The sequence below is a fragment of the Globicephala melas genome, chromosome 3, assembly GCF_963455315.2.
Source record: "Globicephala melas chromosome 3, mGloMel1.2, whole genome shotgun sequence".
Lineage (NCBI taxonomy): Eukaryota > Metazoa > Chordata > Mammalia > Artiodactyla > Delphinidae > Globicephala > Globicephala melas.
The window spans coordinates 4,154,375-4,226,463 of record NC_083316.1 but is presented as its reverse complement, the minus strand read 5'-3'; the positions used below and the strand labels follow the sequence as shown (position 1 = coordinate 4,226,463).

Sequence of the window (72,089 nt, the reverse complement as noted above, 5' to 3'; positions counted from 1 at the left end):
TTTTAGACCATTCTCAGCAAATATCTAATTAAATATTGCTTCTGTTCTCTTTTTTCCTTCTTGGGCTCCAATTACAGACATGTTGGACCATTTGATATTGTCCCATAAATTAAGACACTCTTATCTATTCTGTTTTCTGTTTTTTGTTTGTTTGTTTGTTTGCTTTCTTATTTTTGGTTTACTTTTTAAACCTCAATTCACCTGTCCTCAAGTTCACTCATTATTTCCTCTGCTGAGTCATTCTGTTATTAAAACCAATCAAATATTTATTTCTGATACTCTCTCATTTCTAGAATTTCTACTTGATTTATTTTTGTAGTTTCTTTGTGTCTGCTGAAATTCACCATCTCCTTATCCATACTGCACACTTTTTCTAATAGATCATTTAGCATATTTCTAGTTATTTTAAAGATCCTGTCAAATAATTCCAACATCTCGGCCACCTACAGTTCTACTTCTATTATCTGTTTTCTTTCTTCATCATGAGATGTTAGAACAATAAAGTCTAAAGTAAATAATATTTCCCTTTAGAAAAGAGTTTTTTCTTGTGTCAGGTCACTGGTTTGGAGTGACGGAGTAAATTTGTTCTATAGTTAAACTGGGTCTGAGCTTTTGGGCAAGTTTAGTTTGTTTCAGTTCACTACTAGCTACAGATATTTTGAGAGTCAGCTCAGAATTTTCCCTTCTGCAATGCTCTAGGTGTGAATGCTACCAAGACTCCCCAAATTTATTCATGTTTTCCACCAGCTTTCCACACCATAATGGATCTCTCTCTGATTTACAACCCTACTGACAGCTTTGTACATTGTTGGAGAGTTCCCTTTACTTTCTGGTCCAGCCACAGGCTTTTGGAACTTGTGAAGACTCTGTTCTGCCTGGAATGCCTTGGAGGGATTCCTTTCAGCTTTCCTGTCCCACTTGTAGCTATTATCAGTGGAAAACCTGAAGTGTTTTGGAGAGTGGAGGATTCTCTCAGGTCTCTTGCTTATGCCCAGACCTTGGCAGCTGAAAATCCAGGATGCCTTTGGCTGACTTATCTCAGTTCTCCTCTCCTTTTGTAGCTGCATCCTCAGCTCTCTGACTGGTTTAGAAAGACGGTGACTCTGTGGCTTATACATCTTTTCTGGGTTAATGAGAACAACAGTCTCTTGTCATTTTCTACCTTCTAACCAAAGGGACATCTTCCACATGTCTTACCTTCTGTTTTCTCTCATTTCATCTCTCTGAGTTGTTTTCTGGGTAATTTTATTCAGAGCAATCTTATACCAATATCTCGTCATTTGTAACTAATCTGCTTTTATCCTGTCCTTTGGCTTTGTACTTGGAATGCATGTGTGTACGTATTTGTATCTTTTTGTTTTTAGAAGTTCTATTTTATTCTTCATCAAATCTGCTGCCTCATAAATTTTCATAATCTTTTCTTTTGCTATACTTTTATATTGCCCTCTTATTTCTTTAAACATATTAAAGACAATAATTTTATGTATTCTAAACCTGATAAATAAAATATATACAAACTCCATAAATCTGACTTCAAACAGAGTTTGTGGTTTCTGGAAATTCTCACTCGTGGAGTGTTTTTTTTTTTTTTTTTCTCATCTGTTTAATAATTTTGTCGGCATGAGTATGAATTCATGCTCCTTGGAACTTTATCTGTGGGGAGTCTTCAAAAATGGGGTTTAAAAAGAACTTTTCTCTAATAAGGATACACATTTGCCTTTTCCAGGTGCTTTAGTACTACTGAATTGGAAGCACTGTCAACTAATTTGGAGGGATTGAGGCCACATTCCTGCCCAAGTTCCCATGAGTACAGGCCTTTGGATAGAAATTCTCATGCAAGATTGTGTATGTGTGTGTGTGTGGGGGGGGGGGTTCTTCCTGTTCCTCCCATAGCTAGGATGGTGGGGGGGGGGTGGGTTTCAATTCCTACCTTCTCCTGTGGATTTTTCCTTGGCTTGACCCGAAGCTTCCTGCGTTTATGGGGTGGGATTGTCAGTGATGTGACCACATTCTTCTGGCCCCAGGTTGTCTCCTTTGACCTTCCTCATGGCCCATAAACCTCAATCTCATTTACCATCCGAGACTGGTTTCCTCCCACCAGGTGCCATCCAGGCTGGTGCCCCAGTGATCCCAACCCCCATGGATTTCTTCCCTGTCCTTTATGAACTTCAGGAGATTCCCTTATTTTCTGCTGGCTCATATGGGCATTATATTTTAAATATTTGATTCAACATTTTTAGTTGTACTATTTGTCTGCAACTCTGCAGGATTCCCTCTTTATCTGCTACTTCGGCCCTGCTCTCCTGACAATGAATGGATCTGTCTGCAGTTTCCAGGGGCCCTCAGGAGCCATATTTTGAAAGCACACTTCAGGATTTGGATAAGTGTGGGGAGATGTGTGTCCTTCTTGGATAAGGTAGTTACATGCTCATCTGGATATCCACCATGCAGACCTTCCAAAAGGGAAAGCCTGCTCCTTCCTCAAGCCACTGGCCCATTCTGACTTTAAAAATATCATGTGAAAGTGATTCTCATATTAGTCTTTATTTTGGTAATTGTAAATGTTGACATGAATGTAGATATTGCTAAGTTGAAAAGTAAATGTATCGTTACTACAACCTTACTTTTACTGTTTTAAATCTCATACAAGCCCTTATGATTTAAAGAACAGTGCTTAACACTTATTTCTAATTTTAAGTTAATTGTTTGGCAGAAATATATACTTTTAAATAATGACTAGACATTGTCTGGTGTTAATTGCTCTCACAGACTTCTGTGAGTAAAAGGTTGAATAAGTCTGTGCAAGCTTAATAATTTAGAAGGGAAGTGCATAATCAAAGCTGTAATTACACAGAAATGTTGTGAGATAGTCTGGGGTAAAATCTATCTGATAAAGTAGAAGTAACTGTGAAGTCTTAAAATGTGCTGTTTTCCCTTTCTGCAGAGAAGAAACCTCACATGTGGATACACACAATGGGGCAGTGAGCCAGTGGCATGGATGTTGAAAACCAGGTGGGTTCTAGGCTAAAGCCAGAGACCTGGTTTGCATCCTACCTCTGCTGCTGCCAGCTCTGTCCCGCCAGGGCCCTGGCACCATGGATCGGGTGAGATGGGTCGTGGTGGAGTCACTGCAGAGACCTCTGTGGGGATGATGCCTGTGTCCTGGGCTGGGGAGCAGGGGAGGCTGATAGTGATCTTGCTGCCGGTCAGCTAACTGTCCTGCTCTACCAGCCAGGGTACACCAGCATCTTTCTTCTTCCAGGAGATGCCAAGATGAGACAGGAGATACATGGGCCCCAGGCTGAGCCGCTAGAGTTTGTCCCCTGGGGACAGATACTCCAAGATGAACATAACAGCAGGAGGATAATAGGAGGAGCTGAGCCCTGCCCAGATAAAAGATAAAGACCACATATTCCTCATTCTCGAAGTCAAGGGGACCTTTCTGACCACACATGTGCAGAAAGACTCCTTGAAGGTCAAAAGGGAAGGGGCACCACCCCATAGTAGGTGATGTCAGCCTTCCCATAGGTCTCTGTGCTGGAATCCATCTTGGCTAAGGGAGCACACGCACACAGGGGAGGACCCTGAGATAAACCACATACGGACTCAGAACCAGGCAAAGCAAGATGATTGGCCACAGTAAACCCAGAAGAAATGTCCCATAAATGTGATTCAAACTACCACGAGGGCACGACTCTCTGAGCCCACCTGTGTGAGTCTATTCACAGGTACTCTTTTCCTCCTAATAAACACTTCACTTGTTTCACTACTTTCCATCTCTTTGTGGAAATTCATTTCTACACAGCTGACGGGTCAGGGGCTTGTCACTGGCCACTGTCCCTAGTGGCCTAGTGGCTAGGATTCAGTGCTCTCACTGCTGCGGCCTAACTTCAATCTCTGGCTGGGGAACTGAAATCCTGCTTCAAGCTGCTGCAGGCCAAGGCCACCCAAGATCAAAGAGACAACGAAGTGGCCTTAAACCAAGTCTGACCTTTCTGTCACCTTTGTCACGTCTGCTCAGTCTAACATGGTGAAACACATGATCTGGGATGCAGGAAACATGCTTCATCCCCGGACACTGGAGACCTCACAGGATGCTAGAAGCAGCCTCAGGTTCCTACAGTTCTACTTAGTGCTCTTTGCAAGCCCACATCCACAGATGCTGAGGTCACCATGCCTGCCTGAGCCTATGGAGATGGCAGTGCCTGACTTTCAAGCAGGCCCCCAGGAAGTCAGAGATACAGTATTCCTCTGTTTTAAAAAACGGTAGTTTGGGCTTCCCTGGTGGCGCAGTGGTTGAGAATCCGCCTGCTAATGCAAAGGACACGGGTTCGAGCCCTGGTCTGGGAAGATCCCACATGCCGCGGAGCAACTAGGCCCGTGAGCCACAACTACTGAGCCTGCGCGTCTGGAGCCTGTGGTCTGCAACAAGAGGGGCCACGACAGTAAGAGGCCCGCGCATGGCGATGAAGAGTGGCCCCCGCTCTCCGCAACTGGAGAAAGCCCTCACACAGAAACGAAGACCCAACACAGCCAAAAATAAATAAATAAATAAATTTATAAAAAAAAAAAAAAAACACGGTAGTTTGTCTTGACAAACTACCAAGTAAAACTTTTAAAAAGTTAATCAAATAAAATTAGTGGCACATAATTGCTTCAATCGTTAACAAAGAATATTGTGATATCCGTGTGTGAACTTGAACATTTAAAGCAAATTCTCACTCCCCACCCCCCCAAAAAATCACCCAGATAGAACAACAACAAGAAAACAATAAAGGCAAATGCAAGCTGTCAAAATAATATCATTCCAATGGCGTCAACTAAAAAACCATCAGGATCCTACTGGAATTACTGACTGAAACAGATGTCTCCAAGGCTGAATGTCTCCTGAGCTCAGATTCTCATTATCTGCGTGGGCAGTTTTAGGGGCATTGTCTGTATATTCTATAGAAAAAAGTTTTGAGCCCCGCAAAATTTCTTGGGTGACTCATAAAAATATCATTTACGGTATACCTGGCTTGTTTCTGCTACACTGAGACAAAAGACAAGTCCCAGGGGTGCAAAAGCCAACTGAAGTCACAAAAGAATACAGACATTCCAGACTCAGCCTCCATCTGAGAATCCACGCCAGTAATCCCGGGTGAGTTGCACTGTGGTCAGGTTAAAAGGGAAGGGTGCAATTTCTCATTGCTTTCTCAAAACTTCTGTGCTGGAGGCCCCTTCCCAGGTCCCTCAGAAGCATTGCCACCACCAGCGGATGCAGCCTTTGCCTCCGTGGAAGTTTCCTCCTTACAAGACACCAAGAGCACATTTGGGTTCCTGTGAAATCTACCTTGATGTCCTTCTGTTTCTTTTATCTCCTAAACCCGTGTTTCTGTGTCTGGGCGGAGGAGGTCCTTGGGATGGGTGGAGAGGGTCCTGTGCTCACGACCAAAAGCCCCCTGCCGGGAAGGTCAGGCAGCTGTCCGTCCCCAGCTTGGAGGGGAGCAAGGGAACTGATAAGATCAATGAGTTTTCCATTGAAAACACTTGCATGAGATTAAAGAGAAAAAAATAAAAATAAAAATCAACTTGAGGAGCCAGCACAAGGGTTTTCTTCTTTTAAGATTTCTTTCTCCCTCTCCTTTCTCTCCACTTGGTCAGATTGTGGAATTTGAGTGGAAAGGAATGCCAGGGAAGGGCAAAATGCAAAGCTCAACCTGTGAATTAAAACAAATTGTTCATGATAACATTTCCTTTTTCTAAGGTGCATTAAAAATGGGATGCACAGCTGAAGAAAGCCAGAAAAAAAGAACGTGAACTTACACTTTCTGAAATTGTATTTACCTTACTTTAGTTTTTCCAATGCCAGTATTTCTATTTAGAAATTAAAGTTATGCATTGCAAAACTGCATCAAAATCCAGAAAACTCACTTCCCCATGACTAAACAAATAGGTTTATAAACAGAAAGACACATTAAAAATATTATTCCGGATGATTGCCAAGGTGATAGGAGATAAATTTCAGTCCCTTTAAAAATACAAATAGGAAAGGTCAAGAGTGAATGCTTTTAAAATTGTATTTTCTGCTCCACTGCTGATTTAACAGACAGATTTTCAATATGCAAATAAGGGCTGGTCCTCAGTTACAGACATTCCGAGAGGTTAGACCCTGAGTTGCCCTTTTCCTCCTTCCCTGAAGGCGGCTCTCCAGTTCAACTCAGGTTCCTTGAGTCTCAGGCAGGAAGAGCAGCTATAAACTGACCTGCAGGAGGCGCTACTCACATTTCATAAAGCAATTCTTCAGCACTTTAAGGCGGGATAGGGGTTGTGTTTGGTTTTCTTGGGCTCTTCCTCGGCCGATGACACGGCTTCAGAGCAGATAGCATGAGTCTGGAGAATGGCTGTCACCACAACAGAACCCAAGTCTGCTTTTCTAGATGCTTCCACACTAACAAGTCTCCGGAGGAAGCAAGCACCCTACCCTGGCAGGTTCTCCTCAATATCCCCAGGGTGATGGGAAAGCAGAAACTTGAGACAAGTCCTGCCAGCCTTTGGATCATTGACGGGAGCGTCCCAAAATGATGGCAGCTCAGGATCAGAGGCCCCTTGACCTTCCTCTGCCTGCAGGGATGTGGGCTGGCAGGGGGCTCCACTTAAGCAAAAAATAACCCTGCAAGCTAAATGCCTCTTTGTGAAAACTCTATCCTCTTTCTCTGGGAACTTATTTTTTTCCCCAAAGGTGAAGCAATGGTTGGAAAACATATAGGGATACAGGCCAGGAGACCTTTCTACTGCAGAAGGACACCGACACTAACCCCCAGTCTTCCTATGAAGCATGTTTCTGGAGTCACGCGTGGGTTGCCCAAGCACTTGCAAATGTGACTGTTGTCTTCTATGAAAAAGTCCTGATTACCCGCTGGTGGCTGACGGGCAGCCTATGTGGGGCTTTGCCCAGCGCACGTGGGGCACGTTCCCGGCTGCTGAGAGACTCGTTGGGCAAGGTGCCCTGGGCAGGGCAGAGGACCTGGCACTCGGGTTTAGGGCCTTATCTTGTCAGTTGCCTCCCACCCCCAGGGCCCTCCTGAGTCCATGTGACCAAGGTGCCTTCAATACAGCAGGAGCAGAGCAGTAAAGGACCGACAGCATCTCAGGGTCTCTGGTGACACGAGGGTACCTTACCATGAACGCACTGATTGCCCTAAACCCCAATCCCTGAAACATCACAAGGTGTTTTTTTCTTCAAGAACTGTCACAAAACTTTAAATGTGACCGTTACTTAAAAATCTGTATGGTTACCTCCTTTCAGGTTTTGCTGCGTTTTTATTAAGGACAGTTTTAAGAATCTAACTGATGCTGCTGGCTTGGACTTTGTTCATGAAACAAACACCCACGGAGTTAGGAGCTGAGGTGTTCAGGCTGCCTGGGGTGACAGCTGGGTGGAGACCCGACAGCACTGCCTGACAACCCTTCCCCCGGAGCTGCAGGCTCAGGAAAGGCAATGGAGAGCAGAGCCGAGCGGAGGGCACGCGGGGTTCTCCTCCTGCTGGGTGACAAGAGGACAGCAGCCCCGAAGCTCTCCCTTCCCCATGCCTTCCACACTTGGGGACAACTTCCCGAGTGGAAATGCACTCAGGAGACAAGGCAAGCGCCTGAGTTTGTTGTTAACCTCGGGGGCCATCAGAAGGAGCAGAGCAGGGGCTTCCCTGGTGGCGCAGTGGTTGAGAATCCGCCTGCCAGTGCAGGGGACACGGGTTTGAGCCCTGGCCCAGGGAGATGCCACATGCCGCGGAGCAACTAAGCCCATGAGCCACAGCTACTGAGCCTGAGCTCTAGAGCCTGCGAGCCACAACTACTGAGTCTGAGCTCTAGAGCCCGTGAGCCACAGCTACTGAGCCTGCGAGCCACAACTACTGAAGCCCGCGCACCTAGAGCCCATGCTCCGCAACAAGAGAAGCCACTGCAATGAGAAGCCCGCGCACCACAACGAAGAGTAGCCCCTGCTCCCCACAACTAGAGAGAGCCCGCACGCAGCAACGAAGACCCAACACAGTCAAAAATATATTAATTAAAAAAAAAAAAAAAGGGGGCAGAGCAGGTGTGGCCCATGACGTTCCTGCTCCTCCAGCCAGAGCTGGGCCCGGGGTCTCTGGAAGGAAGCCCAGAGCCTGGTCACAGAGCTGTCTGGGGAAGCAGGGCCTGCGGGATGGCGCAGAGGGGGACGGACATTCCAGTGTGTGGACTGTTTTAATGTTTAATTTACTACATGCATACAAAACTAGCATGAAAACATTAAATAAAATAAACATACTGGATTACAATTTAAGCTATTAAAGTGGATACTTAATAGTACAAATTTACATATAAAAACATGGCAATCAAGAGCGGGCCTTCTGTGAATGCAAAGGGCGGGGTGGGGTTGAGGTTCACTTCTTTTGCCCCCATTCTCCTCCTCTTTTGAGTTTTGTCAGTTGAACACTCACAGTTTAGGGTGAGATTATCTCAGAGCAGCAATCAATGGCTATTTGTTAGGAAAAAATAATATTCTTAAAGATGACATAAAAAATGAAAAAGAAAAAATGGTGGGGACTAGATTCAGTTCCAGATGGTGGAAGGAAGTTAACATGCTCACCTTCTCTTCTTCCTAAATCTCCACTGAAATCGACCAGGAGGGGGGACAATGGGGGAGGCTGCCTGCAGAGCGGACATCTGACCTGAAGGCAGTGCAGCTGGGAGAGCAGAGGTGGCAGGCACCCAGGGCAGGGCAGGGCAGGCTCCCTGGCTGCAGGGAGCACGCCCCTCCCTAGAGGCTGGTACACACCCGACAACCCAGGTTGGCACCCAGTGGGTCCAGGGTGAGGCCGTGCCCTTTGAGAACCACTGGTCTGGGGATCAGCCCGCCAGGCATCCCCTCTCCCTGTCACCCAGGGCACAGCCCCAGACAGGTGCAAGGCAGCATCACCTTTCCCAGCAGGACAGCAGAGGCCCCTGAGGCAGAAAGCCCTGATCCTAAAGCCCTTCACAAACGCCCAAAGTCCCTCGTAAAAGCAAGCAGCTGCTTCCATTTTTATAAAACTGAATCAACCATCTCTCACCACCACTCTTCACTCACAATTCTTTGTCTACATCGTTAGAACTGTTCAGCTGTGCTGAGCAAACTGATTGCAATACAGTGACGGCTCTTTAATTCATAAAAATCATCCGAGCATACGAAGACAGAAATGTCACACTATAAAAGTAGGTCTTCCTTAAAATTCTCTGTAGAAGCAAGAAAAGGAACCTCATGTTTGTTTCACAATCACAACAAGCACACTGAATTTCTCTGAGAAAGTGTCAGGCAAATTAAGGAAAAAAGAGAGGGAAGTGTTTAGGTTAATGGCTCTGTCTTACTTCCCAAAGTCCCCTAAATTCCTAGAACACTCTTCAGGGAGACCTCTGTGGCATCGTTGGCCCTGGTCAGGCAGGTTGATTAGACTCCCATTCATGATTCTCTGTACTATGGTTCTAGGAATGCTATTTGTAAAGAACTGAGCAGGTTCCAGGTGGGCAGGTGACTTAATCAGGCCCGTGTCACAGAACCTCTCACCCACTATCACTATCACCCACCTGCCACTTGTTTATTCATTTATTTATTTTTGGTCAAAGCGTTTTGTTTTAGGATCGTCAGAAAATATCCAGGAAAGAATCTGACCAAACTGGAAAAGTATTTGCTTCTATTTTGGGGGGGTGGGGTATTATTGTGCTCTTGAATTCCATCAGCTTTACAAGTCACCCTTTCCACACATCTTCTCCCACTTACTTCTGGAGATAAGGGGCCTGGGCAGTAAAACTAACTCTGTTCAAAGCCCACGGCATGAATGGAGAGCTGTCCTCCTGAGTGCCGACTGCAGACAGGAGGGCCTTTGGGTCCTGGATCTTGTTGCTCACGGTGGGACCACAGCGCCCTCTCACGGCGCCACGCTGCTCATTCCACTCCAGGTACAAACCCCTTCAGGTCTCCATCAATACCGTAAATTTGTGAGTTACGCCGTCACATCCTCTCTTATAAAAACAAAGTAAGCAATGTGACCAAGTATTCTCAGGGGGGTGGGGTGGGGGATTACAGCCTGAAGTGTCACCTCCAGGCTGATTTGTGCTCGGAAGGAAAAGCTGGGGCCTCCCTAGGAGGTGCATGGGGACAAGATGACCGTTAAGGTCACTAGCCACGCTTCTCTACGCCCTCCGCACCGCCCGCTCCTCGGGCCCCCGAGTCACGTGAGCGGCTGCAGGAACAGAGGGCCAGGCCCGGGCCAGGCTGCCTGCCGCGTGCGGGACCCAGCCAGGTTGCCAGGACCCCTGTGCCTCCTGGGTGCACAGACTGACGCCAGCCTAAAGCCCCACCCAACTACAGGTTCAAATGTTTACCTACCTTTGTGCGTGTGTGTGTGTGTGTGTGTGTGTGTGTGTGTGTTTTGTTTTTTTGTGTGTGTGGTACGCAGGCCTCTCACTGTTGTGGCCTCTCCCGTTGCAGAGCACGGGCTCCGGACGCGCAGGCTCAGCGGCCATGGCTCACGGGCCCAGCCGCTCCGCGGCATGTGGGATCATCCCGGACCGGGGCACAAACCCGTGTCCCCTGCATCGGCAGGCAGACTCTCAACCACTGCGCCACCAGGGAAGCCCGTGTGTGTGTGTTTTTGATAAAACTCTACAACCATGTTCTGCCCGGGGACCAAAAACTAAATTTAACCACAGCTTAAAATTGTTTCACCCTCTGAGAGTGACGCAGCACAACAGGCAAGCTCAGGCCTGTGTATTATATTCAGGACCGGATGCTGACATGTAAGCTCCATGCATCCTCGTGGGCAAGGAACGGCAGCCGGCAGCCAATGTCAGGTGCCACCTACCCTCCACCAATTAAGAACACCTCAAACTGTTGAGGTTAAAAAACGTTTTGAATCCTGTGACAAATCTATTCACTAGGCAAATATACCCCCCAAACTGCATCTGCAGACATGCTCTCTCTCCCCTACCCCCTTTCACTCCGCAACCCTCCCCGAGCCCATCGTTTGTGGGAAACGCTCACCAGTCTCACTGCCACCCACAGGAAGCAGAATCCAACCACTGGCCACCCCCTTGCTCACCGACCTCGCAGCCTCAAGCAGCTCAGGGGCCAGCTGCCTGCCTTCCTGCCTCCCTGACTCGGGCAAGGTAGCACGAGCCGAGGTGCTTGGCCACCACCTCCTGCCCTGCCTGGCGTTTCTCCCTCCCCCCTCCCCCACGCATCTTCAAATTACCCGACCTGCCAAGTGAGGGAGGCTATCTTCCTCCCCAGGTGACCATGCGCTTTAAATAACCTGCAAACTCAATCAGCTTCCTAGCTGTGTCCCCACCTTGCCCAAACTCGACTTCCGCCTGTAAAGGATCCCTGCCACCTCCACTTGGATGTCTCACGTCCCAGACACACGCCTAGGACGTGTAACTCCTACCACCAATCCCGGAGCTCCTGTCCCCAAGCCCAGGTGCCGTGGGAACCCTGATTCCTATCTCCCCATCACCCCCAGTTCACGAACTCAGCATTGATCCCATCTCCATGACCCGTGTGGCATCCATCCACCCCGATGGTCTGCACGGCCACCAGCATCAACCCCCAGCCTCCTGACACGTCTGCTTCCCGCCCCACCCTTCTCCTGCCCTGCGTCACAGCACAGCACCGTGAACCATGACACCTGCTCCAATCTCCCCAGGAACGTGACCGAGCCCAGGGCCGCCCAGGTCCCAGTGACTGGCAGTTACCTGTGTCACTGAACAAAGGACGCTCGCCCACTTACACAGTATGTTCTGGCCATACCGGCCTCCTGCCCACACACGGCAGGCTCTTCCCCTCTCAGAGCCGGCGCACCTGTCTGGGAGGGACGCATTCCACGGTCCCCTCCTTTCAAGGTGGGCTCCCTTCTCTCGGGTCCGAGCTCACGTGTCGTTACTTCCTTGGAGGGACCCTCCTTGACTAACAGAGGAGTCTCCCTGCTATTCTTCTGCAGATCGCTACATCTCCCTCACCACACTTAAACCCCAAATTTGGACTGCTGATTTATTGGGGTGACTGTGTAGGGTTCTACCAACAGTTCACAGGCCTTTGAGAACCTGGCCGTGACTTTCTTCACCAGCTCCTCCCAGCAAGGCCCTGGCACAGAGCACAGGCCCAAGAGACAGAGGTAGAAAGAGGGAACACACCAACAAAAAGCATCCGAAGGGCAAGGCAGAGTTGTTTACAAATCTCAGTTTGTTATAATTACTTAAAAAACAGGAGGAAGAAGTAACAAAATACTTGTCAAATGTGATTTTTAAAGGGTAGCAACTGTAGCTAAACAAAGACATCCAACCAGCACTTATCTGGTATCTGCTCTCACTAAGAGCACCTGGGAGAGCACCCAAACCCGATTACATCCGGGCAATCCACCACGCCTCCGTCCAGGAGGGAGGTCCCTCTGGCAGGCCACTCTCCTCTGTCTTTGGTTGGCACTGACTATTTGGTTCATCGTTGGTTGGAGCAGAAGTAAGGCCAAGTGTCACTTTTTACTGATCAGGACAATCGTGTGCATGGCTTACTTTTATTTTTTATTATAAAAAACACATACAAGAGTTTTAAGAAATGATGAATATAAGACAAATCAGGACCACGGTGAGTTATTAAACCCATTTTCTATGTACAAATACTAAAATTCCGAAAGTGGAATATCATCAAATGTGAGACACATTATAGGCTGTCCATATATACACGGCACATGCAGAGACCTGCCCGCACTTGGCTGCGTCTGTATGTACACAACGAGGTACAAACACCCGCGGTGACCTCTATCCTCAGCTCTCCTTTTCCTGATACATAGTTAAATATTTGCAAGGAACTTTAGAGATCTGAAGAAATGCATTAAAGGAAGTTCTAAAGGCTCTCCCTGTTTATTTACTCTGGTCAGCTACACTCTATAACTTGAGAGGAGCTCTGTAGCCCAACTCCAGCTAAGACAGTGGAAGAGTCTTCGAGGAGCACTGTTTTAGCCTCCTCATCTTTTCCTAGTCAGTCATTTGGGCGCAAAGTCCAAAATTGGCTCAGGAACCAAATCAATGTTTTTACATTAAATTCATTACAAAATGCCACTCAATTTTTAAAAGCGACTAAAAGGACACTTTCTGCAGCAAAAAAGGGCTAAGTTCAAGTTTTTGTTGTTTGACCAAGACACAACAAATTACAATCCATGTCATGTGATCACAGCAGCCATACGTGAAATGTGTGCGGTTAGGGAAAGCAGCCACTGCTTCCTTCTCCGCCCCCAGCACTTGTATCTCCCTGACGTCTCTCTCTGGAACCTCGGTTTGCACCCTGGAAGCTGACTGATCTATCTCCACTCGAGCAACGGGAAGGCACTTCCTCCGGGCACAGCACGGGGCAGTCAGCCACAATCCTCCGTACACAGAGCGCTGACCTCCTCTAGGGAGCTAAGCACTGCGGAGGGGACGCGGTGAGAGGTCTCTGTGCGCCAGGCTTCCAGGATCTTGGAGATCTCCGCTGGGTTGCTGGGACTTAAGTCACACAGAGCGTACACGGCTGCCAGCTGGATACCCCATGGTATGTCTGAAAAGAATTTCCACATCAGTCATCACACAAGAAAATCTTCGTTATGCAAAATGTTAATGATCTAATAAAATACTATTCAACAAATACTTTCTTCCAGCAATGAAAAGTAAATATTAAAAAAAAAAAAAAAACACAATGAAAAAATTCATTTAAATCCCTTCTGCAAATGGAAAACAAAAACAAAGCAAAACACTGCACAGCTCTCTACAGGTTCCTGGCGCTGCCTGTACCCAGAGGACGACGAGCCGGAGTAGGGGCACAGGACCTGAGGCGCCTGCCCTCTCATGATCAGTGCTAAGCTTTCCAAAGTGGTCCTGGAAGGATCACACCCTCATGTTTAAGTTTTAGTAAAATGTGGACCCCAAAGCATTTGTCAAATAAATGACTCCATTATACCCCCGGAAGTGTTTATAAGTGGACTTTGGAAATGAAAAACATGATGAAATGAGAGCAAGTGAAAAACTAATTTTTAGTATGTAGTATAGCATATACAATACTCTTACACACTAGATTATAGTATATGACTATTGATCATGGCATTTAATTGTAGACTATAGCTAGGTTAGAGATTATGGTGTATGAGAGTTCTCATTCAGTATAAGTTTATAGGAGTTATTTAATTCAAATTTAATTTAGTTCAATTTTAGTTAAATTCACTTCAATCATTTAGTTAAAAAATTTAGGAGTTATTTCATTAAAGCTTATTAACTATACACTGTTAGTGATGCAATGCCCAATAGGGAAAACTACTACTATTTAAAAATAAATATCACAAAACCCACACATTCAAATGTTAATGCTGTAGATGTAGATAGTACTACAGCAGCTTTAAAATTACATTCCCTGGGCTTCCCCGGTGGTGCAGTGGTTAACAATACACCTGCTGATGCAGGGGACAAGGGTTCGATCCCTGGTCTGGGAAGATCCCACATGCTGCAGAGCTACTAAGCCCGTGAGCCACAACTACTGAGCCTGTGCTCTAGAGCTCGCGAGTCACAACTACTGAGCCCCCGAGACACAGCTACTGAAGCCCGCGCACCTAGAGCCCGTGCGCCGCAACAAGAGAAGCCACCACAATGAGAAGCCCACGCACCACAAAGAAGAGTAGCCCACGCACCACAAGGAAGAGTAGCCCCCGCTCGCCACAACTAGAGAAAGCCCGCACACAGCAATGAAGCCCCAACGCAGCCAAAAAAAAAAAAAAAATTTTAAATTTAAAAAATATGTTCCCCTTATCTTATCTACATGGTAATTAGAGAAGCATAGACAAGGGCACATAGTAAAGACTTAAAGTCAAACAGTTAGAGTTTTACACAGGGATTTAAAAATAATTATAAGACCATGTGCACTGTGTAGGCTCTGGACTCGGGCAGCCTGGCTGTGACCTGGTGGAGCTAACCAGTGCCAGGCCTCCAGCAAAGTATGCTTCTTGCAGGGCGTTAACTTCCTGTGCATAGAACAAAGTCAACGTTCAAGCCCTGGAGGGCCAGCCCCAGAAGGTCACCTTGGGGACCCCGTGCTGCTCTGTGGGACAGGGCCTAACCCAGAGCAAGCCCAGTGCAAGGCCCTCTCGCTCCTCCCAGCAGGAGGGCCACACTGTTGCCAGGAAATGTCCACCCGGCATCTGTGGCGAGACAACCCGTCGGCCACTCCCTGGCTACTCCCTGATGACAACACACAGTCTAGACGGTAAGAGTACATTTTCAGGGCCGTTACCTCAGCAGCTATTCTAAAATCAAAGAAGACAAAAGTTCTCATTAGCTCAACCTGCCATGCCTCACCCTGAAAGCAGAAGACAACCTACACGTTAAGATCCTCTCGGATGTAAATTTCAGATGTCACCGTGTGTTTCCGATGGAAATTGTGTAACTGCATTACTCCTTTTTTTTGTTTTAATTTTTTTTTAATTGGAGTAAAATCGCTTTACAATGTTGTGTTAGTTTCTGCTGTGCAATGAAGTGAGTCAGCTATATGTATACATGTATCCCCTCCCTCCTGGACCTCCCTCCCACCCCCTCATTACACCCATCTAGGTCATCACAGAGCACCAAGCTGAGCTTCCTATGCTTTACAGCATGTTCCCACTAGCTATTTTATACATGGTAGTGTATATATGTCTTTCCTCATCTCCCAATTTGTCCCACCCTCTCCTTCCCCCCATGTCCACATGTCTGTTCTCTACGTCTGCGTCTCTATTCCTGCCCTGCAAATAGGTTCATCTGTACCATTCTTCTGGATTCCGCATATATGCATTAATATATGACATTTGTTTTTCTCCTTCTGACTTACTTCACTCTGTATGACAGACTCTAGGTCCATCTACATCTCTACAAACGACCCATTTTCATTTGTTTTTATGGCTAATATTCCATTGTATACATATACATGTACCACATCTTCTTTATCCATTCGTCTGTCGTTGGACATTTACGATGTTCCATGTCCTGGCTATTGTAAATAGTGCTGCAGTGAACACTGGAGTGCATGTGTCTTTTTTTTTTTTTTTTTTTTGCATGTGTCTTTTTGAATTATGGTTTTCTCAGGGTATATGCCCAATAGTGGGATTGCTGGGTTGTATGGTAGTTCTATTTTGAGTTTTTTAAGGAACCTCCATACTGTTCTCCATAGTGGCTGTATCAATTTACATTCCCACCAAAGAGTGCAAAAGGGCTCCCTTTTCTCCACATCCTCTCCAGCATTTACTGTTTGTAGATGTTTTGATGATGGCCACTCTGATCAGTGTGAGGTGATAACCTCATTGTAGTTTTGATTTGCATTTCTCAAATAATTAGTGATGTTGAGCATCCTTTCATGTGCCCCTTGGTCATCTGTATGTCCTCCTTGGAGAGATGTCTATTTAGGTCTTCTGCCCATTTTTTGATTGGGTTGTTTGTGTTTTTGATATTGAGCTGCATGAGCTGTTTGTATATTTTGGAGATTAATCTTTTGTCTGTTGCTTCATTTGCAAATATTTTCTCCCATTCTGAGGGCTGTCTTTTTGTCTTGTTTATGGTTTCCTTTGCTGTGAAAAAGTTTTTAAGTTTCATTAGGTCCCATTTATTTGGTTTTGTTTTTATTTTCACTACTCCAGGAGGTGGGTCAAAAAAGATCTTGCTGTGGTTTATGTTTATGTCAAAGAGTGTTTTTCCTATATTTTCCTCGAACAGTTTTATAGTGTCTGGTCTTACATTTAGAACAAAAAATTTACAATTTGCATGGGAACACAAAAGACCGTGAAAGCTAAAGCAATCTTGAGAAAAAAATGGAGCTGGAGGAATCAGGCTCCCCGACTTCAGACTCTGCAACCAAAGCTACAGTAATCAAGACAATATGGTACTGGCACAAAAACAGAAATACAGATCAATGGAACAGGACAGAAAGCCCAGAGATAAATCCACACACATATGGTCACCTAATTTCTGAAAAAGGATGCATTACTCCTTGATTGCATAACATTCAAATAAAAATGAGACTCATCACTTCAAAGGGTTACTTTTGAGTTTTAATCTCTTCCCACAAAGGAATAAGAATATAAAATTACATGCTCTGAGGTATACAAATGAAAAGGAAACCACTGCTATGAAGACTGGCTCACAAAAAGCCTCCAGTTTCCAAGTTCTCTGGGGATGCTAAGTACTCAGTGATACCCAGGCCACACTGGGGTCGCTGCTTCACACGTGTGACCGCACTTGGTCTTCACAACACAACTCCAGCCAGGCCTCTGCAGGCAGCTGAGGCTGAGTCACTGGTCGGAGGTCACAGGACAGCATGAAGATAGTACCGACAGTTTCTGAGACAGAACGTCAGCACCAGGACAATAAGAGAGTTTCCTCTTCCTTAGGGATGCGCTGCCCAACAGGGCGAGCCGCTACCACTGAAACAACAGGAAACCCACAAACATTCAAATGCCAGTGCTGAGAACGCAGGCAGAGTGTGGCTTCGTGATCAAACTCCTCACCCCCAAGCACTGAGAGATGCACAGAGCAATGCATGTAGTAAGAACTCAAAACAGATTTAATAAGAGGAATGCAAATGATTTAAAAATAATTATAATAAACAAAAGTTTTACCTTCATCCTGGGCATGCTGTATAAACATACCAATAACTGCACTAATGTTTTTCACAGCTGATGGAAACCCTTCCTTCAAACCCAACTGGCCTAAACGACCTAGGGGGGAAAAAAAAAACAAAACAAAATGTAAACAATCTGTGGTTAAATGTTAACTTTTCATAAGAATTTAAAACTTACGTTTTCTTTCGTTTAGCATGTACATTAAGCTTCAGGATCCTGAACTGAAGCTAGGTGGGTACCTATTCTTAAATGAAAACAAATTAAACAGTAAAGCATCAGGACTCAATACAGCACCATCCGTCCCGGGGTGGGGGGCTGTTCTGACTGAACGATTCGTCATCTCTTCTGTCACTCACACATACAGGTGATACACAGATACACAATGTGTTGCTTCCCCAGTTATCATATAATAAATGGAATTTAGCAGAATGAATGGTTTTAGCAGGCTCAGTGTGAAATGACTAACTTCTGTGGGTTAACGGACTAAATATAAGACACAGTTTGCTGTTACAACGTAGTTGGCTAACACAACCTCCGTCCTCACGTAGAGCAGCCGCTCCCAAGTGTGCTCTACTAAACCCCCGGGGTCCTCAAGGTCAAAACTTTGCTTTCCCAACGACACTAAGAAGTGATGCGCTTTCCTTCCAGTGCTAAGATGTGGCCTGACAGTGCAAAGGCAGTGGCGATCAAACTAGTGGACCCTCAGCACCAGTCAGGGCAGTGACATGGGGGTCACTCTCCATGGCCAGGAGCTCACAGTCGGAAAAGCTAACTCATTCAGAATGTCCTTCATGAAACGGTAACAATGATTCTTATGAAATCCAGACCCCTAAGCACACGGCTCTGCGATCTTCCACGGATGGGACAGGAAGGGCACGTGAAGCACACCCCTGGCACCTCGGCACCCCGACTCTCTCCAGGAAAAGCACCTGTGCAGCTGCTTCAGCTGGGAGGGGAACTGGGTGCTTTCTCCACCCACTTTTCACTCAAAGAACCACTGACAAACTATGGCTATTTAGACCGAGACAGACATTTTCTCAAAAATGAGAAAAGTGAACCTGTCACTGCAAGGAAATCATTGTTGTCAATGATAAAATTTGAGCTCTTAAGCAAAATTAGAATTTTGGAAAAACTTCCATCACCTACCCTAAGCCTGACAGCTTCAAATACTTCAGATTTCTCTGATGAGATCAGTGATGATATTAATGTCTGTTTTCTTGATATTGTTGACATTTGGAAGATCTGTACAGATCAGTATTTTCCAAGTGAGCAGTACATGTTACAAAATCATGAATGGGCAAAAGATCCCTTCAACAAGTCAGGTGGACCAAGGGACTCTGGTGCAACAGAGAAGCGAAGTTCACTGATGAGGTTTCAGATTTCACACTGCAACTAACCTTTAAGAAATCATCACTTGTTGAGTTGCACTGCAGTGTCAAAGAAGAATATCCACAATTACTTGAACGGGCTATTAAAACACTCCTTTAATCAACTACACATCTGTATGAGACTGGACTTTCTCCAAATACTTCAACCAAAACAACATACAGCCAGAGACTGAATGCAGAGCAGCTATGGGAAACCAGCCCTTCTATGAATCTAGACAGTCAAGAGGTTTGCAGTAAGATAATGTTCCATTCTGCTCTTATTTTTGTTTGTTTTGGAAATAGTTATTTTTCATTAAAAATATCACTTATATTAACATTAGTTTATTACTATTAATCTTAAGTGAATAGTAACATTTTTTTAAACTCCTAGTTTTAATTTCTAGTACAATAATTGACACATAAAACCTGGAGTGACAAAACCTCTTTGGGGGTCTCACTAGGGGACTAAACAGGACAACACTCCTCGCCTAGTCCCCACCCATCTGGACCCTCCTTTATTCCAATGGTCCTGTGGAAACCAGCTTGCTTCAAAGCGGAAGCCTCTGCACCTCCCTCATGGCCAGGCCTCATGTCCTTTTGCCCCGGCTGTTACAGAGGAGGAGGATTCTGAGACACACCTTGGATGCCGTCTTACCCAAGTCCTCTTCCTGTGCTCTTATGACAACATTATCCTGCATGCTCACTGTTCTGTGTCCATGTTCTCTCAATAGTACAAACAGCCCACAGGCTTAGATGTGACCCAGTCCATCAGCCTCATCTCTGTGTTGAATATGGAGAAACTGAGGCACGGGACACTAAAGGGAATTTATTACTTTGTATCCCCTATAGGAACTAGCTTAGCGCTAGTTACACGCACCCTAAATGCTGTGATAGACAGCAGACATTCAGTAAATTCCTACTGATCAATGACTCCCCGGTTAATTCCTAATCCAGGAGGAAACTGTAAACATATGGATAATCCCTTAGGAAGTCTTTCACAGGTTGAAAAGTAATGTACTTCAGAGATCAGAAATTTCAAGGTACTGAGCACTCTTAGATATCTCCTTGCAATTAGATCAAAGTTCTAATAACTGCATGTCACCAGACCTGTCCTCTGAGACAATCTATCGAGAGCATTCAATGCATGACTATTAGCAGAGAAAGGGACAGTGTGCGTGCCTAGCATAGCTATGGGATCATTTGGCCATGGGATATGCATGTGTTTCCAGATAATACACGACTGCATTATAATGACTCCCTTTCTTTTAATTAAAAATGCTTAATGAAGTGTGTTTTATAAAGCTTTATTTAAGTTAATGGAGCAAATCAGAGATAAAGTAAGAGGAAATCATGAGTCTGAGGTATATGGTTTGGGGGAAAAGGTTTACATGTATGATGACTTGACAAAGATGATGGACAAATTTGCTAAATAGACGGGAAGAAAAGTCCCTCTACAGAAGGAAGGTGAGCGAGTCCAGGGCAGTTCAGCCAACATATTAAAATTCAAGTAAGAAATGTGGAGTCAATCTCAGTGTCAAAGACAACACACTCCCCACTCACGGAAGCCTGAAGAGGAGAGCTTGCCGGCCTTAGGGTAGGTGAGACCCAGTCTACAGGGCAGGGATCAGAGAAAGATAGTTACCCAGGGTTTTCAGTCAAGATTTCAGATGCAGGTATATTAAGGAAAGGATGAGTTAAGACAATTGCAAAGAAAACCTGAAAGACAAGGTGAGACACTGGACAGAAATCAACCAAGTACTGGCTATTGCAGCCTGACGTGCAAAAACCTGACATGAGAAACAGTGTCATCCTAGCTTCTAGGCTCTCCTAACACCAGATGGGCCACTTCAGAATTTAAAGCTCTTTGGGGGCAAAATGGGGTATTCTATGCCTTTATACTCCGCTGCGTCTAGTGGCATGCAGACTTCCGTCCCCACTCTGCTCCCTTCCCACCCAGGGACCTCAGACAGGGGCTCACCGCCCCCCTACCTCCTGCCCCCCCGAAGAGGTCCCGACCCCACCAGGACACGAGCCGCCTGGAGTAGGCTCTCCCCGTCCTCCACGTCCCCAGGGGTCCAGAGCGATCCAAATGTTCCACAAAACGCTCTTTAATCCATTATTGTTAAGGTAGGTTAGAGAAACCCCATTTAATAATCACATGTAACCATTTCATTTGCTAACGGCGGTGTTCATACCCCAATCCAACATTAGATAACACTGAACCATTTTGCCAGACAGCCTGTTTTTATTTCCCATGGGGTAAAAATCCAATTAGGATTTACAAATCTGGAGTTAAGAATACAGACAATTCCTTTATTTTATGAATGCCTACTGTGTGACTTCATTTATTATTAAGAAATCACAGTCAACCAAGTTAATTATTTGCTAAAATCTTTAGCAAATGTCAGCTTCAGAAACTGCAAGAAGCTTCTCCAGCAGTTTCTTCTTAGAAACGGTTCAAACTCCAACTCAGATGGGTGTGCGGGAAGGAAAGCACACACCCACCCCTAAAGCTGCCTCTCAGGATTCCGCCCTGCTTCCACCCTCCCCCTCGGCCCACCCCTGCTCGCCGGGACCCCAGCCCCTGCTTTGCTTGGGGCGGGGGGGGGGGGGGGGGTGGGGGGGGGAGCCTTCAGCACCAACAGACTCCCAGCAAAGCTCAGCCCCGGTTCTCCGGGAACAGCCCAGTGGCCCCTCTCGCCCTCCCCACACCAGGCTTTTCACTCACACGAGCTCGTCCTGCCCTGGTCCACCCGCGGACCTCAGCAGGGTTTGCCAGTCCTGAGTCTGCTCTCATTTTTGACATTACACTTCCTTTCTAATTAGCCATCCTCTCAACTAAATTTATTTACTTATATATTATAATTTTATTATGCAGTATTGTTAACTATATGTTAATTATACATTATTCCTATGACACACATCATTGTATTATACCACTCCTAATTATGTAAATATACATATATTACTCTAAATAATATATATTATCAAATGTTATAAATTATTTTCCCAAAAGCTATGTTTTAAAGACTTAAAGAATAAATTAGTCTGAGTTTGACTAAAACTACCAGTCAGGTTTTCTCCCTACAATTATACATCCTTGTTTTTAGACAAACTATGACCATATTCTTCTTAATTCACAAGTGAGCTACTTTTTAAGGTACATATTCAAAAGTATTTCTATAAACTTGTACAGGTTTGTCTGGAGCCTGAGCATTTGTAATTTTAAAAAAGCTTTTCAGGCAGTCTGGACAATCAACCAAAGCTGATAAGAGCTAACTGAGGAGGTGAATGACATGTGAGGCCGACCCTCCATCACAGATGCTTCTCAGAGCAGGATGGGGCCAACCACCAGAAACACATCCTCCCACTCTCACTTTCCATCCTGTTACAATCAATAAATACACAAAGAAACAACCACTGCAATGATAACAGCAAAAATCACATCATATTTTATAAGTGTGACTTCAAAAGTATATTCTTCAGCAAATTTCACAGATTCTTCATCTAGGTCAACATGTAAGCATTTACAGACCTAACACCTTTCCTAATTTCTTAAATTCTCAAAAAGCATTCTCAATTTGGAATGAATTAGTTCAAAGTATGAACACATTCTTTCTTGAATTCATAAGATAAGCTGCTACCCAAACCAGAATTTCCAGACACACACATGCCACCAGCTGACGGCTGAAAATGAGGTCACTGGCCCTTCTGTGTCCTTGCTGCTCCCACTTGGGACAGACAATGGTCCTCAGAGCACTGGACCTGAGGCATTCAGGGAAGTCCCCCACTGAGCAGTTTAGTCATCTCCACTTCCACATTTTCATGCTTTCATGTTCTGTATCTTAACTCCAAGTGTATGTTAGGTTATTTCCAGTGAAAACTGTTAGATGTCCACCTTGAAACCAGGTTTTTGTCAAGACCCAGTTTATATATTTATTTACTACAATGTTCCTATGTTTGCATGTAAAATGTGCACAGTGCAGGAATGCAGATACAGCTAACAAAATTAGTCAGGGATATTATATTTCTTACCGTGGTCTATTTATAAGACTGACTTACGTGATTTAAAAATTCTCAAACCTATTTCAAATGGTTTTATCTTGGAGTTTTAATTAATTAAACACCAAAGATACTTAAAAGTCATGATAACTATCTCCAAGGATCTAAAGGGCCCTGACACAGAAATAGGCTGAACCTTGTTTTGTCAGCCCCCAAGCAATCAATACATGGCAGATAGAGGAGTCACTTCAAAGTAAAGAGAGCCTTCTGATAATGAACAGACCTCATCACTGATAATGATGCCTGGACTAGAGAGCAGTTTGTCAGAGATGGGGCAAAAGAAGAAAAACTAAGTAAAAATAAAAAATAAAGATTTATGGGTGAAAGGGAGGGAGGGACAGAACTAAATGGCCACTGAGGTCCTCTTTAGATGTGAGATTAAAAAGAATCTATATTTCACTTAAAAGATTTTTAAACAATGATTTTAATTTCTGTTTATTCATCTTACAATTTACAGAAACAAAATAAAACTAGTTTCCAATTATAGAAGTACATAGTTATCCTTATTGAGTATGAAAAAAAAAAACTGGGGTGCAAGCAGGGATTAGGTATCTACTTATTTTATAAATCAAATTAACTGTAATTTATAGCAATGTATCCAGCAATGTATCCTGGAGTGTGTATATGCAAGTGTGTGCATGTGTGTATATTAAAATTAATATCTGAGAATCAAGAGTTCAATTATAAATAAAATGTACTAACATGAAAAATCTTAAATCTGAAAAAGGTGAATAAAATGTTAATTTATAAAGGAAGAGTATGAGTAATGAAAATTAATTTAGTGCAAAAGTACCTACTCTCGTGGCCGTAAAGTCAGTTATTATAGCGAAGTTTCAGTCAAAATATATTATTACACACTTATTCTCTCACCAAGATACCATCAATAACAAGAACAAATTTAATACAACAGACAACTCACCAATGAGCCTCAGTATTGATGCTATGATAATATCAGGAGTGTATGCAATGTTTGCATGTCCTTTTCTGTATTTTATCCACTTATCCATTACAGGCCACAGCTCCTTACTACAAAATAACAACAACAAATATATACATGTATGTATGCATATGAAAGTATGCTCACCCACCATTGTTCAAATATTAAGAAGAAATTATCTTAAAAATCGTCCATAGGAGACAGTTAGTGAAGAGGAGGAACTTGAAAAGATGTAGCATTTTTGGCTAACATGAGAACAGACACTGAAAGCTCACATACTTTCCAACTATTCAGGATCTCTGTGCTTACAGTGGCTTTAAAAAGGCTGCAAACACCCATGCTTGCATCTTTATTCTATTTAACCCTTTTCACAAGGCTTTAGTGTAGAGATGCTGAACAATGTCCCCAAGTCACAGAACTGGAAGCAGCAGAGTCTGGATTCTCACGTGGACCATCCAGATGGAAGGTGGCACCTGCGTTCTAGAAGCCTAGTTTCCCGGGGTGGAGCAAGGACAAACAGCCTATATTTTGTAAAAAGAACTAAACCAGAGGAAATGAACCACACTTTACATGGATTAAAGAAACTAGATCTACTGACTGAAAACAGTGGCAATTCCTCTTTGCTCTCTCTTTTCAAAAATGTATTAACTTCTTACATAGTATTTATAATATCAGCAAAGTTAAATACAGACAAATGAAAGGAAAATGTACGTTAAAAAACACATTCTCAGATAACTATCACTCTTTTAATTTGGGGCTTTTCCTCCCACAGACCTCTATGCTTGCATGTATGTGACAAACACAGTCAAAGTGACTGCAGTGCTTAGGAATCAGGGTCTGGAATCGGCCAGGCAGAGATCCTGATATCCAACACTGTCCATACCGCCAGCGGGGGACCGTGGACAAAGCACCTGTGACTGGCACCATCCCTGGTTGTTTCATCTGTCACTAGGGATAGAAGGGCCCCTGCCCTCTGGGCTTCCAGGAAGATGAGGCCCAGGGTAGCCACTCACACATCATTACCCAGACAGCACTTAACAGACTGTCCTGGCACTTTCTTAGTAACAGACTGAAAAACACTTTCGTGTCAGTATATAAAAATCCATGTATAGCTATTTATTCTAACATGGCTGTATCTCATTATATAGACATTCCATAATTCTATTACCTATTATTTGACATTCAGATGTATAATCTTTCCCGAGTGTTAAGAAGGAAAAACAAGAGAACAGATTTCCACAGAATATATTCCTCAAATGTCTCAAAGATACAGACTATTAATCCTTTGGTGAATCCTTTTCAATGTGATAAACCCCTTTAAACCAGCCTTTCTCAGTCAGGGTTGTAAGAAAATTAAGGGTTGTAATTAACTGCAGAGCAGTTATTTGACTACTTTCTCCATTCTCCAAACATGCTGCATAGATAGACGAACAGAGAAAAGTTAATTCATTACATAAAATGGACGCATGAGCGTTAACAGGCTCAGTTCTCTCCTGAAATCCCAGTGAGAAGAGCTGCTGACCCAGAATTTTGAATATTTCTGTTCCTGCGGGGTTTTCCATAGTATCTGTACATTAAGATAATGACCATTACATTTCAATCTACACATATTCGCTGAGTACCTCTCTTGTGTGGGCACGGCTCTCTCTACATACATAACGGGGGAGGCCAGGGAAACCAAAGTCCCCCCTGCCTGAGATTCATTTTCCTTTAGTAATAAGAGGACACAGTGAAAAGTAGTGAAAGGTACCATAAAAAAATAAAGCGAGGGGATGTGGCAGTGACACTGACATTTAAGAGTAGTTTTATTAACTCTTACCCAAATCAAAATGTGCTTTGTAAATGTTTCAGCTGCCTTAAACAGCAAAAATGATTCAAACCACAATTCAGCAATCACTGAACAGACTACCTGACAATTCAAATAACCCAACTTAAGTTAGCAGAATAGCCCTGTACCTTATAATGTTGTCATGTGTCCAAACCCACTTCTGATGGCAGCAGAGCAGATCAATGGCACATATGTACTCCCAGGTGTTATCACTTAGGTCTTCGCCAAATCTTTCACTGGGCTGAAATTCTGTTTTTGGACATAACTGTATGGTCAAAAGCAGCTTAGAAACCATGAAGCCAACATCTGCAGGAGCATTCTAGCAAATAAGGTAAAAAAAAGAAAATTCAGAGTTTCAAATATAACATATCTCATGTGGGTGATCTCAAAGAGTACTAACAAGCATCAGTTGAATAATCATTTAATTTTAAAGGACACCTTTTGAAAGTTATTTTGAATAAAGAACTATGTTTATCTTGTCATAACAACTGTCCTAAAATGATTATACAATGGTGGTCAACAGGCCAGATAAAAAAGCTCCAGGCAGAATGCAGAATCCAGTCAGGTAGGAAAGACACTGCAATCCAGATAGGAATGCAAATTTTCATTAACTGAAATCAGAGAATTAAAATTTTATTACAAAACAATTTTTAATCTTTAAAAAATTCTTCAATAAATTCATTCTGTCATCTTTCTGACCCTAGATATCAGTCTGCTTTTTCCAGAGATTCATAAAATTGAATCAGATTGTACTAGACTCTTCTGTCTGGCTTCTTTTACACCTATGCATGCTTTTTTTGATATTTTTTTCCACGTTCTTGCATGTATACGTAGCTTGAACACCCCTTTTTACTGCCGAGTAGGAATCCATTGTATGGATATACCACAGTTTGCCCATTCACCTATTGACAGAAATCTGGGTTACTTCCACCTTTAGGCTGTAATTAATAATGCTGCTTTGGACATTCATGTACAAGTCTTTTTGTGGACATAAATTTGACTTTCCTTGGGTACATACCCAGCAGTGGATTTATCATTTTTTTCTTTTTTTATTGGGTTTTGTTATTAAAAATGAACAAGGGGCTTTCAATCTTCACTTACACCTGAAAAAGGCTGGAATTAGTTGGTTCTTTAAAGATTAGATAAAATTCAGATGAAATCTATCCACGCTTCTTGTATACGAAATTTTTAATCACCTTTTCAACCTTTTAAAATGGAAAACAACTGGTTTATTCCAGTGTTTTACCCCTAAAGCCAATTCTGACCATTTTTATGTTGCTAAGGAACCATTCTCGGTTTCTGAACCTGTTATGAAGCTGTAGGCGGCAGTCTTCTCATTCTTCATCCTCCATCTCCACTCACACTGCCTCTCTCATTCTGAAATCTTGAACATTTTTGCTTTTCTCTTTTTACATTAATCTGAACTGAGTTACCTGTTTTATTAGTATTTTTTAAAGGCATTTTTTTTCCTCTACTTCATTACTATTACACCTCTTAAACTATATTTTTCTTCTGGATTCCTTCTCAAATTTTTAATTTTTAAGATGATTATCAGGGAACTTTACTTATTACTTGTTTAATAATGAAGACATTTAAACTATTTCAATGAGTGTAAGTTTTCCAAAAATGAGAGGTCTTCGGTATGAAGGGTTTTCCTTTCACACCAAATACTTTGATTTTACTTCTGAGTTTCTATTTGTTCACAGATTGTCCAGGACTGTGTATCTCAATCTCCAGGGAACTTTTATAGAATCTTTTAATTCTTTGTCTAATTTTACTGAGTCATTGACAGAGAATTGAGTGTAGACTCTTTACTTTTTAAAAATTAAGGTCAAATGCATGACTGTTTTTTGCAAATCACAGACATATGAAAAACTACAGTCTTCATTCAAGTTTACTTTTTATATTGTTGAATTCTACTAACTCTTTACTTATTTTTGTGCTTCACATCTATTGAATTCTGTAGGACAGAATTTGGAAGTCTTGGACTATAATGGTATCCCCCCCAAGTGTTCCTCTTTTTTTTTTTTTTAATAGCTTTGACTTTATATTTTTATTTGATATGATACAGGCTAAACACACTTATTAAAATTCTACCTTCTTCATTAATCATGTTTTATCATCCAAACATATCTGGCTTCATCCTGAACAGGCCAAAGGAGAAGGCTCCAGTGCACAAGCAGGAGGACCAAGCAGGGACAGAAGTGGACCTGCAGGTAACCGCGGAGGGTGGAAATGCGTGTATGGATGCTCTTCTCACTGCTAAGGGACTGGAATCTGATGGTACCTCACACCAATACACTCTGGTTTGTCTAGGTGGATTGATGAAGAGATGATTAGAGACTTGATTTTTTAAATTCCCTAACTTTTTATCTACCAATAGCCCTTTCCTTTTCTTTTTATAAGAAAATAAAAGTCTAATGAAGAGTCACATCAAAAAGTACTAAAAAGGAAAGCAAAATGACATATAAAAGTCGACTACATGCATAAGCCAGAATTTTTTTAAAAGAGGACAGTAATACAGTCATTAAAAAGGGCAGAAAAAAGTGAATGTTAACCCCTCACTGACTTCAATACCTCTTCTTAAAGATTACCACTATCAATTCAGCATCCAGCGATTCTCATTAGAGAAAATCTATGAAGAAAAGAACACCAATCTAGATACTATATTAACATATCAGTCACGAAGGGAAATAAGATAATGAAAGAAAACATGGAACACAATACTTAGAACAAACACAAATTCCATCAACTGGAAAGAAAAACAGAATATTAGATTCAGAAAAAATCGTAACAGGAAGGAATTGAGATACCAATTTTTTCACTTAAGTACCTACTGTAGAAGCAAATGATGTGCAACTCTTCTGAGCCCTCACATATATATGTGCATGTACAGATTTCATCGCCATAAATTAGCACACAAAAGAAACTTTGTTCAATTAACACAGCACACAGGTCTACAACTTCTCCCAAAGTGTCTCATGCATACTTAATGAACAAAATGCATAAGCTTAGACTAAAATGGTATTTTAAAGGATCTAATATGAAGAATATCTCTGAAATGCTCACGAACTAATACAAAACCAAATAATAACATTTATGTAAGACCTACAAGTACAGTATTACATAAAAAGAAACCTCACCTTCTCCCAATTGAGGAAAGCTCGCAAACAGTTCAAAACTTCTCCTTTAGCGCGTTGCCTGGCTACCAACTGCATTGCCTTATTAATCACCGATTGAGAGATAAATATATCATGCCACATGTTTGCAATGAACAAAGTCAATTTTTCAGACTCTGGAAAATCTATGAGAAAGGAAACAAGATAATAAACCTTTACATCTGATTAAGTGAATAAATGACAAACTAAGAAGATATTTGAATAATTTCCCCTTGTGCACAGCAGGGCCACCTAAAGCTAAAGGGAGGAAGCCTGACGAGGCCCCAGCCTCAGTTATTTCAACTCTGCTTCTCCATCTCTCCCGCCCATCCCTCCCCTTCCCCCCCCCCCCCCGGCAGCCAACCTTTCTTTCTCTTTGGCAAACTTTCTTTAATCGAATTTGAAACACAGTGCATGAGTATACACCACTGTAGAAAAGAGCAATAAACTCCAAAACAAGAAGAGAAGGCAAACCTCCTCTCGCAGGTTCCAGACCCTGCGCCCAGAACCCTCCCATCTGGTGCGTGTCCTTTCAGGCCATGTTTTATGCATTTACAAGACAGAATTCACTTGAAGAACACCTAAGGCTTTTGATATGAAGGGATGTTTTTTTATAAATTATGACTGATAATCCTTTTCTTATGAATACCTTCTCCAACGCCATGGCTTGTCTTTTCTGTTTGTCTAATCAAGTTAATCGAGGCACAGCTTACATACAATAAAATACACTCTGTAAGCAGACAGTTTGAAGGATTTTGACAAATGAACACACCCATGTAAGCCCCACTACAACCCACAGATAGAACATTTCCATCATCCCAAATTCCCATGGTCTGACCCTTTCAGTGAATCACTTTGTCCCAAATACAGACAAGCGTGATCTGCTTACGGTCACTTTGCACATGTGCCTTTTCTCAAATATTTATGAAGAGATTTGTAAAGCATGCACCCTTTTCTGTCTGGCATCCCCCTCTCAGCAAAATCCACGTTGCTGCACGCATCACTAGCCCTTTCCTCGTTTGTCTGAGTAGTATTCCAATTGCTTGATATACCACACTGGTTTTTCATTCAACTCCTGATGGACCTCTGTTTCCAACCATGGGCTATTATGAATTAAGATGCTCTGAATACCTGTGAAGTGTATATGGATATGTGGATATGTCTCTATTTCTGTTGAGTAAGTACCCGAGAGTGACATATCTGTGTCATATGACAAACTGTTTAATTTTATAAGAAACTGTCGAAGTGTTCCGCAACTGGTTTTATCAGTCAACACGAAGATTCGGATCTTGTTTGGCATGACGCCACATCTTTTTCATTGTCTCTGTTCTATTTTATCTAACACTGCACTGCAGGGTGTATAGAGAGAGGGTAACTCAAAGCATAAACTCACTGCGCTATTTTGATCTGTTACTTTGGAAACCTTGTGCTTATCTGATTATGCTTCCTCCTGTCCCAGGACTCCACGTGCTGTTCCCTCTGCCTGGAATTCTCTCCCTCACTTTTATCTTCACATCTAAGTTCAAAAGGCACTCCGATGAGGAAAGCTTCCTCGATCCCTGAGACTCTCTCAAACCCACCTTCCACAGCACAAGTCATTCAATCAGCAGATACTTAACGAGAGCATACAAGACATTCTCCTGGGGTGAGGATGTGGTAGGAACAAGACAAACAAAATCCCTGTCCTTAGAGTACACGACCTAGCAGAGGAAAGAGACAGCAAACAAAAAGGTAACAGTGTAACCATAGCAAAACAGAGGGAAAAGCTTCCCCGCAGAGAACCTGTTACAAAGACCCAGAGGTGAGAGCGGGCTGGGTGTGTTTGAGGAAGAACCAGAAATCCCACGTGGGCTCTGCAGAGTCCCTGTTGCCCTGCTTCCTGCTGCCCTTCACTGACAAAACCTGACGTGTGCACCCCACTGGAAGGCTGCATCTATACCTGGGTTTGGTCACCGTCAAAGCCTTAACACTTATGTGCACCCCGTAACTATTTGTTAAGTAAGTCAGTGACTGAAAAAATAAATGAAGTGGGCAACAAACACAGCAGCCTCACTCACAACTCTACAAGTGACAGATTCAATTACCCTGATTTATAAGCCCCATAAACATTATGGTAATAAAAGATTATCAATCTTTGCAATCTAGATAAGACTCTCTGATGTAGCATTAAATTCCATTTGTGTGTCACTTTGCTATATTAAAATGTTTCCACTGATGATCTGATATGAAGGAGTCCTATTTGCTCCATTAATAGACTTAAGAAATAGTAGTAAAAGGAAAAGAGAATCAAAGGACAGCCCTCCTTTCCATTTCTCCCTGAAACTCTTCTTTCCATGAGCTTATGAATCCATCTTAGTGTTTCTGCCCTTTCCAGGTAGTAACAGAGCAGAGCGGTTTGTCACTCTAAAATGATTCCATTATCTTGTGTCAACTATATCTGACTCTAAAGTAGATGCACAAGGAATAAAACCGACACGCGCTAATGAGAGATACACTTTTCTACACAAGTGGAAATGTATATGCTGACCTAAGGAAGCTTAAGTCACACAAATTCTCCCACTGAAAACCAGGTATGGCTGGGTCTACAGCTAAGGCTCTTCATGCCTTCTGGTAAATGCACAAGACAACATGATTTTAAAAGATACACAGCAATACCTTAGCTGAAAATACAGATGCATATATAAGCAGATAAAAAAGCAACAACCCGTTTTCAATACAAGAATGTTGCCATCTAAACATACCTTCCTTAAGTAGACTGTAGCAAAACAAGCGAGCTCTTTCCAAGTCTCCCAGCTGCCGACAAATACCCACATACACTCTGCAGAGGGCGTGGATGTAATTGTGCTCCACAGACATCTTCTGAATTTTCAGTTCTGAGAGAATAGAGTGAAGCAAGCACTCTGCTAAAGGCTGAATTGGAAAAAAAAAAAAAAAAAAAACGGAAAGGCAATGTACACTGATACTTATCTTCAGCCTACTAAAGACCAGCTAAAAGTTACAAAATTAAGTACCTTTTGGAAAGTTGGAAAGATAAAACGTACCCTGTCTCAGAAAGTAGAGGACAACACCCACCGTGGTAACTTGCTTTAGCAGGGAAAGCCGTGAGGCTCGGGGAGGAGAGAGCCCATGCCTGTCGGTGTCCGGGGGTCAGCGGGGCTGCAGGGGCCACGGGGCGAGTCCCAGGACACCTTGATGCCTACTGTCACTACCACCACTCCTACAAATGACCACTTTTTGTTTTTTACTGAAATGATCTGTGTGTGTATTCAATCCACTCGTACTCTACTCCCATTCTTGTCTTCTGAGCTCCCATGTACTCGACACATTTATCCTGTTTAGATCTTAAAACACTGGGCAATGTTTTCCTCACCCAGGACAAGGCGCATTAAATAATTTGATACATTCAGTCATTTGAAAATAAACATCTTTCCAAAGTTACCTGTACTGCTCTTTGTGCTTTCTGAAATGCAACCTAAGAAAAATACATATTTATACCATTGTGATTCCAAGGATGTACAGATAACCGATAAAGCATAATCCATGGGACACTGGAAATCATCCACCCAGTATCAACATAAATATGTAGAAAACAAAAACCAAGGAAAGTCCTAATAAACCATGTAGGTAAATCTGCATAATCCTCCCCCAGCCCCCTTCCTGAAACTAAGCATCTGTTCCTGTGTGATTTCTGACCTACACCAAGGGAAGTGGGAGGAACCCACACACTACCTTTCTGACTCTCAAAATCCTCAAGTGTGTATATAATATCATTCACAGAAAAGAAAGTCTCTATTACATAGCAATTTGATGCTTTGAAGCAAATCATTCTGAGCTTTTAAGCATGCCAGAATCAATAGGAAATGTGCAATTTAAGTCCTGACAGGCTTTTTTTTTTTCCCTTTAAAATTTTAAAGTATTTGGTGAATACAAATTATCAAATCTCCGACATCTTATCACTTCTCAAATGTATAAAATGCTGGCTAGAAATAAAGTACAGGTCCTAATGTTTACACAGGTGACTGCTCATCTCTGAGAATAAACTTCTGTTCAGGGCCACCTCCCCTTTCGCTGACAGGAGACGGCCTCTGTCTGAGGACATGCGATTCCTAACGCTCCCAGAGCAAAGGAGCCACATACCTTTTTTGTTGTGCTAAATTCATAAACAACTTCTTTCTCTTGATCTCTCATCACAGGCTTTTTGGAGATGTTTCCCACATACACATGACTGCGAATGACAGGTAACAGGTCAAAGGACGACTCTGCGATCTTCTTCAGAGCCTCCGCTACAGCTCTGTCATAGGACTCCACGGCTTCCTTGGGGCTCAGGGGTGACTGTGAGACTGTACTGACGGCCAGAAGACGACGCCCCTCCTCCTCTGTCCTCACAGCTGCAGCCTGGGAGGGGTTCCTTTGGGGGCTCCTGCTGACACCCTCTGAGGGGGGCTCTGGCTCCGGGGACCCGCTGTCCAGGCGCAACCTCTTAGCACTCCTCGGTGTGCCCGCTGACAGTGCCCTTTTCCCACCTGAACACTGCGGAGGCTCTGGATCTCTCGACTTATCCTGCGTACAGTCACCACCAGAGCTGCCCCCTGCTTTCACAAAGGCGGTTGAGCTTGAAGTGATGGCTTTGAAGCCCCTGATGGCGCTGGCGGGCCCTGGTAGGTTCTTGGAGTCGGCCGGCGGGCCTCGCGTAAGCTGAATGTTCCCTTTGAGGATGCTGAGGGTGCGGGCCCTGGCAGACAGCTCTGGGTACATGGTGTCCAGGATCTTCACGGAATTCTCCTGGGGCGCTGCCACTGCCGGATGGGCAGAGGCGAACGGGGGCAGGCGGCCGGGCACGGGGACGGCGTGCTTTGGGGTCGCAGCACAAAACTGCAAAGGAGATGACAAGACCCTGTCATTGGCCGGGGCGGTGGACGGGGATGCATGTGGAGGAGAGGAGTGCCCCGGCTCCTCCAGCAAGGGGGACACCATAGGCGACACCGGGATCTCACACGGCGAAGAGATCGGGCCGTGGGGAGAGACGGGTGAGCAGGGGCTGGAACTTGACGTCAGTGGAGAGGCTGGCTGTGAAGTCCTCGGAGGCGTGGCTATCAGAGGAGCCAGCAACGGGGGCAGGGGGGGGCCCACCTCCTGCCGGATCTTACTTAGCGTGTCCGCACAGCAGTCCGCAGAAGTGGACGTGTCGGCGCTGGCTAGGATGGTCTGCGTCTGACTTCTCTGAGTTTTTCCGTTCCCTCTTTCTCCAGAAAATGACGGAGAAACTTCATTCTGAGTAGTCTCCATTCTGCTCGACGCTAACATCTTCACTGGTTTGTTTGTTTGATCTCTGTTTGAAATCTTTGATCGATTCTTATTTTTGCTCAGCGGCTCTAGTTTCGAATTATAGTACGTGTGATCAGAAGGAACCGTCTGAGTCTCAAAGTTCTGATCATAAATCTCAGAGCTAATCCTCACGCTGGGCTTAACGGGTCTATTCCGCAAACGACTTTTATCAAAGTTAGTACTCTGACCGCTGCTTGAAATATCGCCCTGGGTTCCGGCCACACTACTGCCACACTGGGGCTCCTGAGAAGGAGGGCCGGGGCGACCGGTCTCTGGGGACTTCTCCACGGAAGGAAGTGGAATGAAACCAGCTGCCAGCCCTTCTGGATCCGGGGAAACAGGGGCATCTTCAGCGGCGTCACACAGGATAACCTGGTCCACTTCTGGCATGAGAGCTACCCCATTGATGATGGTCCAGTTGTCCCCTTTCTCAATGACTAGATTCTGATCCTTATTTATCAGCACGTTTATAACCTCGGAAGTCACTGTAGAGATCTGACACTGAAACGCCACTTCCCCCGGCCCCACTCCCGGGGCAGCGCACAGGGGCAAGGGCTCCGGGGGTTCTGACGAGGGCTCTTCCTTACCATCCACTGGCCCGATCGCATCCAAGTTACCCGCAGATCTGCTCTGCGTGTTTTCATGTCCAGGTCCACCACTAGTGGGAGAACTGCCCCGAGTGTCCGAGCCGGCCGTCGGCAGGGGTGAAGAGGAGCCGGCTGTTTCCAGAGGCAGAACTTGCTCTTTCTCACGCTCCGCTGTGACGCTGTCAGGTGCATTTAAGAGCTGTAACTCACCAGCATCCTTCCCACCAGCGTCCTCCCGGTCGGGCTGCAGCTCCTGGTGGATCCTGGTGAGCACCTCAGGCAGCGTCTCCAGGGAGTGCTGAGCAAGCCGCCGCCTCATGTCCCTTAAAGGACAGTCGTCTTCCTCCGAGGAGCCGACGCACTCCTCAGAGGTTTCTAGTGTTTCCTCTTCACACAGTTGCTTTCTGTACTTTTCTCCTGACGGTTCACTTTGCTTTAATTCCTTGTTCATCCCTTTATTTAGGGCTCCCTTGTTAGAACATTCTGAAACAGAGTCCCCTGAACTATAATCTCTTAACTGACAACTTTCAAGAAACATCACGACCTCGGACGTGGAAAGTCCGTCTGTCTCGGAGAGCGCACTGAGGCTACAGTCCCGCAGAGCCGAGGTCAGGCACCCCACCTCGACGGAAGGTCTGGTCTCGGCCGCACCGGCGCTAGCAGCCCCCACGCCTCGTTCGGAGGCCCCACCAGCACTCTGCTGGCCGCCCTCCAGCCCGGCTTCAGGATCGTTCTCTCCCTCACTGCAGCTTGGCGCGTCACCCTCTTCTACCTCAGTGTCACCTCCGCCTGCCTCGCGGATGCCCGTGTAACAGTACAGGGCACCAGTGAGGCTGCTCTGCGGGACAACACGTTTCTCCTCATCTTTGCTGCCAAACGCTGGTGAAAAAGCAGTCTCTGTGGTGTCTAGAGCTTCAGGAGAAGCACCCCCGGGAATGTGAGACGGCAGCTGCGGATGCTCCTTTGGGCCGTGCTGTACAACAGACGGGTCCATTGTAACGGCCAGAGCCTCCCCAGAGGCTCTGACTGTGTCTCCAACAGGAAAACCTCTTGACAGCGTCACCTCCGTGGCTGGAAGTTTATCCACATCCAGCCTGGACGTGTCCACATTTGTGGCAGGAAGACACGGGCTCTGCTTCTGCACCTCTTCCTGCACTGTGGCTTCCGTCACGTCGTCTTGGTTTGGGACCAGGATGTTGTCAGAAGAGAAAGATAATGTACTATCTGTGGGATAATGGGAACTTTCTACTGGTAAAGAACCCCCTGGAGAATCAAAGTCTGATTTTCTCCAGGAGGAGGAAACTCCCAGGGCAGCGTTCTCTATAGCAGCTGCCTCCCTGCTTCTCGGTGCTGTGGGCGCTCTCTCCCCACATCTTGCTCCAGATGGTGTCCGACCAGCCCCATTATCAATGTCTGTCACTAAGGGGGGCTCCCTCCTAGACAGTCTCGAGGGTTCCCATCGTGCGCCCTGCATGGTTTCAGGCCGTGCCTGCTTGGTGATAACTGACACCTGGTTAGGCAACAAGGATGCAGGCGCCCTGAATCCTGCAGAACTGTTATCCTCTCCAGCACGTTCAGGCTTGCGTGCTGATCCTCTGCTTTCTGAGGACGCCGCCGCCTCTTGTTCACGTTCAGGTTGAGGTCCCAGCCTTTCTTCACCACTTCGCTGTAACAGATCACTGTGGTGCCACAAAGTGCTTTCACCAAAGCCAAAGCCACTCCTGATCAAGCCAGACTGAGGCCCTGCCGACGATGTGAAACCTGACCGACTCGGCGTGAGCTCGACCCTCGGACCTTGCCTTTCACCTGGCCCGCCTCTGGCGGCTCCCGAGAATCCTGACTGCAGGAGTGAGCAGATATCGTTCATGCCCTTCACAAGGGTCGTACACCCCACCTCGCTGCCCCTCTGACCATTAGAATCAGATGCCCCCGACACTGGGCTCAGAGCATGTAAGCTGTTCTCCAGATGGCCTTCTCCTATGGGACACTCCGGGGGCTCAGAATGTACATCTAGCGTGGTGAACATGGCAGCTTGTGATTTCTGCTCCAAACGATGCAGCTCGGGAGGGCCTACTTCAGTAGGAACAGATGTTTCAGCGTCATCCTCCAACCCAGAGGGAGTCCGGGGGTGACCGCAGAGAGATGAGGCCACGGGGGAAGACAACTCCTCTCCCAGACCGAGCACCGCGGCAACCAGCGCGGCCCCTGCTGCTCCTGGGGCAGAAGGGTCTCCCGAAATGAACCCTCGCATTGCTTCTCTTTCCTTCTCCAATTCTCCAGACAGTCCCTGAAAATGACCAGAAGTGGACAGACGACCTGATGCTGAAGTGACTCCATCAGTCAGTGTCCACTTGGTCACCTCTAATTTAGGTGATCCTATCACTCTGGACACTCGGGTTTTTCCTTCAGGTGCGCTGGGCTCATTCGATGGCCACGGGCCCAGGGTAGGATGACATGAGTCTGACGTCCCAAGAGCCGTGCCCTCCTCTACAGCCAGGCCGCTCGAGAGCTGCTCAACACGCCTGCTGCCCGTGGGTTGAGGACGTGTCTTCTCTGTCTGCACTGACCCATCCATCTCCCAAGCCTCTCTCTGTCCTCCTGCCTCATCCAAAACGCCTCTTTCTCCCTTGCTCACGAACTCAGATGACACCGTCCAGTGTTTCTCATGAGCGGAGGGGAACGTGGCTGCAGGTTCTCTCAGGTTTGCTGTAAATGTCCCAAACCCAACCGCTGTCACCTCACTGACTTCCAATGTATTTAGAGCTTGGGTGGCTTCGTGTGGCTGGAGCTTTTCCTCCCATGTTCCAGTTCCTTTACTTTTTCCAGATGAGCTAAAACAATCCAGCAATTCTGGTGTATCATCTTCTGAAACAGGCTCAGAATTCCTATGTTGGGCTGAATCATGATCACTGGAATCTGTACACTCTCCAAAGTAGATTTCCTTAAATATAAATGAATTACATTAATTAGTTAGTAAAACACTACTTCAGTCAACTAAACGCAACTACCAACTAAATGCATTAAAAAAAAGTGTGTGCTTCCTGAAGAATCTGAGGAAAGGGTAGTCCACTCTCTGGACTCTATCAACGGATGGGTAGGTCTCAATGAGCACAGCACTGCTTCTTCTTTCCTTAAAGAAGCCGCCTCTCCCCAGCGTTTCCTGCACTCACACTGCTTCTCCCCAAACGGAGAAGCTTCCCAGTTCTAATCCACATGCAGCCTAGGGTTAGGTCTGTTCTCCTAACTTCGAAGCAGGCCTCCTCTCAACTCTGACGTCCCCATTTTCTGGCCCAAAAGGCTTCCGCCTCTAGCTGCCCAGCCCCGCCTGCCTTCCCCGGCGAGCCGCAGGCTCTGGCCCAGGGCAGCTCGCCCCAGCGCCAGCCCGGCCATCGCTCTGGGTGTCACCCTGCAGACCCCTCTTGCCACACCTCATGCCTGTGCTGCACCCCGACACCTCTGCCTCCTCCACAGCCCCTGACTCCCGGTCTGCTCTGGAAGCCTCCCTCCCCGTCTTGAGTGGTAGAGACCACACGGCCCCCAGGAGAGCCGGTTCAGCCACCCGTGCCCCCTGGTCTGCGAGGCCCAGGGACTGACGAAGAGTCACCACCACTGACATGAACTTGCTCCCACTGGAGAAACCCTTTCCTCCCTTGGATGGATGCTAGGGCACCATCACCCCCTGGTCTTCCTCTGCTGTCCTGACCTCTTCTCCTCTTCTGTTTGGCCGCGTCGGCACTGACAGCTCTCCAGGACTGTCGGGACCCGACCCTCTCCTACACGTGCATTCCGGGGGGATGACAGCACGCAGCCCCGGGCCTCTGCTGGCCCCCAGGCTGAGGCACCCCGGCACCTGCGTCCACCCAGCCTGGCTCTGAGCACCAAGCCCACGGAAGGGGGTACAACTCGCACACGCCGCACCTGGAAATCCCGCGCACACCTAGCACCTAACATTCCTACGTTACCTCCCCGCCCAAAGAGGTTCTTCTTCTCTGTTGTTTCCAACATCCTCAACCCCCCACTCACCTAACAACCATACCGCAGATCTCACGAGACGTGCTGCTCGCTCAACCTCGAGACCTTTTCCAAACCAGTTGACTCAAATGCTACTACTGTTCAGGTGTCAAGAACTGAGGAAACTGCTGATTAAATGACTTCCCGACTACAGTCCTGCCTCCTTCCCGACTCTCCCCTCTCCCTCCCCATTCATACTGTGACTAAACGAAAACCTTCAAGTGGAACTCAACCATTAGCTCCACTTCTTTGGATCCATCGAGGATTTCCCTTTGCCTTCAGGATACAATGGAAAGTCCTTAGGACACACATGGACCTGGAGACCCGGTCTGGGTGAATGCCCCCAGCGTCAGGTTCGCCCTGAGTCCAACACCTCTGTGTAAACAGTTCCTCCAGCTGACACAACGCACCCCTCCACGCGCTCGGCCGGGACACCTGCTCGCTGGAGACGCTCCCGCCCGGCCTCCGCCCGGCCTCCTTCCAGCATGAGCTCCGTGTCCAGCTCCCTCCAGCAGCATGCTTCCCAGCAGCGCGGACTCCACCACGGCCGTTATGGGGGCAACCGCCACACAAGACCCCACCAGGGGTGACCACAGCCCATGTCACCTCAGCTTTCCAGTGTCTAGCACCAGGTCCAGAACGTAACAGACATGCATTATGGTTTCTCGAATGAAGGATGTGACTCAAGGAGTCATTTATCTGTTCCTTAAGCCAAAAAGCATACAAATCTGCTTTGTCAAGACTAACTTCCTAAAAAATTACAATAAACCATTCTGCAAACACACAAAAAGATGATGAATTCATTGCATGAAGGTGGGGAATTCAGCAACCTAATTGACCTGCATGCTCTATACATGGACTTCCCATCTCTGAAAGACTCCATGTCTGTAAACACTTGTTTAATTCACTCATTCCATATCTGTTGTGTCAGGCACTAAAGATAAGAGTAAGCAATTAAGACACAGGAGACTTACAGTACACTGTAGATTAAAACAATAAAAATGCACCCCTAGTACAAAATGAAAAAAGCCGTATATTCACGTGGACCCGAGGGCACTGGCCCGCCTTGTTAAATCCTCACTTTCCTCCCTGACAGCTGGTCTGAGATCCCGTAGCAGGATGGACAACATGGCCACCAAGTAATGCAAATACAAAGTGTCAACTTACAGGTGAGAGTGAGGACGGAAATGCACCCAGGTGTGGGGACGACAGCAGAGGGGGTGAGGGCACCGGGGACAGAAGAGGAGGGGGCAGCTTGAAGAAGTCGACGGCAGCCTGAAGATCTTCATCAAAAGAATGATCATGATCAGAAAAGTCAGCACGGTCATCCTCATTCCTCTGCGTTACAGCCTCAGGATTCCGGTCCTCTTTAAAGACACCATTGTCACGGCAAGCTGCTCCACCCAGCCTCTCTCTCCCCGCGTCTTCACACGCAGAGAAGTCGCCCTCTATCTCCATGGACAGCTCTGCCAGGCACGTCTGCACAGCTGAGGTCCTGAGAGGGCTACCCCCTGCTGGAGGGGGCACACCATCCTCCCTGGACTCTAAGTATCTGGGGTTTTCTTTGGCAGGTTTTTCTGTGGGGAAAAAATATATATAAAGAAAACTTAAAAAGAAAATCCTTATTTTAACAGTTCAAAATGCTTGCATTAAATCCAAGTAGAAACATTTTTAAAAGGCAACCAATCCCTTCCTAAAGAATAACCTATAAGACTTGAACATATTCCACAGAAGTATGCTTCCCTCACAACAAGCGAACGAGAAGACAGGCAGGTGGATGGTGAGATGCCCGTGTCCCATTAGCAGCAGGGTGTCCGTGCCAAGGCGCCCATCCACCGCCATGGTAACGGGGCTTGACGATGCCCTCATTCTCTTGGGAAATCAGCAGGACTGGGGAGAAACAGCTTCTGCATACAATGTGATAGGAAACACTATTTTCCCTGTCTAAAATCAACCTATATTAGACTACTCCATGACCATATTTGTATAATTCTCTAACTAAGGAACCTGACTAGGTCACATAAATACTTTGCATTATAATGCAACAAGAAAACTACTATAAAACGTTAGTTCTCTTTGGATTTGGATTTTGGTATACTGCAGTAATGGTAATTGTTAGTAAAAACATTGTGTCCTAGGAAATAACTAGAAATAACCATTTGTCATATTTGAAAGCTGTAAAAATATATTTTGCAGAAGGCCTCAGGGCTCCTTGGAGCAGTGTTTGATAACAGGGCTGGGGAGGGGAAAATACAAGCGGAGCCTTAAACAGCTTGCAGTACCAGAAGTAAAGAAGTACTCAAAACAGGACGGGACATGCCTAAAAGACCCAGGAGCCAAACTAAAGATGGTCCCAATAACCAAATCTGGAGCAATTTGAATAAGATAATGAAAGTACTGTATTATAACATACAGAATAAAAAAAAAAATTTCTGTGAGACTACACTGACAGAAATAGTGAATAAACAAGTAAGTGGTGAAAAGCAACAGCTCTTCCTTACTGAAGAATTCCAATTAATACACGTAGGAGGAATGAGGGAAATACAAAAAACACTATTAGAGTGGTAATCGTAGCAGACAAGATCCATCAATAGATGCTAAAATCAGTGGGCTACATTGGAGAGAGACAGAATAGCTGCAGTGTCAAAGCATCTCCCTCAAGATAATCAATGAATAAGGAAGCAACAGAAACTTTACATGCAGGAACCTGGCCGACACCACCTTAAACAAGCAATCAAGGTTAACATCCCCAGTGACAACGCAGACCCACACACACTCTCCCCTTGCACACTACTGGGGAACTCTTGCCAAAAATACACAGCCTCGCTCTCATACAAGAAAACATCCCACAAACCAAAAGATTCGTATTCTACAAAAGGGTCAGAGATGTGAGACAAAGAAAGAGCAGTAACTGTCAGACTGGGGGCAATTAAAGGAAGAATGACTGCTAAACGCAACATGGGGTCCTGGGATGGGAGGCGACAAAAGTGGGAAACTCGGTCTTCTGCGTACACCTGCCATATACACCTCCCACCATGTGTCTTCCAGTTTCCATGCATACTCCCTGACGAAAGGTGCTATTACAAAATAAAAAGCCAGATGTATTCACTGAGACTAGGAGTCACCCTGGAGGGAATGGAGTTCTGTATGAATTCAAGTACCCATCCTACTTTATTTCACTCTTTCAATGTGAGATTCAGGAGATATTAAAAAGTGAAGGCATATAGTGCCCAAAGTAAGCATTTCTACTGCATGTATGAAATGTACTTCTGGAAGCTTCTCTCTCACCTGGGACACATCTGCTGCCTTCACCAGGTAGTCTGTGTGTTGTATTTATACAGAGCCAGAGTTCCTTCAGAAGTAGTTTTACTTTTCCTGTGAAAGAGAGTAAAGTATTAAAGTCATGTCATTTGGCTCATTCTACACAAGGCCAAAACACAGTCCTGTAAAACCGGGATTTACTAGGGAATTAGAAAACCAGGCAACTTAAAACATCTTCCCCAAATTCAATCACTGCACACAATTCAGTTAGCTACTGATAAAAAGGTCTACTGATAGGCTGAATACAAACTCAGGTTTTTTTTGGAAGGTGGGGTGCAAACAGGGGTAGGACTCAAAAAACCAAATCTGCTTGTTAAAGGCCTTTATCACCGTTATGAATGCACAGTATAAATAAATCTTTGGTCTATGTATTTTCTACAGAGAGTGATAAGAGACTGGGGTCGGGGGGGAAGCATAGATACAATGACGGATGGAAGAGATTAGGGCTCCAGGTAGTCTACAAAGAACAAAGGACAGTATCCCTTCAGTTCCATGAGGCTATCAGAAAAGCCATCCGAGTTGACCATGCTGTCATTAACTTAGGGGCTTCATGGATCTTGGAAAAAATTTTAATGGCCTTAAGGGGAAATGGGAGGAGACAAAAATGGGTGTGTATAAACATGAATAGGGAGAGAGAATCACACATGAGCAGACACACAGAAAGAAGCATATGCTTCTATAAGGAAAGTGAAAACTTTGGAATTTTCATAAATATTTTTCAAACGGGTTTGATTTCCTAAAATGGTTAAGAATCACTGGTCCAAGTTGAAAGGCAAAGGGCAACTACAACAAAGACAGGCCTAATGAAAGTCATATAACATTAAGAATATTATACTATGGTTTTAAAGTCAACCTAACGTTAAGAAGACAAATTCCCAAAAATGTTCCAAAGCAAAACATATTCATAAAAATATAAACATGAACAGTTCGTGTCAAATATGCATAAAAAGACAACCCACACTAGTTAAAATTTAACTGAAAATAGCATTAAGTATTAGGTAATTTCAGTCCACCCCTAAGTTCTGTTATAGTTCATTGGAAGTTCTTAAACTGAATCATTTATTGAAAACACTGAAATCTCTAATCCAGTTCTAGAGAGGCTAAAAAGACCAACCTTTTAAACCAAAATTTCTACAAGGAGTCACAAATTTTGGAAGAGGTCAGCCCTATTTAAGTTGGCAAACTACATCGCTCTAAAAAATGAAGTCCATAGTAAGAGGACCAGGACAAATGGGGCACAACAACAGAGAAGTCTGAAAAGTTGGACATTTCCAACCTCTCCTGAGACAAATCAGCCACTGTCACTGTATGAGGTACATCCATTTTTGAGTTTCAAAATTCTATGATCAAGTAGTTTATCTACATTATGATTTAACCTACCCAAAAGCCTGCTTCCAAATACTGTAATCCCCTTTGCTTAAATGACCTGACCAGGATCCCTGCTTATTACGTATACCCAAAGCAGCAAACAAGGAACCTTAAAAAAAAGAAAAAAAGTTACTTTTCTATGCTTATGGAGGCTATTAACCAGAGTTAGGCCTATTTCAACTGAGCACTCATTCATTACTTCCAGTCTGACATAAAAGAGCTATCCATTCCCAGTAAAGCAGAAAATAATTTTCATTGTGGCATCATTAGTTGTGAAAACCTTTCAGCTGAACTGCACACCTTCCCCTTATCCTTTCAAATGCCTCCTTTATTAAAATCCAGGCAACTCTGAGTACAGTATTTCTGGACTTTCCTACTCCACTGATTTGTCAGTTTCCACGTGAATAGCACGCTTCTTTAAACACGACAGTTTTATAAGTATGTTTTAATATCTGTACAGGCATGAATGTGGCTCAGAATTTTCCTTTTCAAAAATTAAATTATTATTCCGAACAGCTATTCTTTCCGATAAGCCTTCACCATCTGGTTTTAGAGTGTATATTTATAAATACACATGGGGAAAATGCACATCTTTATGCCTTAAGTCTTTCAATCCAGGAACATAGCATTTACACATGTGTTCAGATGGTTTAGTTTTCCTTCACCGAGGCAGGCATGCTGCTTTCAGGTCTTTCCCTGGACATCTCAGGTCGGCTGCCACCTGAGATCTGGTCGTTCTTATTCCACCCGTTTTGATAGGCTAATGATGGCCCATTGTGCGTGTCCACTGTATATACCTGCACCTTCCCCAGCTCCTACACTTCTGTTTTCTTTTTTCCACATAGATAGTCACATCATTTAAAATGCGGACAATCTGACTCTTCCTTATTAGCACTCACAGCTCCTACTCTTTGTGTCTGCCTGGCTGCACGGCTTACGGTCTCCAGCACACACAGAAGGGATGGAACGAAAAGCAGGCTTGCCTTGTTTCTGACAGTAATGATTATGCTCTTAGGGTTTCACCTTTCTCAAGTTCAAAATGTTTTTTTCTATTACTACCTCACCAATTTTCTTTTTTAAATGAGGAATGGGTACTGAATTGAGATGATCCTATCATTTTCCTCTTAACCAGTTGTTGTGGTATTCCTGAGATAAATCCTTAAGTCGTAACTTGTCCATATTCTAAATTACTAATAGATTTGAGTTCTTAAGATTTTATTTAGTACTTTTGTAGCTTTATTCCTAAGTAACAGATTTCTGAGTCTTGAAGATATGTATGCATGTTATTCTTAATTGATCTTGGTACAGGGTTATGCTAGTCTAAGAGAATGAAACGGGAAGCATTCTACATTTTTTAAGTTCTAAAACCAAACAATAATAAAGACATCAGTTTTTCACTTCAGGCTTGCTCACCTGCAAGCCACCTAGATCTTCCATGGTGTTGGATATTTAACTATTTTTAAAATTTTCTTCTGGGTTATTTTTCTGTTCAGGATTGCAACAACTAGTCCATGTCAATTTGAGTATGTTTTCCTACAAAATGGTCCATTTTATGAACATGATAAAATCTGAATATAAATTTGTAAATTAAAAATAATTCTCCAAATGTATTTTTAAAGCTTTCTCAGTCCTGGTGCGAGTCGGGTTTTGTTTCTTCCTTTCTTGATCAGATATGCCAAAGAGCTGTCACTTTCATGAGCATTGCAAAGATCCAGTTATTAGTTTTAATGGTCCCAAATCAAATGCCTTGTTTCCTATTTCATTAATTTATGTTTCCCTCTTCATCAATTCCTTCCTTCTATTTTCCTTAGGTTTCTGCTGTATTTTCCTACCTTCTTAGTCATTCATTTTCTGTAATCCTTGCTTCATTTTCTGTAATTCTTGCTTTCTAACAATCGCTTAAGACCACAAACCACTCACTGAATGCTATATTGACTATATCTCAAAGATTTTAATAAATACTGCCCTGCTTTTGTTTATTTCCAAAACATTAGTATTTCAGTTTTTATTTTTTCTGTTATCCAAGAGGGGTTTGTATTTATTATGTGTGTTATCAGGTTTTCAGGGTGGAGGTAGGAGAGATTTTTATTAATATCCTATGAAATATCAGTATCTTCATATCTCCTATTAGATCGTAGCTTTTCGTTGTCTAGTAAATAGTCAGCTTTTATATATGTTTGAAAAAGTATTTTAAAGAATTCAACGTTTGTGGTTTACGAGTTATATGTAAATCATCCATCCTGCAATTATGATTCCAATTTATCTCCTATTTAAATTCTTGCTTTTACTCTGTATTTCTGAGAAACACACTGAAGCCTCCCATGAAAACAGATTTGGTTATTCCCCCTAGAATATCCAAGCATTTTACTTGACATAGTTTTATGCTCGAAGGTCATAAGAGCAGTATCTTCTTGACGAATGGTACCTTTAATCAATCTAAATATTTCCTTTTAATCCATGTAAATTCATTTCTAGGTGCGAATTATTTCTTTGTCTTGTATTACTGCTTTCAAGTTAGCATCTGCTTAGCCTTTCTTTATCCATCCTCCTATATTCAATCTTTCTGCTTCATTTGATTTTAAATGTATTTCCTTTGAACAAATCAGAGATGGAGATCATACATGAAAATCATGCTCTACAGCTGGGAGGCTTTTCTAATATAAATATTGTATCAGTGTCCTGCTCTGGGAAGTTTCTTTCTATAGAATTTCTTGATCACATTTTCTCCTTACAGCTCTGTTCTCCCGTCTGAGAAGTCCTAGATGACTACTACAACACCTGGCTCTATGCTCCAGAGTCTTAGGTTTTCCCTAATACCTTTTATTTCCTTATCTTTTTACACCACATTCTCACAGATGTCCACAATTAAATCTCTTGGTTCATTATAGCAATCTTCTATTTGTCCACTCAACAATCCAGTCTTTCGAGTGGGTTTATTTCTACAACGTATTTTTAATATTTGAGAACCCCAACTCAGATTTCACATCAGCAGCCTACGGACAGGTTCTTAGATGTTCTCTAAGGACTCTATTTCAATTGTTATCATTTTCTTCTTGTTCATGATTTAACACCGTTTCCTCAGGGACTAGTTTCTCTTGAGCTCGGTGCCTTTCTTCCGTCACTGCTTTTTCTCAGTGACGTCTCTCACAGCCAGAGTACATTTCTACGGCCTCCATTTTTAGTCCTATTCCTCTGGCAATCAATGCAGGTCCTCATCTCATGAACCCACAGGACCCTGTCTTCAGAAGGAGGAAGCAGAGTGAATACGGTTGTGAGGACTTACATGGCATATATACAAATATCTCATTTTCTGGGAACAGGAGGGGCTGTCCTTCAAAGCAGCCATAAGTAACCCAATTTTCTGACATCCACACCCACTCTGGGTCTTCCCATGTCCTAACAAACACTTCAGAGAACTGAACTTTGGGCCACAGCCTGTGGACCATTGCCAGGAACAGTCTCAAAGCCAGAAGGCCACAGGCTTCTCGCCCCTTCGCTGGCCACCTGGCGACTGCCAATGCACTGCCCCTTCTCCCGTGCCCGCTCCTCTGATGTAGGGAAGCACACACTTCTGTGGTGAAAACCTGCTTTTTGAGGGCTGCCGCTTTTCTCTGTAATTTGGGGTTTCATCACCAACTGACACCATCTGCTTTACACCTCCCTCATTAATTTCTAGCACGTTTTAACTATCCTTTTCTTTTTTTCTTAATCTTCTGCCATTTTCATTGGAATTTGAAAGGAAGGCAGACCAACAAAACCCCCAGGCAGTCTTCTCAAAAGTGAAGCCGACCCAGTGCTCTTTCTGCCTAATTTGTAAGGTTTTTCAGAAGTCAGGTATGAACAAAGAAAAGTGTTAAAGATTTACTTAAGAATTAGGTATTAAACCCATTAAGGTCCACAGCTAAATAATCAGCAGATTCCTAAAGACTTCATTTATTTACTTGTTTGGAAAAAATAAACAGTATCCCTTCCCTTACAGTGAGGATAGATTAAAAAAAAAATTATTTGAGAAAGTAACTAGTTCTTTGAAGTTAGAGAATGTATGGCTAGAGAGCAACTATGGAAGGGGGTGAGGGATGTGTTTTAAATAGTGAGGCCTGAGAACAGCAGAATCCTAAAAGAAAGAAGGTTAAAGTCCACAGCTGACTGTTACCTGGGAAAGCCCAGTGCTGCCGAGTCCGGCTTCTCTCAGCAGCACCTATTACTCAAAGTCCCACTTTCCACACCTCAGAAGAGTAGGAAGAAAGGTCAAAAGCACATGGAATTATGCATCAGTGATAGTGATAAACAGACTCAGGGCCCGGGCAACTGCAAAGTATCAACTGTTAGTCTTAAGCCTTGATCTATGGATTTAAAAAAAAAAAATTAAAGGAAGGAAAAAAAGGTAAAGGAGACTTCTGAAGAGACACTACATACTTGCACAAAACAGTGTAAGTGGTTTTAATAATTTCCATTTGGAGAAAACATGAGTGACATGAAAATACCATTATTTACTTATTTGCCTTTTTAAATGTATCTCTACCAAAACAGTAGAAGATAGGCAGAGAAGAAATTCATAATCTCTTTTTTACAACTAGGAATGAAAACACAAAGAAGGGAAGTCAATGGTCAAGGGTCAAACAGTAAGTAGAAAAACTGACATGAAACTCCAGCATCCCCACTTCTCATGTTACACCTCCTCATCCATGAGGTAGCAGGCTCAGTGCTGCAACGTGCCGGGGACGCTGGGGACGTCCCTGTCCTGTGAGCACCACTGCACTCCTCTGTGTAACTTCCGGCCTTCCGTAAACCCTTCTGTCTTCCAACAATACACTGCAGGGCTTTGACTCCACAGTTTCCCTGCCTGACTTTAACCATTTTTATATATTTGGCACCTATGAAATCTAATACATTAACTTGATAAATTATAATCTAATGAGGAAAACATACTCATTTATTGAAAAGTGTGGAAAGTATAGCTCTCCCAGTTTTCTTTCCCAAGGAATACTGCTTTTCGACTCTTTCATTCACTATATTATTTTATCAGACAGCAAGGTGGTAACATACACAGATCTAATGAAGACAGGAAATAGGAGATGGCTTCTTCTAACAAAAAACATGTACAAGCCCAGGAATTCCCACAATTATAGGTAAGAGTAACAAGCAACCTCCCAAACCACTAAAAGAAATGCAAAGAGATTGAAACTAAATTTGCAGTATACTTACTTTTATCGATGCTTCCATAAGAATCACTTGAAATTTGTGTTCCAATATGTCTCAACTCTAAAATGTGGGGAAAAAACAGTTAGAAAAGAATACTGTATGTCAAAATAGAATTCTTAAGTAAGCATTAACTGAATACTCACCCTTTTCATTTTTCTGTTTAGAAAATTCATCAAGCTTTTCCTGTGAAAACAAAACACGAGCAGTGTTTGCAGTGGATAAAGGAGTGCTAGTTCTAGACGGGATGTAAGAGGGGGCGACCCAGGGGCACTGCTGACTGCCCTCAGCTGGGGGCCTCACATGTGACTCCTCATGACGAGGACCCACGGGGCTTACAGAGGACCCAAGGAGTCCCGGAGGGAAGATCTGAACATGTGTGGGCACTGCTGTTATCTATTACCTGTGTCTTCCTAAATTCCTTCTCAAGTATTTTCTTTTCATTCCTTAGTTGCTTGAAGTCCTGAGTTTGCTTGACAGCAGCCTCTTTATTTAAAGAGTGCAGTGAAGTAAGAGAGAAAAGTAATTTACCACATTTATAATTACCATTAATGAAGTTCTCAAAATAAACTACTGAGAGCTTTCCTCATTTCTTAAAATTTGAAACAAATTCTGTAAAAAGTTACTGTTCTTTCAGTATTCTATCAGAATCAGGGATAAATGCAGGAACACTTTTGTTTAAACTATTATCTACAAAACTGAAGAATTGGCATATAGGCCCTAAGACTCCTTTCCAATCCTGAAACAAGCCAACCCCGACCCTTTAGTCAGGCAACAAGCCAACGTACAAGATCTTTAGAGGGAGAGGCTGTGGTCCCCTTGTTCTTCAACAATCAGGAACATTCAAGTTTTAGAGATTTAGAACTGTGATTTTATCAAGCACTAGTTAAGACCATTTTCTTCATTTGGGGGAAGGGACAATCTTCTCAATGTTTACTATATTTTTACTCCTTCCTGCCTGGAGTTCCCTTGCATCAAGCCAACTCATTCTAAGTCCCTATATCTTTACATAGATCTACTTTTAAGGTATTTTTATAGCTCTCCTGTGGATCTAGAGCAAATTCTTAACTCGAGTTTTTGGTTCTGAATGGTTCAAATATACTATTAAGAACCTGAGCAGTATTGACTTTATCTGAATATGTTCATATACAATTGCTATGAAAAGTAAAATCCTATAAACACCACAGTAACAATCCTCTCCTGATTCCTCTAACAAACTTGAGTATTTCTTTACCTGATTATTAGCCCTGTCACTTACTAGAAAAATATTTTTGTCACATGGGAAATACACTTTCGCTTCAAAGGAAGTTTGCTGTAAAAGCTTCATATAGTCTCACAGGCATTTTAGATCCCTTTAAAATTTTTCCTTAAATAGACATTATCTCCACACAGTAGCAATAGAAGGTAATACTGAGAAAGAACACAGTGATGTTGTACTTACTGCCACACTCAATGTTTGTGCAACAACCAAATCAGAGGAAAACTTGTTAGCAAAACATTTAGAACCTAAGTCTGAAAAATTGGGCTCAATTAAGGCAAGTTAATGACTGGAAATATATTCAGCAACTTCTATTCAAATTCTCACTTCACACTCGAAATGAAAATAAACTGTTCTTCGACAGACTTGCGGTTGCCAATGGGGGCTGGGGGAGGGATGGAGTGGGAGTTTGGGGTTAACAGATGCAAACTATCATACACAGACTGGATACCAACAAAGTGCTACTGTCTAGCACAGGGAAACCATTCAATATCCTGTAGTAAACCATAATGGAAAAGAATATTAAAAAAAAGAATGTTTATATATGTATAACTGAATCACTCTGTACAGCAGAAATTAACTCAACATTGTAAATCAACTATACTTCAATTAAAAAAAAAAAAACCCATTCTCTGAAGCAGAGGACTACGGGAGTGATGACAGGGCAAAGAGCAGGTCCGTGAGCCCCACAGCTACGAGGGCAGCCCCAGCCCACACTGGAGAGAAAGGAGGAGGGGATCAGGGATGGGCTGGCAGGTCACACTTGTCTCTACCTGATGTTATTTCCACGTCACAACCACCCAATAAGGAGGAGAAAACAGAAGAAAAAAATCTCGGATTCAATTCCTAAAAGGGCTCTTAGCTGCCACAGGAGGGCTGAGCAGACTCTCGTGTGGCCCTCTGCCTGCTCAGTGTAGACAGAAGGCCCTGAGCAAACGTGGGGTGCCGGGGGCAGGGGGGTGGTGGGCAGGGACACAGTGGAAATTCCCAGTGTAGGGAATCTCACAGAAATCTCTCCATCATGAGTGTGTCACAACCATCCAAATACATCGAGTTTCTCAGTACTAAAAGTAGTATCCTTTTCTACTAACCATTTATTTCGTTAGTAAAAAATGAGAGGGCCCCATGAGATTCAACTTTCAAAATTTAAGTCCGTTTCTTGATCGCTGCTTTTTACAGTAAAAGTATGGGCTGTTATTATTTTGAGTGAACACTTCAAGGATATGCCACATTCCATTTCCATGTCTATCCAGTAACTGAGAGAAGTACAGTATTCAACCTTCTTCCTAACGGTACCCTTAATACACTCATCCAGGGATGCACCATCAAAAACAGGACTCAACTACTTGACCAAGTACTACAGCCTTGTACAGTTACCAATCATTCACACAAAGACAATGACTTCCATTAGCTGGACGACAAGAGTGCTAATTACCTTCCAGCTTCTTCACCTTGGCTTCTAGTTTCTTCTTCCTGATAATTGTATAAATTAAAATGGTTAAAAAAAAGTAACTTCACAATTTGTGATATACATGATTTTTTAAATTATTGAGATTTACATAATAAAGAAAATGTTAGTCACAACAAATATAACACATCAATCATTAAAAATACCAGCAACTGTTTTGAAGGTAAACTTCAGAAAGAACAGTATGCTATTTAGTGTGTAATATATGTAAGATGGATTTTTAAAACTCTGCATTTTTGCGGCATATCGTGCCTGTGTGGCTCATCTCTGAGCCAAGCTGACGCGTCCAGGTGGCATCCTGGCCTCAGTCCAGCACCTGACTAGGTGCGGTTGCTTTCAGGAGCACAGGCAGGCAAGGGCCGTACCACCATCTTACAGGAGGCAGTGGCCAGAAAACTGCACTTGTTTTAGGATAGACTTCTGAGGCAGAGAAGGTAGGAAACCCTCTGAGAAAGTCTCTGAATTACTGTGACATCACATCTACATTAAACTACTGTATGTGTAGCTCACGAGTTTTGTAAACAATGTGAATATAGTATTAAACTTCAAAACAATCAACTGACTTCTCTGGAAGAGCCCCTTTCATTAATGGAACACAGACACCCATTCGAGATGATATCTATTAAAGGAATGGTACAAAGAAGTGAGACGATAATCATGTTTTCTCTATGAAAACAAAATACAGACATAAAAGCATGTATGCATATAGACATAAAAACTTTTATGGAGTTCTTTGTGCAGGCCTTTAACATAAGATGGCTTATTTACTCCTATTAATCCTTCAACATAGGTATAATTTCCATTTTACAGATATGGAAACCAAGGTTGTGAGACTAGTTCAAGATCACCCAGTTAATTATGGTCAACATACCCAAAGACAGAGAAAAGAGAAACACTACTGATTTAAGCATTAAACATTTTCAAAGTTGAAAACACTATTTCCACAGTTAATTTCAGAAATACTTACTGAGCATCAGTTTTCAAGCATTCTTCTTTCACACGAGCATATTCCTGATGAGTATCCTGATACAACTTCAGAGAACTCTAAAAAGGAAATAAATGTGTGTGTGTGTGTCTGTGTGTGTGTGTGTATATATATATATATACACACACATATATGTATATCTCAACAATTTGAAAGTCATTGACCACCAGTGACAAGGATTTTGACCCTGATAAGCTAAATTATTATCACTTAATAGTATGAAATTAACCAAATGAATACATATGATTAGGCAGGAAACCAAAGTACAATTCATTGAACATTTTAACAGATATAACCAGATCCTAAACAGAGGTAATATGATAAAACAGTCTAATCAAACAGAGCTATAAAACTTAAAATATACTAATTTTAAAATAACCCCAAATCTTCATAATATCGAATAGCTAATATTTTTGTTGCAGCCAATTAAAATTCAACAAAACCTAAAGAAATTTTAGAGGTAATAAATATAAGCTATTATTACTACTATGCAAAAATATAAAATAAAACATTATACTTAATGATAATTGGGGAAAATATGTTAACACCAATCAATATGTATACCCTATGGACACTATGGAATGGGAAAGAAACATACTGAGCCTGATAACACAGTACAATATAATGTGTATAGCTCTTCGGCCGCCAAAGCTCTGAGAGACGGGCTTTATGACCCTTTTTACAGATGAGGGGTCTGAGGATCCAGACACTGAGTAATTCTTTGAACGTCACAGTGAAAGAGTGACTATTTAGGTTTATTATTCAGCTGTGATTCCAGTGTTCATGTTTCCTCTCAGGTATGGCTGATGACATTACTTTGTAGTCAGAGGTAGACAAAATTCAACATCTTGATTGTTTCTGTTTAATTTTCACCGCATAGTTAAATATATAATAATTTCTATAGAAATAGGAAAATCGACCACTGTTTGAGTATGTAAACCTCAGAGAGGTGCATGGCATCCTAAAATGAAACAATCTGAAGACTGGGAGGCACAAATACTATCAGACCGAGGAGCCAGCAATCATTCTGGCTTGGCTACGACTTGCCTAATGCTAACCACCTAACTTCACTGGCTTCAGAGTTTATTTTAATTTGTAAAAGGCATGAATTCTCTTCTAAGGCTCCAATAAAACAAAATTTATATTAAAAATAAGTTTATAGCATCTAAAATAGTTTTACTTAGTGCAACTGGGTTTTGAAATGGAAAACATACTTTCTGTAATTTAAGTTTGAACTTTTGCAGGTTACTTTACACTTACAGCAAGAAAAATGGAAAAGGCAAGCAATGCAGGGCACATAAAGTCATAAAAATTCATAGCTAAAAAGGTTCCTCTACTGAACCTCTCAAAAAGCATAAGCAACTAATACAGCATTACATTAATTACTAATAATTACTGTAAGGACCAAGCCGTCAATCTACTAATTCCATGTTCTCTAAGTATAGCAATACACTTAGAGTCTTGACTATCATTTATGTCCTTTGTTAAGGCATAAAATGTCCCCTTATCCCAATTATAGTAAATAAGTAGATCTTAATTTACTGACGACAACCTTCTGTAGGAAAATTACTTTAGGTACCTTTTTCTCTTCTAACTCTGCTTTTAAAGATCCCAGTTCTTCCTGACACTTCTGCAGAGGAGAAATTTTTTGAAGCATCTGTTCCACTTGGTGATGCAGAGTAATATTCTCTCTAAAAATGGACAATGCATTAACGTTATTATGCAAAAGTATCTACAGTGAATTATTAAATGTATCTACTGGTTTCAATTTTATTTCTACCTAAAAACAAAGAATCTCTCTCTTTAAATGCATTCTATTTGTACCAAAATGACTATGTATCACTTTTTATTTCTGACATGAGTCTATTTCTAATAAAAGTACGTCCAAAACCATATGAGAAGCAAGCGCAATAGGCTCTCACTCTGCTGGAGAATACAAGAACCCTTGGGTGATCTGCCAGGTGATCTGGCTCTTCACTCCTGAGTTCATCACCACTGATTTCAATTCAATGATAGGCAACTGTGTGGTCATTTTATAACCATATTTTGCCTTCTTCTAATTGACAAATGTAATCAGAGTATAAAACATTACTAAATTCTAAGTAAGACTACTTTAAATTGATCAAAATATACAGGATAAACAACCACTTTAAATTATCCAATTCACAGAGACAACAATAACTGATAGCAATAAACTTCATCTCAGTGGCCACAAGATCTGTAAAATTTACTGAAAAATCAAACACTGGGCTGTAATTTAAGACCTCGGTAAGAAATTCATTTGGACAATTTAATAGTAAGGAAAATGTGAATCTTCTTTTATTATAAGCATCAAAGAAACAGTCTACATAATGGGTCAATTCTATGTGGCACTTTGTTGAATCTGTGTAAAAATCTAGTCCGATAAGTGTCTACCCCAAATAGACTAGGAAAACAGGTAGCTAGCTTACCTTCTTGCAAACTGCAGCTGTAAAACTTGTTAAAGAAAACTGTGACAATTTTATCTACTGACAATAAAACAATTTCATCTTGTCTGAAGATAAAACTCACCTTAAAACTCCAATAATCTGTGTTCAGTATACATACAGGCAAAATCATAATTCTTAAAAAACAACAAAGTTCCATCTACAACATATGATAAAGCTTTTTACTGAGTTACTCCTATTAATCATAACATGTGCCATAAGTCAAAATATGTACTTCTATAAATTAAAAAAGATTCTTGATTAACTATACGATTAATATTAAATTCCAAGAATAAAGACAATGCAATAAGCAACTAACGAAAACTACCTTGAATCCTGTATGTATCAGAATACCCAAACATCCTGTCCTTCTTTTCTCAGAGTCCAGAGCTCAACTCCAGCAAATAAGAGTTACATACTTACTAAAACCACGTATATATGTGTGTATGTATATATTTAATGAATATAAATATTGAATGAATTAAATATATATATATGTATGTATTTAACGAGCAATGAGAAAAGAAATACAGGGAGAACATAAAATCTGGAAAACCTTTCACTTTTTCAGTCTGCGCAATTTGGTAACTTCATTTCCCATCATGCTGCCAGTAAAATGTTCTAAGACAGCGAAAAGTCATTCCTTTAAGTTTCACCACCTGTCAAATCCTACTCTCATATCACAATATAGAAATGTCTGTTGGTCACAACACATCTGTACCCTCCTCTATTAGAATGTAGACTTCTGAAGATTAAGGAGTTTCACCCTAAATTACTGCAGTCTTTGCAAGAAAGAAAAATTAAAAAAATATGTGATGAAATAAAATATACTCTCTGCCCTGTACAAAGAGGAACTAATAAACAACAAAACAGTCAGAATTACACAAAAGAGTAAAGAATCGAGTCACACAAGAAGCCATATTAAACCTACAACGTTGGCACCTCAGGTTGTAGAGCAAACAACTGCATACTTGAGGTACAATGAATACATATTGTGAGCAAAAGTCAGATGTGTTTAAAAAAAAAAAATCTGTATTTACCTATAGTTGAGGCTGAAGCAGATAAGCACACTGCAGAAGGGAAATTCAAGAATAATCAAAAAGTTTTATCAATTTTTAATAAATTACCCTAACAATTTTGATTTTTTAAATTTTATAAATTTTAGAAAAGTAAATCAATAATTTCCCTGCTAGCTTACATTTGTAATTACCTCAAAAAGTTCATACCATTTTCTCCAAAAAGGATACAATGAACACATATTTTCCTAATACTGGAATTAACTGCCTATTTCCCTATTTAGCTAATTATAAGTGTTTACAGTAACTGTTTCTGTACAGCTTTCAAAATCAAAGATATTACTCTTGCAATAACATACATTTATAGTTAAACAGACTGATAATTTCAATAAAGCACAAGAGGAGATTTTCAAAGACCTATTTTTTTGAATGTAAAACTTGAGATACTAAAAATAAATCGAAATGCTGTGCCTTGATTTTATTCCTCTAATCACACAAATTAGATACAATGGTACCAACACAAACTAATAACTGGTGATTACACATAACTTTAGGAATGCCAGAAATAATATTGAAACAGGCCTCAGGTTACTGCCAGAGTTGAATAGCAGTTATTTGCTCCAATACTGAAGTTAAGGCTGCGGGTCACACGTATGTGTGTTTACTGCCACAGGAGACACTTAATTCAGGTAAGTATCACCAAAAGATGTGGGAGGAATGATTGTGCACACTACTTCCGCCCTGCCAAGAAAATACAGAGGCCTGCAGGTGCTCTAAACGGCCACTGGACAAAACGGTGACACAGAGACCAAGGGCTGTCCTGGGGATACAAACTTACACTATGATTTGGGATATATTCATTAATTCTCTACAAGTCACAAAACTAATTAACAAAAGTTAATTTTCCTGCATTCTGAATATTCCTACAGTGCACTCCTTATAGAAATCCCAAAATATTCTCATAGCATCATATTCAGCTTCACATTATTCCTAAACCTAAAGAGCACAGGTCATGTCCTCAGTATAAATGAAAAAGACCTACTCTTTAAAAAGCTTACGAAACCTTAAGAAAATCAATGACAAAAACAAAACACATTCTATAACAAGGAGGCCAGCAGCCTTGACCATTAAATGTGTGTTATGAGTAGAAGACAGCTGCTCAACTGCGCTTGTCAGGGGCACTTCCTACTTGGAGCCTGTAAGCACCGCTTTCCAAAGAGTAACTATGAAATTTCTCACATTCCTTTACATTCTTAAAAATTCCAACGAAAAAGCCAGTAAAAGGATATCATCACATTTCTTCTGATATTCTGTCAACAAATTACTGTAACAAAGAAAAGAGTTATGTTACTTTTTCAATCTAGAAAACACACTATGTTAAAATCATGTCTCCAAATGTACAAGGCACCTTTCCTCCTAGGTTTCCTGCAACAAATTTATGTTTAATTAATTAAACATATGCACATACATATCACCTTAAATTCCTTAAAAGCACTGCAATGATACATGAGTTTTTAAGTTAAAATTCCTATGATCTAAATAATATCTTTGCCTACAAATTCTTGTAACTTTCACAGGATTAAAAAAACAATCACACCAGGAAATTTACTACAAAGAAATCCAATGTCCAGTCCTAAAGCTAAGAAGGCTTTAAAGATAGAAAACAGCTTTAAAAAAAATTTCCAGTTTAGCAAAAATCATGTTCTAACCACTGAGCCTTGCTGTAAAGGTCTGAGCACTGGTAACTCCCCAGCGGGCCAGTGGTTAGGACTCTGCGCTCTGGCTGCCGAGGGCCTGGGGCAGGCCCTGAGGAGTTCCATTATAACCCACACCACACAGGCACCGGGTGAGCAACCCCAGTTTCACTCTCAGCCCGAGGGGGTCTAACACCACCACCATCTGCTCCAGCTTGTATGTCAGGTTCACGAAGTTCGGCCAAACAGAGGAAAACATACTCACTCTGTATTAATAATTTTTTGCTTCAGGGTAATTAATGCTTCAACATATTCATTTAAATTCTGAAAGAAAAAAAGCTACAGTTAGCTATTTGCTTTTATAATATAAACTACTTTATTATTTTTTCTGTAACATTATAAAATATAAACATACTGTTCACTATATTATATAAACATGGAAATATGTAAATCTATTATTTATGTTGAGTATAAACCCACAGAGATTCTATGTGACCTTGAGCCCATGCTGCATTTCTCTGAATCTCTTTCTTTACCTGAATGACGTCACTCTAACAGCAAGGCAGTTGTACTGATGCTCTGACTATGTGTGCTTTTTCACTGCGAGAACTCAATAAATATTCATTACTTTAGTTCACTGATTACTACTGACCATCAGTCTACACTTCACATTATTTCCGAAAGGACTTAATCCAAAAATACATGTAAATTATTAAAAACAGCAAAAAAATAAAAATAACATGGGAAAAGCACATAGGAATATTAAAATGGGGTCAAGATTAAGTGAAACTTCTTTTTATAAGGATCTATGTTACACTTTAGGGACAAACTGCAAATGTGGCTCTAAATTACTGCTATCAACTTGACAGAAAAAAAACATTAGTTACACTGTTCAAAATGTTCCTAAAATTTAAAACTGAACAGATTTTCTTTTCTTTAAGTGACTTTTTCCTTTAATGTCTCCTTTTTTCACTGATAAACTTCAGAAATAAGAACTTATTTTTCATTAATTATCCCCAAAACATCTTTTTCTATCTAGGTAATCTAATTTTCAGAATTACAGAACTATTTTCCTTCATGCTAATATATGCATTTTCTTTGCCGTCATACATGTAACATATTTACTAAAATAAAAAAATCTACACATTAAAATATATAAAGTAAAATGTATATGTTATCTCATAATCACAACACCTGTCAAAAATCACTGTTACTTTTTGTATATATTCTTTCAGAACTATCACTATATATTTAAAATACGTCTGGATGTACTCAATTCACCAATTCTCCACTGAAAGCCAGTTAGGTCCTTTTCAGTCTTTACTAACAACAGGCAATGTATTTCCTTGCCCAGTTCTCTGGGAGACACTTCTAGTTTCCCCTAGGATAAAGTCCAAATAGGTTCCCTGCATTAGTGATAGCTAGGAGCTTTGATAATCTCAGAGACATATTTTTCATTTATATTTCTTTATGCGTGATACTGAGAAATCTTCCTTATCTCCTCATCATTTTTCTTTTAGTAAGAAAAACGGACCCTTATATCATTTGCTCATTGGTGTGGTTGCACTTTTCTTATGAGCTGCAATATATGAGGAACAGTAACATCCGGTCCAAAAGTTACAAATATATACATGTGTATGTTTCTCAATTGATCATTAAAATACAACTATATATGAATACAGTAGTTTCAAATATTCACTTAGTTGAATTTGTCATTTTTCTTAAATTTTGGTTTCCTAATATATTTAGAAGGCTCTACCCCACCTAAGATGCTAAATCATAAGGAGTCTTCCACATGTTTTTCTAGTACTTTTATGCCCTTTCTTCCTATTTCTATCTTTATTCTAGAATTGATTCTTGGGTACAGTAGAGACTCTGAACATTATAAATCAAAGGGCAATGAATGGACTATTCAATAACTTTAGTGTATTTGGCTTTCCACATTTTAAAAAAATCTTTCATTATGTAAAAAGTAAATTCTACATGGCAGATTTCTAGGCAGAGGGGGTAAATAATGCATCTGCTTTTACTCCCTCCCTAAAACCAGCTAAAACTGAAGTCAAGGGATTTCTTTTCCCAAAAGGCCAAACCCACAAGGATGAGACGAGGATAAAAGACAAAGGAACACAGGAAAGCTGACTTGAGAATACAGATTTAGCAGACCCAGGAGAGGCGGGCAGGGCGAGGGTGGGGGGCAAACCACTCAATTCTCAGTTTACACTACAAAACTTCAACAAGCACGGAGGGGCTAGGGTCCTCAGGAAGGTTGGACGGGGGTCACTAAGAAGATAACTAGTTGCAAGCTTCCTGGTAAGCATGAACCCTCAAATCCCCACTCTGCTCTGCTACCAGGAAACTGCCCCACCCCCAGCCAGCAGGAGGAGGTCTGCTTTTTGAAGAAGCCTCTGCCTAGAACACTGTGAACACTTGGGGCAGGTGGAATGCACCAAAAACAGAGGGACCAGGTACATCTAAGCACACTGCGCTGATACTGACCGCCTGCTTCTCCCCATTAAGCTCCCAGACAGTGGCAGCCAATCCTTTTGCCCTCCAGGCAGGAGACCAGAAGCCGTTTCTCTGAGGAAATCTAACCAGCCTGGAGACAAGATCTAAAGTAGCAACATGAGATATTCTTCAGTCAAGAAGTGGCCCACCCAGACCTACTGCAATGAAGCTCAGGGTCCAAAAACCCGCAACACTCAGCATTGCCAGCCACTGCTCTATTAGCTACCGCTCTTACTATGAACAATCAAAGATTTCCAAACATCAGACAGGAACCTGTAATATGAAAGAGAGACCAAAACAAAATGAACCACAGCAACTTGCAGTAGACAAAAACTGAGAAACCTTTAAAGGTACTAATTAACATGACCTGAGATAAATGATGTTATTTTCATAAAACAAAAACAAGCAGCTATTTTTAAAAGGAATACTCAGAGTTCTTAGAAGTTTTTCAAAAAGTTTTTAAAAATTAAAAACAAACACCCACTAGGATGGCTGAAATCAAAATGACAGACAATAACAAGTGCTGGTGAGGATTCAGAGCAACTGGAGCCCTCACAGCATTGCTGGGGGAACAGGAAATGTGCAGCTGCTGTGGAAATAATTTGACACTCCTCAAAATGCTAAACAGTTAATTAGATGATTTAGCAATTCCATTCCTAGGTATATGCCCAGGAGAACTGAAAACATGCCCATGCCACATCTGTACACTCTTATTTAAAGGAGCATTTATTCACACTAGCCAAAAAGTGGAAATGCGGCTGATAAATGGATGAACCATCACCTGATGAATGAATAAATAAAATGTGGTACAGCCATGCAATGTGAATATCTGACAATGAACTGGAATGAATGGCACATGCTACAATGTGGATGAACCTTGAAAACCTGCTCAGTGAAAGAAGCCAGTCACAAAAGGCGATACGCCGTATGATTCCATTCATATGAATTGTCCATAATAAGCAAATCCAGAGAGACAGAAAGTAGCCTAGTGATAGCCAGGGACTTGCAGGCTGGGGAAGGGGGATGTCTGCTGATGCTTAAGAGGTTTCTTGGCAGGGGCACGGGGCAGGGTAAACATGTTTTACAAGTGGCGACCAGGTTGTGTAACTGTGAATATGCTAAAAACCACCTAACTATACATATTAAAAGGATGAACTTTATGGTAAGTGAATTACACTTCAATAAAACTGTTATAACTAAATTAAAAACAGGGAAGCAAAATAAAAGACTCAGAAGATTTGATGATAAAGCTGAAAAAATGTCCTCCAAAATTTAAACACAAACAAACAAAACACAGATGTAGGAAAGAATGAAGAAAAAATAAAAATCAGATTGTCAGTGCAAGAAGTCTCACATGCCCAACAAGAGTTCCAGTAAGAGAAGAATGGAAAAATGGAGAGATCATTGAAGAAATACTGATATTCAAGAAGAAAAAACCAAGAACTGAAGCCAGAAGTTTCTAAATTGAAAGGGCCCAGCACATCAATACAAACTGGACACAAACCATGAAACATAAGCACAAAATTTCAGAGCATCAGAGACAAAACAAAGATCCTATGAGAATCATGACAGAAAAAAATCAAAATGAAACAAGTCATGTACAAAGAACCTGGAATCAGAATGGCTTTAGACGTCAACTATCATCTAGAGACCTAGAAAGCAAGCTTTCAAAATTTTGAGAGAAAATGAATTCCAAGGTAAAATTCTGCACAAGCTATCAGCCAGTCATGATGGCAAAACAGACATTCTCAAACCTGGAGTCTCCACAAACTCACTTCGCAGACACCCTTGCTCAGGGAGGTGCCAAAGGATGTGGACACACTCCACCCAAATCCTGGAGTAAACTGAGAAAGGACGAGGTGGGCGCAGAACAGAGGTAAAGAGAATCCAGAAAGGCCGCTGCACACCAGACTGGAGCAGCTCTAAAGGCCCAGAAGGGGATTTTTTTCCCTTAAGAACAAAACGACAGAATTATCTGGTGGAATGAAGGCATTAAGATGATATTTCTACCTCACTGGCAGAGAACTGCAAGCGCCACGTAGCGTCATCACGCATTTAAATGGATTTTTTTTTTTTTTTTGCGGTACGCGGGCCTCTCACTGTTGTGGCCTCTCCCGTTGCGGAGCACAGGCTCCGGACGCGCAGGCTCAGAGGGCACGGCTCACGGGGCCCAGCCGCTCCGCGGCCTGTGGGATCTTCCAGGACCGGGGCACGAACCCGGTCCGTGCAGGCGGACTCTCAACCACTGCGCCACCAGGGAAGCCCTAAATGGATTCTTTTCTAAATAACCTCCTTCTTTTCCCATTCTCTTTCGAGTTCTCTGCTAGTCAATCTCATCTTCCCAGGCTTGCTTCCAGATGCCATTCTGTAATGTCAAGAACTGTGCCAGAGACGTTCCAGAAACCTCAGGCTCTAGAGGTAAGACACAGCTGGATTCAAATTCCTGTTCCACCACTTCCTGGAAGGGTGCCTTGGGCAAACTGACTTAACTTACCCCTGCCTCAGTACTATTTCCAATGTTATAGATAAGGAGACTGAAACTGGTTTGGGTGTGTGTTTCGGGGGTAGGGGGTTACCTAACTGGCTTGGTATCAGGGTTAAGCAGAACGAGCCATATAAAGTGTTTAACAGTCTCTGACACATAGTGAACACTCATTAGCATTTTCAAGATGAAAACACTGAATTAAGGAAATAGGCATTAATCGGGGAAACAAGAAAACACACAGGTAAGGAAAAATCATCCTAAGTTGCTCCATAGTTTGGCTCTGAAAAACAAATGGTCATAATGATGTCAACTCCAAATAGTGACCTAAGGGAAATTCACAGCTACACTGAGAGGACTTTTTGGGGGGGGCGGGGGGCAGGAGGGAATGCTCAGGGGTGCTGGGGTACAGGGCAGAATGACAGCTCAATCCTCACCTTCCGAAGTCAGAAATCAAACAATATGCCTAAAACTGAAAAGCAAGCAGCAGCAATATACATCTATTATTTAAGCAGATGAAACACACAGAGTGCAAACAAAAGTGGTATCTCTAGGGAACGGGGACAGGCTGGCTGGGGGCTAACAGATTCTGTACATCTAGCTGTCTCTCTAAACTATGCTCATGTATAATTCTCATTTTAAAGACTTAAAAAACATAGCATTACACAGGAAAATAAAACACAAACTGAGTGAGGACAACGTCTTAGTTTCCTACAGCACTCCAGTCCCTAACTGTTTTCCTATGGCCTGGCTGAGTGGCAGCTTGAATCTGGTCTGTTACTGCAGTGTCCTAATAAAACATTCTTTGGTTTTTCTCCAATCTGATTCAAAGGTCACTTAGGCTGATTGCAATCAAGGTCTCTAATGGATCTCAGAACTGTGAATGCTGAGGGGGCTGTGTCTAGGTGGAAGGCAGTAGGGCCCTTCTGACTCACGGTCACTTACGCGTACACACACCGTGTGCCCCCCCTACTGCTGTCCAGCCTCTAGGGAAGGACGCAGGGTCCAGGGTGTTGTTCTTCCTCTCCAGGCAAGGGGAAGGTGGCCTGGCGTCTTTGATTACAGCTTCTCTCCCTGCAGTCTTGTCCTCTCCTCCTGGAACTTCTATTATAACATCTACTGGAAAGCTTTATTTATCTTTTCTGCTGTCCTAACTCCCACCTTCTGTTTTTCTCTGCCTTCGGGCCAAGCTCCTCAAGCTCTATCACGCTCACCCGCTCACGTGTTCCCTAACACAGCCCCCTGAGCGGCCCTCGCCCCGCCCCCCATGCCACTCAGACGCGCTCCCCATACCCCCGCCCCCCGCCGTAGCACACTGCATTTCAGCCATACAACAGCCTCCTGAACGTCACCGTGAGACGGAGCACTGAGGAAAAGAGAGGCAGTGCACTCTGCGCTTCCCGTCTCCCCTCCCCTTCTCGGGGAAGCGGGATCGACATGGTGGCTAAGCGCGCAGGGTGAGGAGAGGGGGCCTTGGCACGGAGCACGCAGTGGGCCTGGGGGCTGAGAAGTGGACAGAGGAGACGGCAGTATAGTTAGGAAAGCGGTTTTACTAAACCACTAAGTACAATACATAGACACAGAGCGAACAAGGAAATACACAGATGATAATGGAATAACTAAATTGCCTGAGTCGACCTCAAATTATACTAATATTTGGAGATGGGAGATTCTTAGCTGTGGGGCTGCCCTTTGCACGGACAGGCCTGCCAGCTTCCCTAGCTTCTACTCACGATGTGTCCAGAGCACTGCCTCATCCCCAAGGGGCGGTGCAGACAAGAGTTCACAGGGCGGCCTGAGACTGCTGTCCTTAGAAAGGCCTGCTCGAGACGTGGGCCCTTCGCTGGCGTCTGGGAACTTGGATTTCTGGAGGGTTCCCACCATTCCCCAAACTGACAGGAGTGGCCCCCTGTACCTCAACTGTGCAGTGTAGCCGATGCTGAAACCTGCTTTCCTTCTGGGAGTCTGGAGTTTTGGTACATGCTAGACAGGGGGTGCCCACGTGACCAGCCCCGAGCAGTCTTTGGGCTCTGAGTCTCTAATGAGAGTCCCTGGTAGACGATACGTCACACGTGTCACAACACACTGCTAGAGGAATTCATGAGTCAAGTCACTCACTTGGCTTCCTCTGCACGTCACCCCACTCGCCTGCCCTTTGTATCCTTTCACTACAATATACCACACCCTGGAGCAGTCCCCCTAGGGAATCGCTGAATCTGGTGTGGTCTTGGGACCGCTAATACAGTGTAACCACCAAAAATGTCTCCAGATCTGGCCAAATGTTCCGCAGAGGATACAAGGCTGTACTCAAACTTCCCTGAACGTGAAAGACAGAGAAAGACTAAAGGAAAAAGGCTGAAGAGACGTGACAATGACATACAACACATCTTCCTTATAGGACCTTGAACCAGAAAGGGAAAAGCTACACCTGGGCCTAACCATAAGCACAATCGGATGGGTCTATGGGCTGCAGGGAAGTGCTGCACCGAGGCTTACATCCTGACTGGAGAGCTGTGGCTCATTCTGCTGACAAGTGCTCAGGTCTCAGGAAACACTCCGTGGAGTGCGCAGGGGAGGGAAAGTGTGCGTGTGTGCACACCATGATGGAGTGAATGCAACCATCTTGACAACCTGTGAGTGGGGTGAAGAGAATACCAGAGTTCTTCGCACTATTCTGGCAACTTTCCTATGAGTTCTCAATTATTTCAAAATAAATTATTTTTTAAAACCACACTAATCTCCTTGATTGCTCTGCTGTGGGCGATCTGCTAAATGGTCAGCTTGAATCCTCTCTGATAAGCCACACTTCCTCCTCCTGTTTGCTAACTTCTTATTAACTGCTCTTACTTAAAACTGAGAGTCTAGGTTGAGCTCCGTCAGAGCTGAGTGTGTCTCTGAACGGTTAGACAGGACCCCGGGTGATGCCCTCTGGCACAGTGGTGACAGCCCACCCCTTTTCACCTGCGCGCACCCACCAGGACGAGCTGAGAGGCTCTGGCGCCCGGGAAGGCAGGCTCCAGCCTCGCTGGCCTCGTTTTCCTCTCCTCGCCTTCTGCTTTGTGCTTACTCTATCACAGACTCCATTCTCCCCTCCTCGTCTTTGACATGATGCGCCCTCTGTCCATATTCTCCCTCCATCTCTTGCCTCTTATTTAGTCAGGAACCACCTTCAGGCCTAGACTCCCTTCTGCTGCAAAGCCTTCACCCATCCGTCCTTGATGCTCCCAGGGTACCTACCCTGAACATCCCCTAAAATAGTACAGTTGACCCCTGACCAACATGTATCTCACCTATGCAGGTCCACTTTTCCTCAAATTCTTTTCAATAACTATGCGTACTTATTACACTACAGTTATATGGTGGTTGCTTTTTCACTCATCCGTAACTTTAGCCACAACACAAGCTCCATGCCTCTTCTGTTCATGGTTGTATTCCAACACATGCCACGGCATCACAGACACAGTGACGCTCAAAAAATGTTCACTAAATGAATGAATTACAATTTTGTAAGCATTCTTTATAACCACTTACAAATCATTATGTCTAGGGACAAGTATGTTTCAAGTTCCAAATGATGAAGTTCAAACCACTGGTGATTATCAAATAGGAGCTCAACAAAAGTTTATATAAATAATTCGCTCAAACCTGCTCCAAGGACAACCAAACACCATTTGTTCTGACTGTATTCTAGTTACATGAGCTAAACAGTATAACTATGTGCTTCAAACTCCCACCTGGATTCCCAAGAGAGGTAAACTGTTTCACTCTGCAATGACTGAAACTGGTAAAATAAAAGGGCCTCTCCTTCACCAGAATTAAAGGGACTTATGCCAGCTTGACTTAAAACCACTCAAGACTTGTTTAATTGCACATAATATCACCAGAGTAAGGATCTACCTTGGTTTAGGATTCCCAAAGCTCGGCAACCCATATGCACACTGGGCTACAGATCAGTGATAAACCATTATAACCAATAAGGATGAGCAAACAGATACGGTGATGTGAGAGACTAGAAAAAGAGAAACTAGTGGGTATCTCCGCACCCACTAAAGAAAAACAGGGCAAGGAACTCCCTGGCAGTCCAGTGGTTAAGACTCTGCACTGTCACTGCTGAGGGCTCGGGTTCAATCCCTGGTCACGGAATTAAGATCCCGCAAGCTGTGGGCACGGCCAAAAAAAAAAGAGAAAGAGGGCAGGGAGGAGTGAGACAGGAAGGAAGACTTGCAGCGTACCCCAGCACTGTTCCACTGGGGACAGAGACAGCCAGCCTCTCACGGAGGTTCAGAATGAAGCCACAGCACTGATGCCAGGGCTCCTGCAGGCAAGACGCTTGTAATGTGCTCATCTATGTCCTGCAAGATCCACAAGTCTCAGCGTGTTAGAGCTATACAGCAGGATGCCTCCTCTATGTACAGAACCTCTTCCGTTTCTCCCTGGTACAATTTTAGTTGAAATACAGAACTTGCTGTGACACTATGTAAACCTGCAGAAACTTCTTTTCTACCGGTGACCGATCATGGACCTTCTACCTGGCAAATGCCATCGCCTGTTCTCAGCCCTCCATCTTTCTCATCCTGATTTCCATATGCTTCCCGTTTAACTCTGTTTCTCCTTGCTTCACCATTCCATGCTCACCTTAGTCATGAGCCCGCTGGTTTTCTTTTAAGAGACAGAACATACTTCTCCATTCTCTCTCCCTCTCCAAATAAAATTCTTACAATGAACTCAGTGCCCATCTGACCTGGCTGCTTCACTATTTCCCTGGAAGTATATCACAGTACCTTGGAAGCACCTCGCACTACAAACAAATGTGAAAACAGCTGAAAATCCACTATGCTGACGTCATTCCAAAGCTTCGCTCCTACATTTCCAACGTCTCTCCCATCTTGGTGTCTGCTTTTTCCTACCTCTACCACAGTTCTCAGAGTCACTCAGGATTTAAATCTCTGGACCTTCTGTTTTCCTGACTCGAGATCTGTCCACTCTTTGCAGTTTCTCACACTCAGAACCTTCTTCTTCTCTATTCCCAATCCCAAGACCCTTCAGTTAAGCCACCCTCTTATTACCACTAGCATGCATTAGTGAAATCATTTACCTCCTCAATCCAGCATGCACACCGCCACCGGTTATTTTTACTACAAACACTGCTCTTGTGTAGTAACCATACAAAACCCTTCACTCTTCATGGTGCAAACGGAATTAAGCACAAAACTTTAAGGTGGTTACCATTCAAGGTCCTCCATAATCTGCCAGGAACCTACTTTTCCAGCCTTACTTTGCAATATTAAAGACTTGTTCCATGGACTCCACTCACAACTAACCATTCTCTTCCCCTAAAAATGCATTCCAGGCAACAGAAAACCCAAATGCAATGGAGTACTGCAATCTAGGAGAGAGGTCTGCAAATAAGGTCCTTGGCCTGTTTTTGCAAATCAGGGTTCCATGGAACATAATCACACCCATTCCTTCAGTGTTATCTGTGGTCATCTTTACACTATGCAGGCAGAGCTGAGTATCTGTGAACGAGACCACAACACCTAAATATTTACGATGCTGCCCCTTACAGAAAGGTCTGCAGACCCCAGGACTTAGGGACTTCACAGGACAACTCGTACTGCTGTTTTGAGAACCAGTAGCAGGAATGTGGCATGGGAGGAAGGAAGGCAGCAACAGGAGGCTACTGCAAAATCCCCCGGGGCCAGAGATTACAGCAGTTCACACAAGAGTGGAAACAGTGGGGACGGTGAGAAATGGGTGGCTAACAAACAACAGAATCAGTTGCTGGACTGGATGCAGGTTATTAGAGAAAAGTGAGGAACCAAGGATGACATCTAGTTTCTGGCCTAAGCTACCAGAAGGATACAGTTGCTACTTTGAACCAAGATGGGGACTACTACGGGTAGACCAAGTTTTTGAAGGAAAATCAGATCCACAACTGGACAAGATAATTTACACCAGTCGTTCTGCTGCACAAAAGCCTCTCAGGACTCACTATCCTTTCAGAGTAAGAGCCCAAATCCTTACAATGGTCTCTAAGGGCTCCCACAGTCAAGCTCTCTTCTCTCTGACTTCATTAAACTCCCTGATTGCTACAGGTCGTTTGCGTTCCCCACAAAATTCATATGCTAAAACACAATCCCCAATATGCTAGCCATTTGGAGATTGGTCCTTTGCTAGGTGAACAGGTCGTAAGGGCAAAGCCTCCATGGATGGAATTAGTGTACTTATAAATGAGACCCCAGAGAGCTCTGAGCTCTCTCCCCGCTTCTGCCATGTGAGGACACAGCAAGAAGGCATGAACCAGGCATCTTGCTCTCACCAGATACCAAAGCTGCCAGTCCCTTGATCTTGGATTTCCCAGCCACCATAACTGTAAGAAATAAATTCCTGTCGCTGACAAGCCACGCACGTTATGGGACTTCATTAGAGCAGCCCCAAGCAGACAAGACACCAACATGCACTCCACCATGCCCACAGCGCCTCCCTGCTCTCCCCGGGCACACCAGTCAAGCTCCTGCGTCAGGCCACCACACCTGACGTTTCTATTGTCTGGGATGCTTTTCTTCAAAGACATCAACAGAACTTATTCTCACCACCTCTGCTCAAATACAACCTCTGTGCAGACGCCCTATTTAAATTCCACTAGCCCCTGGCCCCTTCCTCACCCTTTTGTTCTCCCCCCTTCTCTGCTCACTTTATCTCCAGCACATTTATTACCTTCTCACATAACTTGTTTAATCTGTCTCCTCCCCCCACCTCCTAGAATGGAAGCTCCAAGAGATGGAGAATATTCGCTTTTCCCCCCACTGTGTAACTGCACTGCCTAAAACACAACAGGTGATCAATAAATATTTGTTGAGTAAATAAACCGGCCCAAAGAATAAATATAACTCGTGAAAGAGTCAAGAGAACTTCACTCACGTTCCTGGGTTTTGAGGGAAAAAAACAAAAGCACGTTCTAAATGCCTACGTGTGGCAGCTCAGCTCAGGCAATTATTTTACTAGTAGCTGCCCCTCTGTTTCAGAGTGCCAGCACATGACTTCCTTTTCTCCCTCCCCTGCTCTCAGCCCTTAAATGTTTGGGATCAGTTCATAGATGATGCAGTTTAAAATAAAAACAAAACAAAACAAAACCCTAAGCTTATCTAGCCTACATTCCTTTCTGGTTTCATCAGTGCTCTCCCCTCTGCGCTACACTCACACCAACCAGACTTCGTTCTGCTCCTCAAAGACACCTTGCTCCTTTTCACGTCAATAATCGCTCGCCCGTTAAGCCCTCTACCTAGAAAACTCCTCTCACACCTCCGCCAGTCTGCTTCTTCTCATCATTCAGGTGTCCGAATGCCACCACTTCAAAATCACCCTGCCTGCTGCCACCCCAGCCAAGAGACAAAACCACCACTCCAACTCCTCCTTTATTTTCCTAACACTTAAAACCTTCTAAAGTCCTATTTGCACAAATGTATCTTATTTATGACAGCAGATCTTACCTCCTTTGCTCACCACTATGTCCGTGGTGCCTAAAATACTAAGTAAAATAGGTGATAATTTAGTTACATGTCAATACCGTAGTGGACAGTTTCGCTTTACCATTAAAGACACTGATAGCCAGAAGAGAGACTCCTGATATCAGATAGCTGGGAGAGGCTACTGGAAACGACTACTTGGGACTATTTCCACGACTCCGTGAGACCTGGGGCCACACACTAGCAGCTCTTCTGTCACGGTAGCGCACAGACCACGCTACAGTTAGGAACCTCCAGTATCGTCATGCCTTTAATCGATGAATGACCTCTCGGCCAATACGCAGGCCGCATAAGAACCTGCCCCCAGGCAAGAAATATTTTAAGGACGGACCAACACAATAAAAAAAGCTTATCCTGGGAAAGGTGGCTTCGCTTGTCATTTTGACCATCCCTCATCTACCTACAAGTCAGCCCTGGGGAGCCCTGAGACTGCATAAAGGCAGCAGGGGGCCCTCCAGAACTCGCTCCCCAACCACTGCATCCCAGTAAATGAATCCTGGATCCTAAACCTAAATAACGCAAAGGAAGCCGTTTCCAAAGCAACTAAAGGAAAGGGCGGCAGGGGGGAGGGGGGCTTCCGCCCGGGAGTGGGAGCAGCGCGCAGAAGCTTAACGCGCGCGGCCCGAACCCAGCCGGAGCCCTGAACGGCCGGCCCAGCCCCTCCGCACCCTCGGCCCGGGGGAGACGCCGTACCTGCTGCAGGGAAGCGCAGCCCTGACAGCGTGAGAGGTCCGCCGCCGTCCCGGGCGCCGCCGAGTGGGTCTCGCCCGGCATCATGGTGCCGCCGCCGGGCCCGGTGAGCCCGCGCGCCTCAGGGACCCGCGACCTCGGCCCTGTCCTGCCTCTGCTGACGCCGCCGGGGCCGCCGCCTGCCAGGCCGCTTCCCGCCGGGTCCGGGCGGGTCCATCCGTGCACAGAGGTCCCCGTGGAGCTGACAAACCACTCTCCGAGCCAGAGCTGCCTCGGGCACTAGAAAGAAACGATACCCGGCGCGGCCCCCGAGCGCGACGCAGTCCGGCCAGGACCCCGCCCCGCCCTGGCTCGCTCCGCCCCTCGCCGCGGCGCGGGGCTGCCTGAGGCGCTGCCTGAGCAAAATAGGGAGAGGAGCCGCGCCGATGCGACTGAGAAGACGGGTGCGAAGGAAACGTCGAGGAGAGAAGAGACATCGGAGGGGCCCTTCTTCCACAGTGTAGCGTTTACTCTTTCATTGCCGGCTTGCTGTGTGGCACACTTCACATAGACACCTAAAACCTTCAACGAGGGGGAGGTGACCTGAGAATGACGTCATTCCAGGCGCCTCATGGTCTTGAAGGACCCCGCACCCGGACGGGTCAGTGCGCGATTCTTAAGTGGAGGAATGGACGCTGTCCGAGTCCGGCCGGGTCCAGGAGGAGACGGCAGGACTACAGCTCCCAACGCCCCGCGCGGCGGGCGGACACCGAATGGTTCCTCCGGCCGCGCCCGGTGCGCTTTGGCGCCTCGCCTTGTTTGTCGTCGCCGCTGACCAGTCCTTTCTCCGGGAACGTCTTTCTTCCCGACAGCGCCTGCTGTGTCCACTTGCCGTCCGACCCGGCGCTCCTCGGCCGCATTCCAGACCCATCCCCGCCGCGTCCCTGAAGCCGGCTGTGGGCGCCGCCACCCACTAGGTGCCAAGCACAGCGCCTGGCCGTCTGCCACCAATTGCTAGCTACTACCAAGTCTTATTTTTTAAATCTCTTGGAAAGGGAAAAAAGAAAAGAAATCCTCACCTGACCGCAGTTCCTGGATACATTCAGGTCCCCATCTTCTTGTTTGAACCGAAGTTTTTCCCATCTGTATGCCAATACCCACCACCACCAGAATCTCTTTGATAATCACAGCTTTCTGT

General features: G+C 43.6%; 1 protein-coding gene across 2 annotated transcripts; it reads right to left on the bottom strand.

The window, feature by feature from the left end:
* Window positions 1-12,461: 12,461 nt before the first annotated feature.
* ICE1 (interactor of little elongation complex ELL subunit 1) lies at window positions 12,462-71,236 on the bottom strand. Of its 2 annotated transcripts, XM_030856541.3 has the most exons (19): window positions 70,916-71,236; window positions 57,975-58,033; window positions 57,305-57,339; window positions 54,985-55,003; window positions 54,114-54,225; window positions 52,517-52,593; window positions 51,517-51,554; window positions 49,227-49,309; window positions 48,970-49,009; window positions 48,830-48,886; window positions 42,224-42,310; window positions 40,103-40,512; window positions 33,150-37,865; window positions 31,754-31,922; window positions 28,998-29,158; window positions 25,983-26,173; window positions 24,009-24,115; window positions 17,658-17,756; window positions 12,462-13,585 (listed from the first exon to the last, which is right to left on the bottom strand). In XM_030856541.3, the coding sequence occupies exons 1-19, from the start codon at window positions 70,997-70,999 to the stop codon at window positions 13,404-13,406; spliced, it is 6,726 nt and encodes a 2,241-aa protein (XP_030712401.2). In that variant the 5' UTR covers window positions 71,000-71,236; the 3' UTR covers window positions 12,462-13,403. The 2 variants fall into 2 exon arrangements, with proteins under 2 accessions (XP_030712401.2, XP_060151626.1); XM_060295643.2 differs by lacking the exons at window positions 48,830-48,886; window positions 48,970-49,009; window positions 49,227-49,309; ... (5 more) ...; window positions 57,975-58,033; window positions 70,916-71,236 and adding an exon at window positions 43,637-43,854 and having other exon boundaries at window positions 12,469-13,585.
* Window positions 71,237-72,089: the final 853 nt, after the last annotated feature.

Bases quoted from the DNA above. Each gene is read 5' to 3' on its own strand.
- ICE1 (XM_030856541.3), bottom strand. From the start codon at position 70,999: ATGATGCCGGGCGAGACCCACTCGGCGGCGCCCGGGACGGCGGCGGAC. The intron at 57,340-57,974 runs GTGAGTATGTTT...TCTTTGTTACAG, and splicing joins CAAAAAATTATTAATACAGA to TAATTTGTTGACAGAATATC. The intron at 40,513-42,223 runs GTGAGAGAGAAG...TTTTCCCCACAG, and splicing joins AGGCAGCAGATGTGTCCCAG to AAAAACCTGCCAAAGAAAAC.